At 37.6% G+C, this 72,089-nt stretch overlaps 4 protein-coding genes across 4 annotated transcripts in view; all 4 read right to left on the bottom strand.

Moving 5' to 3' along the window:
• Positions 1-20,502: 20,502 nt before the first annotated feature.
• On the bottom strand, positions 20,503-24,725 carry LOC107568305 (probable ATP-dependent RNA helicase DHX58). The gene is made up of 6 exons (XM_016254253.1): positions 24,538-24,725; positions 23,590-23,763; positions 23,280-23,484; positions 22,365-22,555; positions 20,785-21,096; positions 20,503-20,697 (listed from the first exon to the last, which is right to left on the bottom strand). The coding sequence occupies exons 2-6, from the start codon at positions 23,761-23,763 to the stop codon at positions 20,503-20,505; spliced, it is 1,077 nt and encodes a 358-aa protein (XP_016109739.1). The 5' UTR covers positions 24,538-24,725.
• An 891-nt stretch (positions 24,726-25,616) lies between these two features.
• On the bottom strand, positions 25,617-42,308 carry kat2a (K(lysine) acetyltransferase 2A). Its single transcript, XM_016253361.1, has 18 exons — positions 41,999-42,308; positions 41,398-41,521; positions 37,040-37,185; positions 36,778-36,867; positions 36,435-36,616; positions 35,599-35,790; positions 35,400-35,506; positions 32,874-32,978; positions 32,594-32,730; positions 32,021-32,229; positions 31,764-31,890; positions 29,167-29,277; positions 28,932-29,075; positions 28,572-28,686; positions 28,444-28,480; positions 27,373-27,436; positions 27,200-27,284; positions 25,617-27,027 (listed from the first exon to the last, which is right to left on the bottom strand). The coding sequence occupies exons 1-18, from the start codon at positions 42,215-42,217 to the stop codon at positions 26,834-26,836; spliced, it is 2,388 nt and encodes a 795-aa protein (XP_016108847.1). The 5' UTR covers positions 42,218-42,308; the 3' UTR covers positions 25,617-26,833.
• Positions 42,309-43,455: 1,147 nt separating this feature from the next.
• On the bottom strand, positions 43,456-63,782 carry rab5c (RAB5C, member RAS oncogene family). Its single transcript, XM_016253351.1, has 6 exons — positions 63,634-63,782; positions 53,353-53,668; positions 49,331-49,482; positions 45,273-45,395; positions 45,106-45,199; positions 43,456-44,909 (listed from the first exon to the last, which is right to left on the bottom strand). The coding sequence occupies exons 2-6, from the start codon at positions 53,519-53,521 to the stop codon at positions 44,782-44,784; spliced, it is 666 nt and encodes a 221-aa protein (XP_016108837.1). The 5' UTR covers positions 53,522-53,668; positions 63,634-63,782; the 3' UTR covers positions 43,456-44,781.
• A 5,795-nt stretch (positions 63,783-69,577) lies between these two features.
• LOC107568301 (potassium voltage-gated channel subfamily H member 8-like) overlaps positions 69,578-72,089 on the bottom strand; it is a 26,995-nt gene continuing 24,483 nt past the window's right edge. The window contains exons 14-15 of the mRNA XM_016254241.1: positions 71,138-71,214; positions 69,578-70,989 (exon numbers count right to left, since the gene is read on the bottom strand). Of these exons, the coding sequence (XP_016109727.1) occupies positions 70,102-70,989; positions 71,138-71,214 (965 nt within the window). The 3' untranslated portion in view covers positions 69,578-70,101. The remainder of the gene's footprint in view (positions 70,990-71,137; positions 71,215-72,089) is intronic.

The following is a 72,089-nucleotide window of genomic DNA, read 5'->3' as shown; positions in this document are numbered from 1 at the left end:
ATAGGCCAAGCATTGCTTTAAATTGTAAGCAGTTTCCTTCCTGATATGTAACAAAGCTTTTCAAAAAGGCCTTTATTTTTACCACACCCGTGACAGACATACATATACGCACATAATGAAAGAGGTGGGAAAAAGCAGTAAAGAAAAAAGTAAGGCACTGAATACATTTTAAAATGGTCTTCATTTGTCAATATCAGACCCGTCAGAGTGGACAAATAGACTGGCTGAGTCTATGCATCATCTCTCGTATTGCCTCTAGAGACAGATGAGCATCTCTGATCCACACATCTGCTATGCGATGCAGAACGAGCTTTCACTCTCGCACTGTGAAATGTGGAAAATTGGTGTTCAGCAATTTCAAATTATGATTAAGGATCATGAGCGAAGGAAAGATTTGAAATGTAAAGGCATGGACATCTCTCTAAAAGTGAATATTTCAAAGCCAAATTTATTCATCTAAATAAGATCAAATACCAAAACTGAATCATTCAGCATTCAAAAACGACACCAAATACACATATAAAGTGAATAAGCTAACCAGAAAATGATCATATTTAAATCCCTCTTCAGAAGAATGACTCTCTTAGTCCAAGTATTTTTTTGCTCTTAGAAAGTGGACAATCCTGTGTATCTACTGGATGCCAAATCAACTCAAATTAAGACAGAAAACATGCAAACAACAGTTCAGACCAAACCGGTGAAATGGACTTATCTCTAGAATGACCAACCCACACTATATCCACCTAATGCATGTTTTAGGGGTTGAGGTAGGGTTGTGGGCTAGTTCCATCTCACAACCATGGTGGTACATCCTGATGGATATTTCAAACAGGACAAGTACAACTCCCGTTTTAAGCACATTTACTAGAATGCCTGATGAAATAATCATGTTGTCATTTTTAAGATAAGCGTTTAAACTGCTGTTGGGTCATCGTTTGCAGCATGTCATGTATGTCAGATTTGCAGCACAGCGAACAAACCAATATGCCAAACTTAAGGACTGGAATGGAATGGAATGTGTTTGCTGTTTTTTTTTTTTACTTTACCCTAAATGTTTTCAGTAAAACACACACAAGGCAGCAAATATAGTTCAAATATGATAAACTACAGTATGGTCAGAGAATATTACACATAAAAAGCATATATAAAAAACTACAGGTTATACTTTTCTAAGTTATGATGGGGAAACCAAGACCCTCCTTCTATTTCCCCTTAATGTGCTTGTAATAAAATCAATGAACTGAAAAATATGATAAATGTCAATGCACATTCATCATGACGGGGCAAGCAATGAGCTCTCACGCGGCATTTCACTGAAGTTTCATCCATTTTCAGGATTCCAGAGCAATATTGCCTATTTTGACAGCAAAGTAAACATGACTTAGTAGCAATGCTTTATCACAGAGCTCGGCGAAAAACGACCAAAAAAAGAAAGCTTTGAAATTCAAAATAATTCCCTCTACAATATCTCCGTCATACTTTTTATACACTTCAACATTCCCGCAAGATAAACTAATTTCACAGATATAACGTAAATAATTTGTTCGTCTGACAGCATGTCATTCGCGCATCCAAACTTATCCTTCTTTCGGTTTGGTCAAACACCTGCCGTTTCAATCTAAACCGACAGTCATGATAAAAGTGTAGTGAATGAAAAAGCGCTTACCGGTACCGTTTCGTTTACGAGTCTCTCCGTGGTCCTCTGAGCCCAACATTACTGGCGTAGGCTACTTGTCGCTCTCCGGTGTTTCCGCGCTGAACTGAACTGATCCTGAGCACCTCGCGCAGCTCAGTGGTCACCCGTGCGTCACAAACCCACGGCTCTCTCCAGCAAAGCTCGTGTCACTCACACTAGCGGCGCGCGTGAAAGCTCTCCTCAGAGGAACTTTCCAGACTCTCCTTCTTTCTTAAAAACTATCACATAAGATTTGCAACTAGTGCAGTGGTATTCGCTGGTCTTCTTAAAATGAGGAGGCAAAATTCCCCTTCTTCCGTTTTTTACCCATTATAAATTCATGTTCCAGTTCCACTTTATGTTTCTGAATTAAAGGCTTATGTAGCTAATTTATCCACAAGCAACCGATGCTATGTATAGATTATTTTTATACATTAATATACTATGAAAAAAGGTTTTAGGCTACATAAGTCTCAAGTTTAAGCGGTTTTAACAAGTGCTTGGCTATATGATCACCTAACCCTAATGCTTTTTTTGGACCATTAGTCAATAAAGCAGCCTTCACGCGCTTGTCGGAAGACATGTCGATTCTGTGGTCGTAATTATGTCAAGTTCAAGTAGTGGTCAGGCAGAACAGCGAGGGTTTGTCGCTCCATTCACTTTCCTCCATGTAAAAATTACAATATGTGTATATTGTATTGTTAATGATTTGAGGGGGAGTTCATGTGCAACTTCTAAGGCAGTTACTGCATTTAGCTACAATAATTTAGAGAGCACCTGAATTAAGTACAGAGAATGGGAATCTGTCATTGCACACTGCATTCTGGGTAGTCGCTGCCATGTTTTAGGACACCTTAAGTAGCTTACAATGACAACAAATACAAATCACCAGAGGAAAACCCATATTTGCATTAAAGGGTTAGTTCACCCAAAAATGAAAATTACAAAGTCCTCCTGTAGCGAATCGATGCGTTTTTGTAAGAAAAATATCCATATTCAAATGTAATAATCACTTTAATGTAGCTTGCGCCAACAGTTGTACACGGAAGCAGTTCCGGGGGCATGACGTATGAGGTCAGCGTTGCGCATGCGCCGTTTTGAAAGATGTTTTCTTAGTTAAACATTTCACATACAAAGTTCTGGCATGAAACTCTAGATGGCACAGTCCAATAGGTCTGACTCAATTTGACAAAATAACATCATCACATGGCACAGCTGATTGTTTATCGCTTGTATCAGTAGCCAATGAGATCGCAATCACCATTCAAATATATGGCTAATGCATGTGGTAGCAGTTGCAGCATGCTTTAAAAGAAACCCTCCATCTTCCCCAGCTCCACCTGTATAGATCTGCTACAGGGTAATTTATGTATGCTACTGTATATGGGGGTTATTTGTTATATGTGCAGCAGCAGTATTTCTTGCATGCTCACAGCAGCATGTTGTGGATGTTTTGGCAGTAGCAAGTCTCGGTACTTCTGCCACAGCAGCAGCAGCAGCTTAGCAGATCTATTCCACCAAGACCAAATACATTAACATTGTCATGTACATTACCATTCCAAACCCTCAGAGAGTTGTCATGACAGAAATATTGTTAAACAACATACAACCCATTTAACACACTGAACTTTTATCTCTCACATCCTCATTCTAGTCAAAACTGAAATATAGTGCTACCCTAAGATCTAAAATAAGCTTTACCAAAGTATTTTTGAACTGTTGATTTTTTTTTCTTATCCAAAACGAGGAGGCACTCCCTCCTGGAAAATGTCAATGTTACAGCAACCTGTTCTTAAATGAAATTATCAATATAATGCAAAAATGGGAGATACACACATTGTAAGCACAGTTAGCACACAGTTTCATTTTATGTTTCACAATTGTAACTTTTAAAGATAAGACTGAATTAACCAAATAAATACATAAATAAATAAACAAGGCAGGACTATTAATTATGACCCATCAAATGTGTCACTACTTCAGAATGACACCTCCTCCTGAGCATAGTTGGCTGTGCCAAACGTCCCACATGCTGACCGGTTGGCAGTTGTAAATTATGCTATGCATTCAATGTAAGCCCTATCAACACACCCTAATGCGCCTGGCATTGATATGGCAGGGGTACCTCAAAGCTCCCACCTCAAGGACAGCAAGATAAGCCCGAAGAGTGTGTCGATCACATGAACTATCCCCACACATCTATAAAGGGCTTCCCCTGCACCAACTGCTGCAATGAGCTGCATGTGTGCCACTGTTTTGTCCGTGTTTAATGACTGCAATGACAACAGTTTCAAACTGAGCTGCTGAAAATGATAGTTGTCACAACTGCTATAATCACCAACACGTCAATGTTGTCATTAATTAGAATCTGGCCGTTTTGTTGAGGTCTGCTAACCATGATTAATTTCTAATCTTAATATCATGGGTGGGCCTACTCTTAAACAATGCATTCTGAAATTGTTATTGATTGGCTAATTAACTGATCTTATCAGAGCTCATCTGGCTTTGAAGAACTTTCAGAGACGCCCACGAGGTAAAGATTTATCTTTGCCTTTGCAGAAATAGCTGAATAATTTTAGAACACTATAAAATGATTTCAGGCGTCCATGCTAAATTGTAGGTCTTGGGTGACTTATGTTTTCTTTCTTAAACCTATACAACATGAAATTTAAATTTCATCATGCACATGGCATATTTACAATATATATTGTACATTTGGCTGATTAAGAACATTTTTGTTTCTAAAACTGGATAAATCATAACTGGGCAAATCTATTGCCCCTTTTATAAACAAATAAGAATATACACACACAAATGAATGTACATACACTATATGAAATAAATCTGTAAAATAACAGAAAAGGCTACTGGCAGTTCATTACCAGGACATTATCCGTTAATTTTACAGAAATTTTCATTAACCCTAAAACACAACACCATGAAGTGCATAATTCAAAATATAGGTAAACACATCTGTAAATAAATCAATACGAAAAATGCCTTCAAATTAATAGAGTACACTGTGCTCTATTTTTTATGGATTTTTAAAGAATGTACTTAAAAACTGAATTAATACATTTAATATGGCTTTTGGTCTTGCCACAGGTACATCTTTTGTGGATAGATAGTTTAATGTGTTTGGATAGAGGTAGATTATCGTAGCTGGTATTTGTGTGCCCATTTATTGCTTTCAGCACTGGCTGATGGATGCTCTTGTACACACTTAACGCTTCACTGATACTTTTCTCTACTCTGATGCTCTGATCAACCAGTAGCAAGTGGCCAACCAAAATAAAACCAGAGTCCCACCCTGTAGAGCAGGACATAACAGAATACCACACCCTACCTAACTACACACACACGCACTTATTGTATTTCCACCTGCCACCTTACTGACACACATGCACACAACATATAAACACAATGTCAGCAAAATCAAAACATATCCAATCAGTCTTGGCTTTCAAACCCGATCCACAGTTTCCATTTGAATCACCTGGTTTCCATGGTAACTGGCAGTAAAGTGCACATCATGCTTTCAAACAGTAGGGACTTTCATATTTAGAGTTGAATGGAGCCTTTTGAGGGACTGTGAAAAGATTAAATTTAATGGATTGAGGGAAAAGAGAAAGAACAAGACAAAGACAATAGAAGCTGAAGTCCAACACTCTCAAGGTTGAACAAGGTATTATATTGGTCTGATTTAAAAGCTCTCAGTTAAATCGTTGGAAGGAAAAGGAAAGTTCTCTTCTTCACATCTGAAAGCATTTTTCTTTGCTTTCCGAAATTTGTTGGAAACTACAGGATTGTTATATGCGAAACTATGCTTGTTATGCATCCATAAACCCGCAGTCTTGGTTGTAGCTTTTAGTATTATTCTGTTCCATCTTCATTCTTCCTTTTAAATTCAACATGGTCATACAATTCATTAAATACTATTGTTCTATGCTGTAATAAAGCTTATAGGAAAAGACTGCATTGACCAATATTAAAATTCTGGCTGATACCAATATAAGCTGGTAATTGTTCGAAAGGTTATGACCGCCAACCAGTGAATGGATAATATTAAAATTGTATACTATTATTTTGTCTAAATAAATGAAAAATAAAACACCGAAAATGTAGGCATCGCAACATTATAATGTACATTATGAGAAATGGATATTCATTTTGAGATTAGCTAAGATTACATTTAATAATAATAATTCATTACATTTATATAGCGCTTTTCTAGGCACTCAAAGCGCTTTACATTGTCAGGGGGTATCTCCTCATCCACCACCAGTGTGCAGCATCCACCTGGATGATGCGACGGCAGCCATAGTGCGCCAGAACGCCCACCACACACCAGCTTATTGGTGGAGAGGAGACAGAGTGATGAAGCCAATCAGCAGTTATGGGGATGGTTAGGAGGCCATGATGGTCAAAGGCCAATGGGCAAATTTGGGATTTTTAATGACCACAGAGAGTCAGGACCTCGGTTTAACGTCTCATTCAAAGGACGGTGCTTGTTGACAGTATAGTGTCCCTGTCACTACACTAGTGAGTGGGGCGTTAGGACCCACACAGACCACAGGGTGAGCACCCCCTGCTGGCCTCACTAACACCTCTTCCAGCAGCAACCTAGTTTTCCCAGGAGATCTCCCATCCAGGTACTGACCAGGCTCAGCCCTGCTTAGCTTCAGTGGGTAACCAGTCTTGGGCTGCAGGGTGATATGGCTGCCAGTCTATTTAACCGTATAAGTAAATACCAATGTTGATAAAGATGACTTTTTATGTGATTTGTATTTGATGACGACAAATTTATGCAAGAGAAATAAAAAATAGGAATTAAAAATGTGGAATTAAATATCCAAAATCAACCGATACTGATTAATAAAAAACTAATTTTATCCCAAATTATTTATTTAGTTAGCAAGACTGGCACATCCACTGTTGGCTTCAAATGCTTTTAAGTTAAATAAAATACAACATTTGTTGAGACCACAGAAAATATATGCATCCTGTCTGGCATTACTTCATCTTTCCCTTCCAGTTTTCCTCCAGTCTTCACTCTCCTTCACTCCCATGTCATTTCTCAGCTTCCTTTTCAGAGAGGTGTAATCAACGAAAGAGCAAACTGATGGAATGTTTTTTTTCTCTGCACACCCTCCATTACATCTCTTAAATGATACTGATTAATAAAAAACTAATTTTATCCCAAATTATTTATTTAGTTAGCAAGACTGGCACATCCACTGTTGGCTTCAAATGCTTTTAAGTAAAATAAAATACAACATTTGTTGAGACCACAGAAAATATATGCATCCTGTCTGGCATTACTTCATCTTTCCCTTCCAGTTTTCCTCCAGTCTTCACTCTCCTTCACTCCCATGTCATTTCTCAGCTTCCTTTTCAGAGAGGTGTAATCAACGAGAGAGCAAACTGATGGAATGTTTTTTTTCTCTGCACACCCTCCATTACATCTCTTAAAAAAGAGAGAGAGAGAGATGATTCATTTTTCTCATATGCTTAAAGTCACTGCCAAGGATCCCTATCCCCAGTTTGAGCACATGGACAGGCACACAGACAACTAACTGTTTGCTCCATCAGACCAGAATCTTTGTCAACACTTGTGAGCCCAAGGCACTATATGAAACTACTCAGGACTCTCACTTTAACTCTCCTCATGTTGATCTCCATCCACTCTGTTCCACGTTTATTGGGCAATTACTAAGAGCCTTTAGTTCGGTTCACGTATATTTAAAAAATAAAACAGCTTACTTTCGCTTTGCAAAAAATGTGGATTGGATACAGGTGTATCAGGTAAAAAAAAAATTAACTAAATAAAATTGTAATTTATTTTTACCTAACTGGTTTAATAATCACAGAATATTGATTATAGGAATAAGCCGGAAAGTCGGGAATTCGAAAAAAGACATGCATTGTTATTGAAAATACAGATGCATATAGGTGAAGTGTAAAAACATAGACACTTAAATGTGTATTTTAGATGTTTTATTTCCACTAGTCTGAAAGAGGACATGTTATGGAAGCAAAAAAGCCTAACCAGTACATGAAAAAACAAGGGTCTTGCCTTAAAAGAAGACAGTCTGTGCTCATACTGCACACAAAATGAGGTGGAAACAGAACTACACGTCTTGGCATCATGACCTAATTGCACACACATTAGATACTCTTTCACTTTCCACTTTTCATACCACTACAAAGACTTTCTTTGACAAAAACCGCATGATAATAACCACCCACTTAGGCAGGAAGTGACTGTCTGACCAACAAATTACAGTTTGTTTTGTTTTTGTGTCCTGGGGACGGGTTTATCTAAAATAAAACATGTAATGGAAAATGTAGCTACATTCATTATTACTGGGCTAAATTGTGTGAGTGTGTGTGTGTATATATATACAGTATATATTATATATTATACTATATTTATACAAACATCAATTATTGTTTAAAAGCTACCACTAAAAATCAATCAACGGAGTCAAGTATAAGTTGTACAGATAGTGATTGAAAACTAATAAGATGGATATATTAAGTTGACTCATCAATCCTCACACAAAACTCAGAGATTGGATTCCACTACGAACGTTGTACGTGTATGCATAGCCTATACATATGTCATGTGTATCAATGCTTTACCATTGTAAATCCGTGTTTATCATGTCAATAAAGCTTCTTTGAAATTGTGACCTGCTGGGATCCATTTCCCTGGTGTAAGAGACTGTAGGAAGACTGTTAATGAAGTAGATGAAGAGCATTTGGTTTGTAATTTGTTCTGGGGAGCTGTCCTAAAGCCCAATAGACTCCAGTCCATTCATTTCACTGACTGTGTGGCTCTTAATTATTTTGTATTTAATCAATAAACCATTAAGGTGCACAGAGTGTAATCGAAAGAACCTGGTCACCTTCACACCCCAATGAATGTCTCATGAATGAATATACAGGTCCAGTTATCACTTTCAAAAATCACATCATTATTTCTTTGATCGGCAAGATATAAGGTGCAACGCGTGTCAAATCAGTATGAAAATGCATCGATTTTGTGATAATGCGAGCAGCGGTGTTTGAAAACACAGTGTAATTGCTATGTTCACGCGCTCATGCAATTTTTATTCCCTGAAATGCACTATATTAGTTCTCAATTGATTTATCAGTCAGGTCACTAATTGAACAAAGGTCACCCATCCTCAGTTCCAAGGACCCTCTGTGATCACTTAGGGCCTTCGGCATTTTAAATAGGCTATATACTGATTCATTAATTCAGCCACTAAGTAGATAGGGTGGACTATAATGCATGCTTTTTGTTCTTGAAAACAATGCTACCAAAATATAAAAATACACATTGGGATACACTAAATATAGAAATGAATATGATAAATTACAAAGCAAACCCCTTCTGTTTTGCATCAACATGAATTGTGAGTGTGTGTGAAGGAGTGAGTCATTGGTGGGTGAGTGCTGATATGAGTGTGGGAGTGAGTAAAATGAGAACAATTTAATTCCACTTGTGAACACACACGCACGCACACACACACACATTATTAGCATATGAATATCCAGGTGGTCTGCCTTGATATGAATCTTTACAAATAATTTGAGCAATATTAAAACTATGGTGTCACCTGTGATTACATTAATTATGTGTTAGTTTTAAGCAGAACCAACGTATTATAAATGAATTGCTCTGCAATGGTTACACCATACATTTGTTTGTAATGTATGGAACTATTTCTAAATTTTTAGATCTATTTTCTAAATTCCTAATTTAGATTTTTTTCCTAAATTATAGAAAAGTAAATTAGAACAACTGTTGTAGTGCACTTAAACTAATATAACAGAATGCAGCACAAAAATAATTTCTACAGTTATCTTGTTTACATTGTTTTAGGAGCCAAAATTCTAATTGAAAAAAAAAAGTGTAGTTGTCCAGCCCTAGGTTAAAGCATTAAAATATTGCAGCAATTGGTATTGATAGTGATGTCTCTTAAGGGTGATTATGTTTGAAAGTGAAGTTTCTGAAAAGTGAAGTGTTTCAGAAAGTGAAGTTTGTGAAAGATGTGATGATGGAGAGGCTCTTAAAATGACCCAGACCAGGGGAGGGAGTCTGAATGTCACCCGGGGATGATGTGCCTTTATCGAGACACTCAAATGATAAGAGTCCTTGACTGGAGGTCTGGAGAGGCACAGCTGAGTGGCTTTACCTAATCCACCCACACAAAAGCACATTTGAACTCTATAGCACATCAACACAAAGCCAACTGACACTTACATGCAGACATTCACATATAATAGACATGCATGAACAAACACAATCACTCATTTATATTTCACTTAAAAGACACGCACTCACATGCAGTTGCATCAACAAAATGACTGATTAATTACATATAGGCAGCTGCATAGATGTATTATTCAAGTGTGCAACCTGAATATTGAGTAAATAGTTGGATGTGAATATTGAAACACCAAGTAGCTAAAAGCTAATGCTTTTTAAACAACTTTAAGTAAGTTTTTTCATTTCATTCATACATTCTAAGGATATACTGACTGCTAATCAGGCCAATAACTGTTGTTTTAATGGAGAAGAGGCTTCACTGTGCTGAACAAACTGCTTTTGTGGGAAAATAGCTTATTATTTAATTGATAACCTATTGGATAAGCTTCAACAAGTTTGCCAATAAATATTCTTTTTGGATTAATCTATTTTTAGTGAATAAATGCTAGCAAAAACAAAAAACTTATAGCTGGTACTCATATCTTCTGTAAACTTTGCACTCAGTGGCAAGCTTCAGCCTGGAAAGTTTTAAAGTCGGCATCCTATCTATTCACTATGCATTTCTATTTCATGGTTTTTACTTTCTCTTACTGTAAACGGTTTCATTTTTATTTTTAATTAAAAAGTCATAACTAAATCTTCCAGTGAAACAACAGACTTCTCTCTAGGAACGGATGCTGGACTTCTCCAATTATTTAGTCCACTTAAACCACACCTTCTTCTGACAACTGACTGCAATTTCACATTCAGATCTGCCTCCAGTCACTCATCAACCAATGAATTAGACCCCGCCCTACTTTTTTTTCCTTTCAATAATCGGTTTCGCTCAGATGTACGTCACAATATGGAAGAAAATATCTGCCTACTGTTACTTTACAAATTTAAGTTCCGTTCAGATACTTCAGCATCTTTTTAAGTTGGTTTTCAAACACAGTCCATAAAGATACGTCCATGCTTTCCACCACCAAGAGGAATGCAAACCAGCGCATAAAACATCTGCTTATAGAATTTAAATCTGAATTTTTTTATTTTTACCAATATGGTAAATGCAATCAGCACCCATTCAGGCATTCAAGAACATGGACGCGAGTGTAATCTAACATTTCACCTGAATCATCCTTCATTCACTTTCAAACTCTTGCTATATAGTCAACAAAACTCACAAAGCATTCATAGGAAATGAGCCGGGTCCAAACTCAGGGCTGATATGATCAGTGGGCCAGGGAAAACCACTTCCTCTCACTGTGCTCCAATCACTGAAGCCGCTCCTTATGGCTGGGAAATCATGGAATAATATGAGGGCTGGATCCTCCAAGCCACTTGATTGCCAACCCATTAGGAAGTGTGCCAGTATGAGGGTCTGTCATTACCTAAACTCACCGTTAAACAATGAAACGTCCAGATCCACCTGCAACACATTTAACCCATTCTGCGTTAACGCTGATTTTGTTGCCAAAGATCCGATGTCAGTTTACGAACATCATTTAGCATATAGCATGCAGTATCATTTCTAATTATTGCCCCACAGTAACATTGCAGCAATAGATGCACTACTAACATGCACTCAGAAACTAGTCATCCAAACCTTTTTTCCTCCCTTAATCCTCTCTCTATCATTCTCCCATTCGGTGCATTTTTCATCTTCAATCTAAACGCCCCAGAAAAGCTGTAATCCTCCACCGCTCAGCTGATTGAAAAGCAGCAGAGGCACACTGACGTTAACGGTTTGTTGACACAAGGGTCACACTTAAAACTCTGGTCATAAGAGGTGGAGCAAGTTCCTTTATGCAACAAAATACAAAAGTAAACAAACAAATCTCAAGAAAAGAGTGAAATTATGGATTACATTGGGATTTAAAGTACAGAAGCACTGACAAAGTATTAAGATGTTATGAAATATGTACAACAAAAAACAAGCATAAATAAATACAATACTTACATTATGGGGCCATTAAGTTTTTTTTTTTTTATTATCACTTTTTAACAAGAATGCATTAATTTGATCAAAGTGGTAATATAGAAAGTGAAATAAAGTGAAAGTGAAATATTTTGTTACAAAAGAATTCTATTTCAAATAAATGCTGTTCTTTTAAACTTTGTATTCACAAAAGAATCCTGAAGAAAAATGGCATCTCAGTTTCCACAAGAATATTGAGGATCATGTGACACTAAAAACCTGGAGCACTGGCTTCCTACATTTTAAAAAACATTCACAGAAAACAATTACTTTAATTTTGGGGATAGTTCACCCAAACATGAAAATTACCCCATGATGTACTCACTCTCAAGCTATTCTAGATGTATATAACTTTCTTCTTTCAGATGAATACAAATAGGATTTATGTAAAAAAAAATGTCCTGGCGCTTCCAATCTTTAATGGCAGTGAATAGTAATTGAGATTTTGAAGATCAAAAAAGTGCATCCATCCATTATAAAAGTGCTCCACACAGCTCCGGGGGGTTAATAAAGGCCTTCTGAAGTGAATCAATCTTCGTAATCTCTTACGATTAAAAAAAATCGTAATCTCTAGCTTCCGCTAACTGTCGTACCTACGTTCATGAGAGAGTGGCGTTCCAGCGGATGACGTAGGATGTAGCGTAGCTCTGGTGAGAATGTACTAGTTTCCCCGAGAACTAAGTTTTGTTTCAGGCAAAGGAAAACCAGTCTCCTCTTGGCTTATATTGAAATCCTCTGACATTTTTCTTTGCAAATCCTCATTTTGTACTTCTAATTCGTGACCGGTGTTTCGTTTTGCGATCTCCTCTGCACTTGCGTGTTCCTCACTTCTCACCAGAGCTTATGCTATGCATGCGTCCTACATCTGCTGTAATGCCACTCTCTCGTGAACGTGTACGACAGATAGCGGAAGCTAGAGATTATGGTTCATAAAGTTTTAAACATGGATATTATTCTTACACAAATGCATTGATTCCCCTCAGAGGGCCTTTATTTGGCGCCAACCAGGACATTTTTTTAATATTACTCCGACTGTATTCGAAAGTCTCCTGTACTCCTGAAAGTCATATACACCTTCAGGGTGAGTAAATCATGGGGAAATTCATAACTTATGTCCATGTTTTCTTATAGTGTTAGGTTGTAACAACCCTCTTTTTACTTGACATTCATTTATACAGTTTAGAGTTACATAAGTTATAAATTGCACATAAAAAAAACTTTGTAGCAGACAAATGAGGGAAAATTACATCAAAGTAAGAACAGAGTTACAGACGTTAAAGAAAAAAAGGACTGCAACCATCCCCAATGCCCATATATATCACTTTAATATGAAAAATGTGCAGTTTTTTTCTGGACAAGAGGACATATATTTGAATATGAAAGCAGAACTTGGATTGCGTGGAGTTTTGTGGAGGTGTGGTGAACGGTGGGCAGTGTGGAGTAGAGGTGGGGTGGAAGTGGGCAGCTTTGAGCAAATGAGCCACTGAGAGAAACAGTGGGCTACATGTTTAACACAAGAGTAGCCGGGTGAAATGCTCTAGCCTTTCAAAGCAACTACTCCTTTCTGTTTTTCTCTTGACAGTGGCCGAAAAACTGATATTTTTCTCTATCCATTCATCTTCCCATCTATCTCTCCATGGCTCTGTACAACCCCAGCACATCTTCCTTCCCCCGTGCCACTTGTTTCTCACTTCTTTCCTGTCCTTTCAATGGCTTACATCGGCTAGTGAAGGTTACCTATGCCTGCAGGGCAGTGTGTGTTACGTGTCTGTGTGTGTGAGACAGAGAAAAAGCATGTGTGTATGTGTCACTCCATTTGCAGCTACATAAATAGCCATTTCCCGCCAGAGCAAACCCACTTTCCCAACACCCACCTTAAACACGAATCCCAGCAGGCGCACACACACACACACACACACACACGAAACTAGACGATCGCAGACAGACAAAAAAGTTATTATAATACATTATCACAGATTACCCCAGTCTCTCTAAGGTGATCACTGTGATACAGGAACAACAGCCCTCTCTATCCATATTTACACACTATAAAAGCAAATGCACACCATCACAGCTTAACAGGGACCATCAAAGCAACAACATGGGCCTGATACACACAATAAGAGAGATAAAAAGAATAGATCAGAGAGGCAACATAGGAATTTAGCAGAGCACTGATTTAGCACGTCATGCAAGATCAAATCCCGCTGCAGAATACTCGGTGTGCTAATAAGTGATACGTCCTTTATTGTGTATTTATTCTTAATTATTAAAATACTTCGGTAACACTTTACTTGAAGGGGTGTGCATAAGACTGACATGACACCTTCATAATCATGACATGACACATGTCATGAATATGAAAGAGGTTTTATGCATGTTTATGACAACTGTCATTAAGTGTCATTCGCTTAGTTATGTCATTTTTAATGCAAATATGACATTATTTGACCTAACCCTACCCCTACCCTTACCCCTAACCATAGCCCATAACAAAGACATCTCAAACAATGTCATCTTTGCATTAAAAATTACATAACTGAGCGAATGACACTTAATGACAGTTGTCATAAACATGCATAAAAACCCTTCATATTCATGACATGTGTCATGTCATGATTATGTATGTGTCATGTCATGATTATGAAGGTGTCATGTCAGTCTTATGCACACCCCTTCAAGTAAAGTGTAACCAATACTTCAATGTCTTTAAAATTATACATCACAATATATGAATGATGATGCTAAAACTTTCAAATTAAACATCTAACCTTTGCTTGTACTCAGTTATTTTAAAGTTAGCAAGCATAGCCTACTTTAGCATAGCGTTATTTGGATTTCTCAGAACAAGAAATCACAATAACACTACATATCAGAAATTGAGGAAGGGGAACACAATAGGATTCTACACAACACTGACTCATATTAATCACATGCAGAGGAAAGAAATGAATGACTGCATGAAGAAAGAGGGCAGTGATGTTTCACACTGCTAGACAGACATTGCGTATAAGGTCAACAAAATCACTAATAATTGTGATATGGATTGTTTGTGCTTGATTATAGATGTTTCTGTGTGATAGCAACTCACTGTTTGATTGTTTATTTATGGGTCATAATGTGGACTATAAAATCACCTTACACTCCCATTCACAAGTTTGAGGTCAGTACATCTCTTATGCTCAGCAAGGCTGCATTTATTTGATCATTCCAGTACAAACACAAATAAAGATAATTATAAACAGTAATACTGTGAAATATTATAACAGTTTAAAATAACTGCTTACTATTTTGATACATCTTAAAATGTAATTTATTTATGTGATGGCAAAGCTTAAAGGGATAGTTCACCCAAAAATGAAAATTTGATGTTTATCTGCTTACCCCCAGGGCATCCAAGATGTAGGTGACTTTGTTTCTTCAGTAGAACACAAACGATGATTTTTAACTCAAACCGTTGCAGTCTGTCAGTCATATAATGGAGGTGAATGGGAATCACGGCTCTGAGAGTAAAAAAAAAAACATACACAAACAAAACCAAATTAAACCCTGCGGCTCGTGACGATACAATTATGTGTAAAGACACGAAACAATAGGTCTGTGCAAGAAACTGAACAGTATTTGTATAGTTTTTTACCTCTGATTTTCACAGCAATGTCTGAACTGTCCTGAGTGCATCCTGAGCGCGTTTGCGGCGTCTTCTTCAGCCGGCGCGTGACGCGTCTTCTTCTTCTTCTTGCTTTACGGCAGATCGCAGACTTATAAGTGCATTACCGCCACCTATCTCTCAAATGGACCACTGACACTCCTAATTGAGATTGTAGATAGAGTGTCAATGGTCCATTTGAGAGATAGGTGGCAGTAATGCACTTATCTTTTCTTTACACATAAATGCATCGTCACGAGCCGCAGGGTTTAATTTGGTTTTGTTTGTGTATGTTTTTTTTTTTGACTCTCAAAGCCGTGATTCTCTTTCACCTCCATTATATGACTGACAGACTGCAACGCTTTGAGTTAAAAATCTTTGTTTGTGTTCTACTGAAGAAACAAAGTCACCTACATCTTGGATGTCCTGGGGGTAAGCAGATAAACATCAAATTTTCATTTTTGGGTGAACTATCCCTTTAATTTTCAGCATCATTATTCCATTTACCATTAATTTACATATGTTGCTTTTGTGACAGAAAGGAGTTGACTGTTTTGTACTCTAAATTTCTCCATGTTTACAGTCACTGGCTACTTTTTAAGATATATTAGTATATGCTGATGTGTATGTTCTTTCTTTGTCATTTTGTGGAAGGATGTTTCCAAAAAGTATGGCAATCTGTTTGTGCCAAAAACTTTTGACTGCTTAGTACAATACCTTTGTCTGTCTACTGTTATCGCTGTTGTTTAATTTGTGTCATCCTCCCTGTGGTGTGTTCAGATTTGAAGTACTGATAATTTTATAAATCTTGCTGAATACAAGTATTAATTTATTTAATCTTACTGAACCCAAACTTTCTGATAATTTGTGAATGCTTGTTAATCAAAATCAAAATGTTTTTATTTTGCTATCATTCATCTAAATGTAATAACTTGCTCCACCACTGAAACAAATATTTTTTTGTCACAAAATCATGTCATGTCATCCACTGGGTTCAATCGGGAACATAATGGCACCTTTTCACAATCCAATCAATGCCAATGCATATAATCAAGTCTTGTCCTATATTTTTGAATTCCGAGAGACATTATGTTCAATGGGTATATCATTAACCACGACATAAAACGAACGTGTTTGTGCAGTTTGGATTGCATGTGCTGTCCAAACATGAACGAAATAACTGAGTGCTTTGTTTTCCAATGTTACACATTGTCTCGTGCTTGACAATATCTCTCTCACACACACAGTCAAAAGCACGGATGCTAACACACACCTGCCTGTTTGTGGAGAGCTGGCCTGCACAAAAGCCAGATAGAGGTTGATTGAACACAGCAGATGTGAAATTACCCATACCCAATTTGGGCCAATTTCCTTGTCTTTTACTGGCTGTTACTGGCTATCTGAAGAGAGTCAACACATCCATTTAGTCTCTCTTTTGCGCACATTCGAATACACGGTCTACACAAACTGTTCTTTCTCTTGTCTCTCTCTTGTTCGACATTGTAAAAAAAAAAAACAGCCCAGTCTACCTGATCATTAATACACAGCTTCTTAGAAGAGAAAATAGGAGCATATTAACTAAAGAATAGGGAGAATAAAAGAAAACAAGACTGACAGGGTGTTTTTCATGCAAGCCTAAGAGAGATGGACAAAAGGAGTAGGAGGGGAGGGATAGACAAAGAGAGCAGGACAGACAGAAAGACTGAAGCAAAGATGGATAGACAGTGTGACTGTGCCGATAATGACAGACACACACCACACGTTGAAGACAAATGAGTGATGGCTCGAGTTTTTCTTTTCCTCGCCTTCTTAAAGGAATAGCCGGCTCAAAAAATAATTCTGTCATTATTGACTCGCCCTCATGCTACTTTTTATTTTGTAGAGCACAAAATGAGGAATTGCACACTTCATGGTTCATAGCGCCTACAAAAATGACAAAAACACACACCAAAAAGTCTATATGCACATTCCAAGTCTTCTGAAGTCATGTGATGACTTTGTCTGAGAAATAGTCTGAAAGGTATGTCATTACGCAGTGGTAATCTGTCAATCTGGGGAGTTAAGATCAAGAAAAATATATTTTTTTGGCTCTGTAAAGCATTTTAAATAAAGTAAAGCTATATACATAAAACATATCTATTTTTAATCCAAATAATGAATGAATCATTGAGTCTGGGCTTTAAAAAAAATGTATCTGGTTCTCAAGGTATCAATACATTTAAGTTCAACTCACCTAAAAATAAACGGGGTTCCAAAAATGGATGCCATGGAATAACCATTTTGGATTCTCCAAAGAACCTTTCAGTGAATGGTAAGAACCATTGTTTTTCTCAGTGTGAAGAAAAATGGAATAATCTGATGAACCTTTTTCTACTATAAAGAACCTTTTGCGCATATTCTATAGATGCTAAAGGTTCTTCACCTAACCATAGATGCCAATTTAGAACCTTCATTTTAGGAGTGATGATCCTGTTACAACGGTTCTTGAGTTAAGAGCTCATTAGAACAGAAGAATATTGTGAATACAAACCTAAATTTCAGTTTGTATTCAAAAGACTTGGAAAGTAGCACATGAATCTTATGAACCACTTTATGTTGTTCTTTTAGGATCTTCAAAGATCACTATGGTCTGAAAAAAGACGTTAACATTCTTCAAAATTCTAATTTTGAGCTCCATGAAATAAAAGCAGAATAAGGGTTTGGAACAACATTAAGGTACGTGATAATTTCCATTTTTGGGTGAGCTATTCCTTTAATTAATCCACTACAGTCCCTCATTGTGTTTTATATAGTAAACTATGTACAGGTTCAGCATGTTGTTAGTGTGGTCAGATGGTTATATATGGACTGAAAATGGGGTTTACAAGCTGGACACAAAAAGGAAAGCATATGTGACCCTGGACCACAAAACCATAAGGGTCAATTTTTTTAAATTTAGATTTATACATCATCTGAAAGGATAGGACAATATTTGGACGAGATACAACTATTTGAAAATCTGGAATCTGAAGGTGCAAAAAAAATCTAAATACTGAGAAAATCGTCTTTAAAGTTGTCCAAATGAAGTTCTTAGCAAAGCATATTACTAATCAAAAATTAAGTTTTGATATATTTACAGTAAAAAAATTTACAAAATATCTTCATGGAACATGATCTTTACTTAATATCCTAATGATTTTTGGCATAAAAGAAAAATCGATAATTTTGACCCATACAATGTTTTTTTGGCTATTGCTACCCAAGCGACTTAAGACTGGTTTTGTGCTCCAGGGTCACATATGTTTCTGAATTGGTCAGCTTTTGCATTTAAGCACAAGTAATTAAAAGCCATGTTTAGCTACGACCGAATGAGGAAAGGAATTTTGGAAATATAGATTTACTTTACGAGACAAGTCCGTATTTACATTCAAAGCTCTTTTATAATCCTTTTGAAGTAACCATAACCATCCATTGGGTAGGAGCTTTCATAACATTTGGTTTCAATTACAGAGTCTTTGTTGGACTGAGAGGAATGTCTCTCAGTCTCTATATGTGTGCCGAGTCATTTTAAACTAACAGCGGGGGGGAATATTTGGTTTTGCCTCCTTTGCGGAGTCCATTCATCCATCTCCATTCCTTCATCATCTCTTTTGCACCTGGGTCTCTATGAACACACACACACACACACACACATACACACAGAGGAAGCGCTTTGTGCTTAGCGACTTACACAAACAGACTTAAACACACCTACTGTATGAACCCTGCTGACATGATTAATCCTGTCTGATGAAGCCAGTCCAGAGCTCAACACACACCAATATCTGTGCCATGTGCGCTTATATGTTCAAGATGTAGTGGTGTCTATATATCTGACCCATAGCTGTTGCTAGACTCTATTTAGGGTCTTTCACTGTAACCCCCCATAAAATCTGTGGTTAAGCTATGTGATCTCTCCTCACATTTGCTGAAAACAGTGTCTGCTGTAAACTATGACGCGGCTCACTGAAATACTTGATTCTGATTGGTCGCTAGCAGCATTCGGTGGTCAAATTTTATTGTACTCTAAACTGTATATTGGACAGTTGTCTCTGTCAACAATACAGGTGCATCTCAATAAATTAGAATGTCGTGGAAAAGTTAATTTATTTCAGTAATTCAACTCAAATTGTGAAACTCGTGTATTAAATAAATTCAATGCACACAGACTGAAGTAGTTTAAGTCTTTGGTTCTTTTAATTGTGATGATTTTGGCTCACATTTAACAAAAACCCACCAATTCACTATCTCAACAAATGAGAATATGGTGACATGCCAATCAGCTAATCAACTCAAAACACCTGCAAAGGTTTCCTGAGCCTTCAAAATGGCCTCTCAGTTTGGTTCACTAGGCTACACAATCATGGCTACACAGAGTTAGCTATTTCACATCTCTTTCTTCTCACATAATAATGTCCATTTGTTTGCTGTAATAAGCAGGATAATGTGCAGTCATCTAGCCATGATAGCAAAAAAAAAAGGGTGCATTGCCATCTTACTCCAACCAAAGTGACTTAAACGCATTTGCCAACATGTAAACACGAACACAAGTCCCAGGAGGACTTGAACGCACCATCTCTTTCAAAATTCAGCCAATCAGAATTCACCCTAATTGTAATAAACAATGTTATCATCTGTTGGTGTGGACGCTGATATAGTTATCGTTACAGTTACGTTCTTGGTATGAACAATCCTTCCTGTCTACTCTACACTATCCTATCTTAATGATGGCAAAAACTTGGAATACTCTTGCTTGGTTTTAAAAATATATATTTTTAAAAGTTCAATTCGTATATGGATCACACTAGTCAGTGACGGACCACAGAGCTGTTATAGACCTAAGATTTGCTCTAACCGCTAAAGTTTAAGTCATGCACAAGTGATGTACTCACAGAAAACAAAAAAATCATGCACTCAGGAAAAACTCACTCAAACTCAGGGTTGATGTTGACATGGTGAGTATTTTCTATTTTTCTTAAATCTTCTCCACTACAGACAGGCAAGAAGCATCCTCTGCACTGAAACTGAACTTGACCAGGACTATAGCGCTGCTCCCTCTCATCCTTTTTCTTCTCGGCCTGGATCCGACTCATTACAGTGATTTGTTGGAGCTCGGATATCTGACAGGAATAAAGAGACAGAAGTTTTTTAGGAATCTGAAATCTGAATACTTCAAGCTTTTCTATTATTTGACGTGAATTGCAAACCTTGAGTCTGAACTCCCTGGGACTCATTTGCTGCACTTGGTCAATAGCTTTTGCAGTCAGACTTTCTAGATACTCATTGGTGAGTTCCCTGCGTATTTCACGCCCACCTTCTTCGGCTACCACTGAGTAGACGCTGTTCATAGCTCGAGCCCGCCCACTGGCCTGCTGCTGAGCGATCTCATTGGTCAACAGCCCGTAACGTACAACTAAGTTGCATTCTGGAATATCAAGTCCTTCCTCAGCTACACTGGTGGAGATGAGGAGGTTGAGGATTCCTTTTCTAAAATGTTTAATGGTTTCCTTTTGTTCATTCTAAGAACAAATACAAAAAAGCAGACATAAATAGGAAGTAGAGAAAATTATACTGTAAGTAAACTTCTTCAACTGTACTTCATAGGGATGTTTAGATAGCTATAGAAGAATTCACATTCACGGTTTTTTTTTCTTAGAAAATATTTAACTTGCAGATCTCAGTTTTAATGCTTCAGTTTGTTTTCTATTCTCTTCTATCAGTTTAAATGCTTCAGTTTGTTTTCTATTCTCTTCTATCAGTTTAAATGCTTCAGTTTGTTTTCTATTCTCTTCTATCAGTTTAAATGCTTCAGTTTGTTTTCTATTATTGTGCTGTTTTGATTCTTTGATTAGGCTAACAAAAAGTTTTTAAAAACTGCATTTATTAAAAATAGAAATCTTTTCTAGCAATATAAGTCTTTACTATCACTTTTAACACATCCTTGCTGAATAAAAGTATTAATAAAAAAAGAAAAAATAAGAAAAAATGTACTGACCCCAAACTTTTGAATAGTATAGTGTATATTGTAACACAAAATTTCTATTTTGAATAAACACTGTTCTTTTTAACTTTTTATTTATCAAAGAATCCGGAAAAATATCACAGGTCCCAAAAAATACCAAGCAGCTCAACTGTTTCCAACATTGATTATAAATAATCATATTAGAATGATTTCTGAAGGATCACGTGACACTGACAATTCAGCTTTCCTTTACATGAATAAATTACATTTTAAGGTATATTAAAATAGAAAACTTTTATTTTAAATTGCAATAATATTTCACAATATTATTTTGTGAAATAATATTCAGTATTTTTTATCAAATAGATACAGCCTTGATGAGCCTAAGAAACTTCTTTTAAAAATGTACTGATCCCAAACTTTTGAACGGCAGTGTATTATACTGTAAAAATATTTTCTCAGGTAACCTAAAATGTACATCATTTAGTTACATCAAGGGTCAAATCAAATATAAATAGCACATTAAAGTTAAAAGTTACACACTTTTTTGTGTACGCGCTGTACAGGAATGGTATAAAGAATGTTTTTGCTCAGGGGGCCGAAATGTCCGCCCAATAGAGAAAAGTGTTGCTCAGCAAGAAAAAAAATTAGAGGGAACATTGCATGAGGGTGAGTAATTAATGACAGAATTTTCATTTTTGGGTGAACTATCCCTTTAAATCTTTGTTGTGAATGTGGAAAACATGACTTCAATTGAATTTTAGTTCTTGCATGATTTTTTTTTTAGCTTTATTGCCAAGTCTTAATGTGTACATTTAAACACACCTGCAGTACATGTTCAACAGCTTTATCCAGTTGCTTATTTCCTCCTGTACCAGGTGATGCTGTGAGACCCAAAATCTGAGGAAGATTCCCTTCTTTTCTCACTTTCTTTTCAACATAGCGGCCCATTATCTTATTATAGACGCTCTCCTTTTGTGTATGGTGACATTCGTCTATTACCAGCAGGGTAAAGTCTGAAAAGAGAAAAATGAAGGGTACTGTTAATACTTAATCTGTCATCATGTTTTCAACCCAAAACTTTCACACAATCAATTAAATCAAGTAGTCAGTGAATGGAAGTGCTTAATCTTCAAAATATTTTCTACCTTAGAAGATCCTATTAAATATTGATCCATTTTATTTTTAATCCTTTTCCGTAAGGTTTTCAACCCAAAAAAATGGTTGATCATGATTTGTGTGATTTTGTAATTTTACAGCAATTAACATTAACATCAAAATTAAAAATACAAAATATTTGTGTATACAAAAAAATAAATAAACTATCCCAGAATGTGTCAAAGAGTTGCAGATTTAGCCTGAATTAGGCTGTCACTTAGTAGGTGCTACGTGGTTAGTAGATACTGATAAACTTATATTTTTGGGTTAATATTTAAAAATAGTGAATAATAGTTCAAATGAGATCATCAAAAGGTTTTTACATATTGATTTGCATACTAATTCAACAGGTTATTGTGGTTATAATTGTTAAATACAATCAAGAAGGTGCATGTATGTGCAATAGCAAAGTCTTATAATAGTTCTCACAACAATAAAGCATGAGAATTGTTCCTCTAATACTTGAAAAAAGCCAATCAAAGTGTACCGTATTCATGGAGTCAAGTTTACATTCATGCACTATGTGTAAAACTGTTGTAAGGCATTATGTATCATGGCGTGTCATGCAGAATAATCTGTTACCAGTCAGCTCCACGTGTTTTTCTTCCTCCATGTTGATCAGGGCATTCTCCAAGATCTGAGCCGTGCAGATGACCAGGTCTGAGGCCTTGACTAGACACCCAAACAAGTCTTTCTCATTACTGTCCCCACTGATGGCTGTTATCTTGTATGTACTCCCAAGATAAGGCTTGAATTCTTTTGCAAAGTGCTGGTCTACCAGATGCACCTGAGAACAATGGACAATGGATATGAATACTCTGTGTAAATCTAAATACAACAAGAGTAATAAAAAAGTTTGAAAGGTAGTAATAAAGCACTAATCTGGCTTTACCTTGTTGACGAGCACTGCCACTTTGGCATTGACTGTGGTCTCCAGGTGTTTCTTAGTGACGTAAACCGCAGCACGGGTTTTTCCTCCACCGGTGGGCATCCAGATGATGCTGTTCTCCCCTCTGAGTGCTGCCTGCACCACCTCCTCCTGGTACGGTCTAAGATTGCAGTCCATCTACACTCAAACAGTCAGAAGACGGTACAATAAAGACAGCTATTTACATGGTCAAAAATGATCTTCATGAAACACATCAGTTTTGTCACCACACATACTAAAATGGTTTGACTGAAATGACTGACCCATTTCCTAAAGCTTCAGGCACAGATCATTACAGATTAACCAGTGTAGTGTGATAATGAATAAACTGATCCAGTGCCATTCAGAAGAAACAGTAACAGGCAGAATAAGAATTGTGCAAACTAGAGAGAATGTTTTAGTTATCTTTTCTCAACTATCATAATTTTCTTATAAGCATTTAAGGTGAAATGTTAGTAGTTTCACCATTAATCTCTGTTAAAGGGCTAGTTCACTCATAAATTACAATTTTGTCGTCATTTACTCACTCTCAAGTTGTTCCAATTACAAACCTGTGCGTTTCTTTTTTCTGTTGAACACAAAAGAAGATATTTTAAAGAATGTTGGCAACCACACAGTTGCTGGTAGCCATTGACTTATATATTAAGGAAAAAATAATATGGAAGTCAATGGCTGCCAGCAAATGTTTGGTTACCAATATTCTTTAAAATATCTTCTTTTGTGTTCAACAGAACAAAGGAATTGATACAGGATTGGAACAACATGAGGGTGAGTATATAATAACGATCTTAGAACAAATATTCCATGCTAAAAATGCTACTACTTTGCTTACGGTTTTATATTGAAAGACTATAAAGGACTATGAACTACGATTAAATAACTGTATCTGCACAGGTCAGTATTTTCACTCACCTGTGCTGCTGTCACTGTAGTGGTGAGGGGTCTGTGTGTTTCTTTCTAGCTGGTCTTCAAACCCGTCCCTTTATTAGCCTGCTGAGCAGAAAAACGAAACCGAAAACAGAGAAAGGGCCCGGCAGGAGGAGATGAATGACATACAACAAAATAGGGGCCAAATTCAATGACAGCAGGCATCCATGGACTGTTAGTATAATAAAAAATAAATAAACTTTTAAACTTTTTTTGTCAATTGTTATCAGAGATTTGTTTGTTTTTTTATTGTTTTTTTGCGCCCCTTGGTACAGCAATGATGTGGACTGAAACAGATTTTGATTCGTAAATGTGGAGAGCAGTAGCTGCAACGGGGGCAGAAGAAAGTAATAGAGAGACCTTGATGGGGCCCCATTTGGCAGTCAGTGATTTTAGGAAATCAAAACTGAACGAACTGCCTTTGTCACCTGCCTGTTAGTCATGCTCTGATCAAAACAAACACAATATGGAAAAAGAGAGTATTCAAAAAAAGAAAGAAAGAAAATATTTACATCTTCATTATATTAAATTATATTTACATTGCATATACACACACACACACACCATATATACATATATATATATATATATATATATATATATATACATACACACACACACACAAACATATATATATATACACACAAACACACATATATATATATATATACATATACACACACACACACATATATATATACACATAAATATACACACACACACACACACACACACACACACACATATACACGTGTATATATACACACACACATGTATATGTGTGTATGTATATATATATATATAAGAAGAAGCTGGGTGATGCAGCACGATAACGACCCTAAGCATCAAAGTAGATCTACTACAGAATGGTTTCAGAAACATAAAATCCATCTTTTCGAGTGGCCCAAGCATGCCCAGACCTCAACCCAATGATACTGTGGAATGAGCTCAAGAGAACCTTTCACACCAGACGTCTTAAGAACATGGGTGAGCTGAAGTATTCTGCAAGGAAGAATGGTCCAAAATTACTCAACTTAAAAAAAAAATTTATTTAAAAGAAAAAAAAAAAAAATCATAGTACATAGAACCGTAGCAATTTACATGCATCTTCCAAATGTAACCATGGCCAACCGCTTTCTAGCACACCCATCTGTCCTCTTCGTGAGGGCCATCAGTGTCCCACAGTAAAACAAAAAATAAAGAACCCTGATAATACATCAACATTGCAGCAGTTCATCAAAGTCATGATTCAAGTAAATGTCTATTACAAGAGACTGAGAAATAAACCAGCTGTCCTGTTACATGTGTGTGAACGGTAAACTAGCAAAGAACATGCGCAAAGAACATTCAGAGAAAACACATACATATTTAAAAATACAGGTTTGTGCAGTTGTCCATTACGAGTACTTTAGGTAGTAGCAGACAAAAGTGTTTTGCAGTTATGACTGAAATGGAAATAGTTGTTCCTGGTCCCAAATGGGTGTAAAAATCAGGCTGCAAAAACTGTGAATGGTTACGCCCGGGGTCATGACACACTGAAAGCTTTTGAAGACGACAAATATTGGTTTGCAAACAGAGATAAGCACTTCACAACGACACTGACAAAGCCAAGTGGACAGCAGTAATTTCCCAGGAGGACAAAAACAAGGACTATTGTTACTTGAAGTGATCTGTCAAGGAATGAACCGTCTTTTCTTCAATAAAAACCATTGATGGAACTCAAAACAAAAAGAGGGGGGAAAAAAATCCCCTTATATTTTCAGATTTATACTGAATAGGCACGTCCTGTATATGACTAACCAGCTGTATCGAACAGCTTTGGCAGAGAATGGTGGCACCGCAGTGACATCATCACTAGAGGCCAAACATTGTCCGTCTTTGGCTGCAGCATCTCGGGTCAGTAAATGTCGCAGGATAAGACTTTGTTACACAACCAAATGTTTGTGTACAGTATGTAGAGCAACAGCTTGCGCTGTTCGGGAGTCATTCGTTTAATGGCGCATGGGACAGAAAAACAGAATTGCTAATAGTGACTTCTGCCTAAGCCAACGCCCACATCGATCACACTTTCAGTTTTCATTTTCCCTTAATGCACTGGCACAGCAGAGTCATACACACCAATATAACCTTGAGTTTTATAACTATACTGTATAAGGAAGAAAAAAGTAACAGAACGCAGCAACTTTTGACAAGTTTGCATGTCATTCATCCAAATTAAACGTGTATGTGATCACACTCTCTATAATAACTAACTGGTCCCTTGTCCTAGGCTAGATGCGTGTTACTTGTCAATGAGCCCGGCCTCTTTCAGTTTGAAGTAGAAAAACTTCTCCAGTGTGTTGGCACACTTGCAGTACTCGCTGTCTGGAGGGTTGTACTCTCGGCAGTTTGTGATCACTCTCTGCAGGTCGGCGATAAACAGCTTTTTTGTCACATAATACCGGTTCTTCAGACGCTCCGTCATCGTTTTCAAGTCTGAGTAGGATGAGAGGTTTATTCAATTGGATGCAATCTGCTGTTGTTCAAACTGTATAGACTTTTACTGATAAATATTGGCAGTATAGCTCGCTCGACTAGTTCAATAGCGGCTCTTCAGAATAAATAAATAAATCTCATTACTGTATACGCAGACGATATTAGTACCCACCAATGGGGAAGCGGATGACCTCATAATAGTCTGGAGCTTCGGATTTCTTCACTGGCTCCATGAAAGGCCAGGCGTCTGGATGTGTCTGTTCACACACAGATGAGACGGTGAGAATATACCCGAATATTACACAGTTAATGTGCTAAAATGAATGTGTGATTGACAACTCTTACTTTAATCTGTGCAAGTAGATTCTTTAGCATGTTGTAGAGCAGATCTGGATCTTTCAGCTCTTTACTGCAGAGATAAAATAAGAGAGGATACACAAATAACACGCATTAAACCCCAAAAGCAAGTAAAATAGCTGCTAACTTAATTAGGAATTGCAACATAATCCTGCTGTTTTGCTAAGACTGGCTCATTTTATATATCACACACAAAGTGACCAAAAATTTTATATATATACATGAATTTTCAGAATCAGTCAGAAATAATTTTAATATGCAGATCTTCTGCTCGAGAAACATTATATTTTCATATTATTATCAAAGAAGAGCATTTATTTGAAATAGTAGACATTAATAATATTACAAAATATTTCTGTCAATTTAATGCATTCTTGCTGAATAAAAGCATTAAAGTCTTAAAGTCCCCCTGTAGTGAAAATCAAGTTTTTTATGTTGTTTATTTGTCTATGTGGTGTTTTTAATATGCTTTTAGACAAACCATGTGCCAATCTATTAATCAACACCATTGCTGTGTATTTTCTCCTTAAAACTGTAGTTTCCCCAAAGACTGACCCAGAAATATGGTTTGAAACAGCCCTCGGTTTGCTACGTCACAAACCAATAACGTCAAGGGATCGATTCCTATCACTAGCATGCAAAATATACCAATACCAGCACAAAACCAAAAATAAATCAGAGCAAAAAACCCATGAAGCTGTGGTTTAATGTGAATTTAGAACCAACTGAGTGGAGGCGGGACTAACTTGCATATTCATAGATCCCCGTGTAGTAAATGAGGCAAGGGTGTAGAGTTACATTCAAGCTATTTTAAGGCATGAGAAAATTATTTTCACAAGAAAAAACATTTAAATATGTCATTTTGATGATCAAAGATAAGTTTTAAGGGATAAAATATTTGACTACAGGGGGACTTTAAAAATTCTTTCTGAGCCCAATCTTTTGAAGTGTACACATGCTATCGCTGTAAAACCATTAGATGCAGTTCCACAATGATCTAATACAGACAGACAGATGGTCCAAGATTTCAGAATAAATATGCATAAATTCTCCTCTGACCTCTTCTCCTTGGCACTAGGTTTCCAACCAGTCTCTCCTCGTGGAAAAAGGAAGGGAGAGAGTGTGTGAGAATGGAAGAATTTTGTATGTGCATCATAGCTGCTATTTAGACTCAAGGGCACACTTACTGATGCCTGGTATACTCTCCACAGGAATCTGCCGCACTCCCTCTTTGAAGCAGGTGAGACCTGGATACACTTTCCTGATCTGATTCTGTTTCCTCTCAATCAGTTTCTTGATGATCTACAGCAGACGACAACAAACCCACAGTCATATAACATTAGCCTGGCTGTCTTGCCCTTCTCTTAGATCTGCAGACAAATTGACCAAAGGTTAATGTGTTCAGCCAATTTGGGATATTTTGAGATACTGTATATCAAAAAAGTGGGGGGAAAAACCCCTCCAAAAACATACACCATGTAATACAACTGGATAAACCAGTACAATGTATTCCTCTCCAGCAGCAGGGTAAATCTGTGCACTCTCACCTCTTTCTGCCTCTTTATAATGTGTGAGAGTTCGGTGTAGGGTATTCTGGGATTGAGCTCACACTCCATTAGCGTGGCTCCCTCATAGTCTTTGATGTAGCCAAGGTATCGGCTCTTCGGCACTTTGATGTCTTTGGAGAAGCCCTACCAACAGAACGAGGGTTCAACAGGTGAAGCTGCACAGCGGAAAAATAGAAAATGTAAAACGTCTGTACGCGAGTGGCTGGAGCGGTACCTGTTTCTTGAAGTAGCCGATGGCGTATTCGTCAGCATAGGTGAGGAAGTACAGAATGCCATGCTTGATATGGTACTCCTTAAGATGATTCATCAGGTGTGTGCCGTAGCCCTAAACATGCACACATACACACAAAATTATCAAAATAAATCAAGTGAAAGACATCGATTCATACATGTCATGCAGCGTTGGGGAGTAAGTAGTCACATGTAACGGAATTACGTGATTTAGTTACAAAATAAACGCAACTGTAATCTGTTACAGTTACTGAGAAAATGTGTAATTAAATTAGTTACTTATGAAAATGTTAACGATTACAAAGGGGGTTACATCTGAATATTTTCTCAAACACACACAGACACTTGATTTCTTTCCCAAATTGCACTGACTGCTTTAAAATATGAGACAGCAATGTTTCAGGAGTTTAGGACACAGAATAGGACACATGCTTATTTATTAACTCTTTTTATTTCCTGTTTGGGTATTTCCTGTTTATGTTTATGCTTTATTTTTTAAGATGAACTGTTTTTTTTCCAAAGCATTGTTAGATGCCAGTGTTTTCTGTGCAAAGATTTGATCTCAAAAACATTATATTAGCTATTAAACTATATATTGTTATGATTTTAAAACTGTATTTAACCTCAATGCTCTGTAAAGTCTGCTAAAGTCTGATTTTGTGGTGGCTGTACTTCAAAATTCAATTATTTTAATCTTAATTTAAGTGATGAAGGATTCTGAAAGTCTGACAGTAATCAGTGTTGAGTACTACTGTAAGGGTAACTCTGCCTGCTTTAAATGTTTGAAAATGAGTTTTTGAGTAATTTAGAAAAGTAATCAAATGTAATCAGTTACATTACTTTAATAAAGTAATTGAAATAGTTACACTACTTATTACATTTTAAGTAGGGTCATTTGTAAACTGTAACCTATTGCATTTCCGAAGTAACCTTCCCAACACTGATGCCATGCCACATAACAAAAGGGTTATTTAGATGCATATTAATATAACAATTTCTGTGATTAATGTGGACTGGATTTTTAAAATAAATACAGAATTAATGCTTTTTTTTTTTTTTTTGCTTCCAGAGGCTGTTTATATTAGTCTATGTAAAATGAAATGAGCAAACTTACTGCAATGCAGTCTGAGATTGCCTCATTTTTAAATCACAATTCACTATGGAATTGATTAAAGGGGTCATATGATGCGATTTAAAGTTTTCCTTTCTCTTTGGATTGTTACAAGCTGATTGTGCATAGATAAGATCCCTGAAGTTGCAAAGACTAAAGTCTCAAAACCAAAGAGATATTCTTTATCAAAGTTAAGACTCTGCCACGCCCCCCTAAAACGGCTCGTTCTAACATGCCCCCAGATATCTACCTCACTATGTGGAAATATTTGCATGCCGCCCAAATGTTCACGCAAAGAAAGAAGGCGTGGTTTCAGTAACCGCAGTTAGTGTTGAAGCAGCCATGTCAGGGAGACGCTGGGTGTTTCTAGGCGAAAGCAAAAGCACTTTATTTGGCCATCCGAAAGTAGATGCATTTAGGAATCTTTAAGATTACTTACAACAGAACAGCAATGCATTTTATGGACGACCGTTTCGTGAACCTAGGAGAGGAGGTAATTCTGACTTTGCTATGACAATCTGGCGCTTCTGAATCAGCTACTGTTTTGTTATTAGTTTAAGTATTTGCTATTGACTGTTCAAATGTGGAGTTTTGCGCATTGTGTGTGTGTGTGTGTGTGTGTGTGGGCGAGAGAGCGAGAGAGAGAGAGAGAGAGTGCGAGCGAGAGAGCGAGAGAGACAGGGTCACATTGAGTCAGCGGTCTTAATCATGGTTTGTGTACTGCAAACACATACCAGCTTCATCACTGTGTCTGTCACGCGACTCTGTGCCCCTTTGGGGCTTGAACTGATGTCTTTACATTTATTTTGAAAGATGAAGCTCGCGATTATGGTAAGGGGCGTTACACTTCCGACGAGTGCTTGCGGTGTTCGGCCAATCACAATGCACTGGGTCAGCTGGCCAATCAGAGCAGACTGCGCTTGTCGGAAGGAGGGACTTTGTAGAAAACAAAGCGTTTGAGAGAGGCGGGGGATAGAGGCCAGTCAAGTCAAGTCAAGTCACCTTTATTTATATAGCGCTTTTAACAATACAGATTGTGTCAAAGCAACTGAACAGCATTAATTAGGAAAATAGTGTGTCAATAATGCAAAATGACAATAGTAAACACTCATTTTTCAGCTAAAGACAGTTCATCATTGAATTCAGTGATGTCATCATCCAGCTCAGTTCAGTTTAAATAGCATCTTTGCAATCAAGTCAACGATATCGCTGGAATAGGCATAGAGGACCTACAATAATGTACAGTATTTGAAAAATAATGTGTTTTTTGAACATTAAAGCATGTCAACATATTCTGTTACACCAAATAATGATCTTTAAAAAAAGCATCATATGACCCCTTTCAGTTATAAAAACTGTATGCTCTTCAATAAAAACAAGACTTCCCCCTTGGAGGTTTGCGAAGGCCCCCTGGTTGAGAACCACTGTCTTTTAGAGTAATTTAGCTTCCATCAAGTGTGCCTACATACCTTGACCTGCTCGTTTGAGGTGACCGCACAGAAGACGATCTCTGTGAATCCCTGAGTGGGGAACATCCTGAAGCAGATCCCTCCAATCACACGGCCATCTTTAATCAGAGCCAACGTCTTGTGCTTTCTGAGGTCACACAGAGGACTCGGAGTCAAAAGAGGCTGAGGGGAGGCTAACGAGACATAAACCCTGACAGCTAAAGGTTGAGGAAAGTAGCGGGAGCTCTGGAAAAAGAAAGGGGTCGTTGTGGACTTACGGGTCAAACACAAGACGTGTGATGTACTCTTTGGGCATGCGGGGAAGTTGATGGGAGAAAACATTTTGCAAGCCCACGAGCCACATTAGAATCTTCTTATTGGACTTCTGAGAGAGAGAGTTACCAATGACATGGAACTCAATGATGCCTCTCCTCTCCTCCAGACGAGCCGTCTCGTCACGAGCTGCATTTGCTGACAACAGGCTAGTCTGGGAAACCAGCAAACAAATCACCATTCATGAAACTAGAAGATTATTAAGTGTATAATCACAAAATACAGGACGTTCTAATGCAGAATGGAAGAACCTCATGCTATATTTAAGGAATGGTTGACCCAAAAATAAAAATGTTGTGAAAATTTCCTCAAGCCATCCAAGAAGTAGATGAGTTTGTTTCTTTATCAGAAAAGAATTAAGGATCCATTGGTGAGCAAGTGATGTAATGATATATTTCTCCAAATCTTTTCTGATGAAGAAACCACCTCTTCTACATCTTAAATAAATGTTCATCAGATTTTAATTTTCGGGGGAACTATACTTATAAAGCTATCATAAGGGTGTGATGAACTCTGACCTCTGGCCCCAGCATGGCAGCGGGGTCTGTAATGGTCTTCATGACTTCATTGACCAGTTCCATGGGGATGTCGCCCATAACTCGGATCCGCTTGGCATCCTCCAGAGTCAGTGTCTCAGGAAGCTTTCGCTTCTCTCCTGAGACAGTGTATCACAATGATTGCCATGATCTTTCACATCATTCACAAGTCTGATGCATATATGATTGTGTACTCAAATTAAATGCCAATGTACACAGTTCACAGTGCAAAATAAATAAATCTGCAACTGGATCTTCTTACCAGTTACTGGTTCAGAGGAAGCTACGTCCAAACCTGTAACACCCAGAGCAGAACCACTGCTGCCTTTACTAAGCGGAGAGCCAGACACCGAGACTGGACTCAGCACTAGAACAGAACAAAAAAGGGTTTGAAGCAACATAGTCCAATAATAATGCTAGGTCTCTATGCTGGTGATCACACAGGAAGATGAATAATGGTGTTCTGTTAGCACTATTTTTTTTTTTTAAGTATGCTGAATATGTGCCATGAGAATTGTTTTAAAGAGTTACTCCACCCCAAAATGAAAATTTTGTCATTCATCACTTACCCTCATGTCGTTCCAAACCCGTAAAAGCTTTGTTCGTCTTCGGAACACAATTTAAGATATTTTGGATGAAAACCGGGAGGCTTGTGACTGTCCTAGGGATGTTCATTTTAACCGGTTAACCGTTAACCGACCGTAAGAATTTTGACCGATTAATACAATCAGTTAAATGGTTTAAAAAGTCATTTTTTTCAGTAATTTATCAAAATATTTAAAAAGGTTTGCTGCATGGTTAAAATACACTACGCGTATAAAAAAAATAGTGTTTTTTAGAGAAAAAAAAAAAAACTTAAGTATAAGTCACATTTTATGCTTTCATTCAGAAATAGGCCAATGCCTATGCTAAATGTTTACAAACATTATAATAAACACTGTAAACATAGCTAGGCTATTTTAGTTCCCCTCACTCCACAACAAATCCTTTCAATTAACAGTATTTAGAAAAGAACAAGAATTTAAAATATAAGAAGCTATATCAATATAAACGACAAGCTAAAACGAAACTGAAACCAAAGTTGGGTCTCTCATTCGACACAAAATCAAATGTTTCTGTATTCGCGATGTATTTGAATGGCAAATTATTATTTAGTATGTACTTCACTCACGTTCCAATATCCACGTAAAACAAAATGGTTTGCATAACATCACGGCGGTACGGTGATAACACTTAACGGCACAGATTTTGCTACATATTTAAACTGATCAGTGTGTTTTTTTTTCTCCATATGTTTGACTGACTGTATTTTATTATGATAATGAACAGGCTGCATTGTCAAGGCAGCCATGCTTAACTGTGTGCGCACATGCGGCGCCGGCGCAATCACTAAAATTATTTCCTTCTAACAGTGAAGAAACTACTCCTTTTAGTCCTAAAGATAATCAGAATTGTAAAAGGTTTGCCTTTATTCGTGTACATTCACAAAAAAACAAAAACAAATCTTTGTGCTTTTGTAAAATAGGCCTAAGGCAAAATAGGATGCCGCCTTCTGCCGTCTGGTTTCCTTTCGCGCAGCACAAAAATGAACCGAAACTCTGCATACTAGGCTACTTGTTACACAGTTTTTCTTTCATTTTCACAATTTATTATTTAAGTAAAACTATATTTCTCGTAAAGGCCTATTTATTTGTTATATATACAGGTATATATCCTAGCTTTATTATGTTTTTCTCCACTCGCCGAAGCGCTGCAGGTGCTTGATGTGATATGATATGAATCCTCATGTTCTGTTGTTTGCTGCTTTTTGCGCATGTACAATTAATCCCCGGGAAACAAATGTTAGTAGTATTTAGTATTTTAGTATTTTTAACGGGTCACAGACACTTATCCTTTCTAATTTAATTCAATTCTAATTTAAAATAATCTTGTCGGTTAACGGTTAATAATCGGTAAATGAGCGTCGGTTGTCGGTTAGTAAAAATAACCGAAATGAACATCCCTAGACTGTCCCATTGACTGCCAAGTAAATAAAACTGTCAAGGCCCAGAAAAGTATGAAAGACATCGTCAAAATAGTCCATCTGCCAAAGAAAACAAAAATAACGACTTTATTCAACAATTCGTCTCCTCTGCGTCACCCTGGTGCCATTTTGGAGAGTCTCCACTGAACGCAAACTGCGTATGCTGTTCTGTGTCAGCCGCACCACACAGACACGGTTTTCATTCAAATCAAAGCGTAAATAAACGTAGAAAACGTATCTGTGTGGTGCGGCTGACACATACAAGTAGAACAGCATACGCAGTTTACGTTCAGTGGATATTCTCCAAAATGGTACTACGGTGACGCGGAGGAGACAAATTGTTGAATAAAGTCGTTATTTTTGTTTTCTTTGGCAGATGGACTATTTTTTTTGCGTACAAAAAGTATTCTCGTCGCTTCATGAAATTCAGATTGAACCACTGATGGCAGATGGACTATTTTGACGATGTCTTTCATACTTTTCTGGGTCTTGACAGTGTTATTTACTTGGCAGTCAATGGGACACTCACAAGCCTCCCGGTTTTCATCCAAAATATCTTAAATTGTGTTCCGAAGACGAACAAAGCTTTTATGGGTTTGGAACGACATGAGGCTAAGTGATTAATGACAACATTTTTATTTTGGGGTGGAGTAAACCTTTAAGCCATTTTTTAAATATAAGTTTTAATTTGAGTAAGTTGATATGACATTATAAAATTATTCTAAATGCTCATCCCTAATATCCACTTCAACAGTCAACACACACCTGTTTGATGCCCCAGCTGTGTACCCTCTGAGGCTGGCATGGTGAAGTCTGCTTCCCAAATGGGGGAGTTCTCTCCATAGATTTCTTCTTCCAACATGGAAAGAAACCTAATACACACACACACACAAATATACTCAATTATACTATGTGAGAGTGATGGTGCTGGAGTGTGTATTGATAAGATGGTATTGTGTCTTACTTGGGGAAGTGTGTGAGGATCAGAGTGCGTTTCTCTGGTGGGAGTTTGTCTTTTTCCACTCTGAACTTCTCCAGTAACTGTCTGCGGGTGACAGTGAAGATAGACTTCAGCAGACTGCGGCCAAACACCTGACAGGTCTCGTACCGGGGCAAGCTGTCATTACTCTGAGGAACGTGACAGTAACACAGCCACCTGAAACACACACACCAAAAAACAAAACTGTTATTGTATTGGTTCATACACATCAAATTTACACTAATGAATCTATATAAATTATAAGTAGAGCCAGATGGAATCTCTTTTTTCCCCCCATATACACTATTGTTCCAAAAGTTAGGGGTCACTTTGCTATTTTAATGTTTTTGAAAAAAATCCCTTATACTCACCAAGGCTGCATTTTGTATACTCAAAATTACAGTAAAAACAGTAATACTGTAAGTTATTATTACAATTTAAAATAACTTAATTTTTTAAAAAGTAATTTATTCCGATGATGGCAAAGCTGAATTTTTAGCAGCCATTACGCAATACATTATATCTTTAGCAATAAGATGTTTGTGGAGAAAAATTATTCTAAGGATTTGACTGTTTTGTGTTATTTTTATTTATTTTTTAAATCTCAAATTGTTAATTTTATTACAAAATATAATTATATATATATATATATAGAAATATAATTTTTACATATGATGTAGCATTTCAAGAGTGAAATCGATCATCTTTGATCATCAATTTTTTTCTGACAACTAGTTACAGTGCAACTTATAGCACTTGTTACGGCATCTATATGTATATAATCCACAAACATACACTTAGTTACAATATAATACACACACCTAGTATAATCGACTTTGTAGGCGGCCGCATCCTCTTTCTGGGCCCTCTGACGAAACTGTGACGGGGTCTCCAGCTTCCAGTAGTTCAGACAGAGCAGAAACATCTTACTCAGCTCATACATGGTCTGCCTCTCCTTAGGAGCCAAATGACTGAACTTATACTGGACAAAATTCAGCACCCCCTGAGGCAGAGAGAGACCTTGAGCGCAGATCAACTCACACAACAATAATAACCTGCATTAAAAGACAAGTGTCCCACCCTTCTTCTCATACATTTTGCATGGATTGTGACTGCCAGAAAGCTTTTTGCCACCTTTCTTATACAGAACACACACAGACGTACTTGTTCTATGTTGGGTTTTTCAAAGGGAGGGCTACCGAGAGAGCCTTCCACCACTGGCTTCCCCATCTGCAGAATGCACTTCCTCAGCAACTTAGAAAAGAAACAAACAGTCACCAAAACAACATAGGCAAAAATCTGAAATATTAATCTGAAAGATAAACAAAAAACATCTTAGAGGATGATTTTAAAATGTTGGTAACTCATCTCGGGTGTTTTTGCACTTAAAAAATATGGAAGAAGCAGATCTCATCTTCCTGTTTACCTTGAACAGATAAAAGTAGACTTGCTTGGTGTCCGTGTCTTCTTCTTTGTGGACAGACATGAAGAGATTCTCCACATCCACCACCATCCCCAACAACCGGTTAATCTCCTCCTCAGACACGTTCTCCAGATGAGACACATGTTCCGCTATAGATAAACACACACAAGACAATGTGAACAACAATAATAAAGCGTTATATTACATTTTTTCAAAAACGTGTCCATATCAGTGAATTATGAAATCAGTATCAACAAAATTCATCTTTGCAATGCAGAGGAAACACAGAATCTGCATCTGAAGAAGTGCTGGGCGGTATACAGGTTCATACCGAATATCGGTGTTTATTTTTGTTATGATATGAATTTTTAGAGATTCCGTTTTTTTTTCTGGACTCCTTTTTAATGGTTAAATTACATTTTATTAATCAAAAAGCATGTCTAATTAATTAAAATCATGAAACTTAAACAATTTAACATCAATTTATTAAAAGTTTAACAAATATTATGTTTAGGGCCCTATGAAATGTTTTATTTGTCCAACCTTATATTTTATTATAACCAAATTCTGTTTTAGCATGTCTAATTTGAAAGCATAAAACAAGTTTCATTTATTCTTACAATAGCCTTATGATTTTTCTGCTCAGAAATTCTGTGTTGTGTATTTACATTTTGTTTTAAGGCATAAAACATTCATTTAATCTATCTTTTAAGTAATGAAAATTAAACAAATAAAATTTTTGGGAAAATAAAGGTAATTTGATATTATAATTAAAACATTGAAGAAATATTGAATGCTTATTCCTTAAAAATAAGGTTTTAATAATGTTAGTAGTAGCAGTCTGTTACGTACATTCTACTCAACAATAGTAATATATTTCTGCCAATGCCCTCAAGTTAAACCGAACTTTTATTTTGACGGGTTGCCGTGAATACCATTACATTTCTGTGTGTGTATGACATGATGATAGTTTTACTGAAATGAAACGGTCAAATGCTGATGAAGTGACTCTCAGAGCAGTTCTGGAGATGTTGTTCATGTATTTATGTCCTCATTAGTGAGACGGCAGAGGTTAATATCACCGGAAGCGTCACAAGCGTTTCAGTACGAGTAGTAAACAAAACCGCGCGTCTGCACCATTCATTAACACAGAGGCACGCAGAATTCATATTTAAATATGAATCGGAGTGTGCTCACTTGTGTGTGTGTGTGTGCGTGAGCGAGCTCATCGGGCGGAACTCCGCTGTGCGTGATGCAGAGAGCGCGAACATAACGTAGAGGCTGAAATGACATTTTAGTTTGCTTAATGAAAGAACAAGGTATATACATGTTCTATAAGAAAGGTAACTTTAAATGACTTCTGTTGTGATCTGGCGCTATAGAGAAAATATAATTAAATAAAATTAACTTGACCTTCAAGGGGGGCGGGGGGTGCCGCCCCCTAAAATAATGGCAGGGGAAACACTGCCGGGGGGGGGCGGGCCGCCCCCCTAAAATAATGGCAGGGGAAACACTGTTGATTGTTTGGAATTATAAATATGAGCGTAGTTAGTCTGTTAATATCACATGCACTGTTTTGTTTGTTGTTTTTTTTAGTTTGTTACTCAGACGCAGGCAGTGCACTGCATGAGACAAAAAAGTAATATAGCCAAAACAACCGCATAGCCGCTCTTTAGTGTAGATGCATGCTGATTTTATCAGATGATGCCGCGATTATAAATGAGGGTGACTCCTGTTTAACATGCATTAAAAGGGGTCGTGTTTAGTCACTATTTAGTGTGGTATTTTTTGACAATATTCACTCATCATGACAGTAAAATAGGGCATTCTAAGTCAATATACTGCAGTATTTCCTCTCTCAATCAGTAGAACATATGGTTAACACCCGGTCATGCATGAAAAAAAAAATACCGTCCTGTACCGTGATATACATTTTTGGTCATACCGCCCAGCACTAATCTGAAGTGGCATTTAGATGTATTTACACACTGTTTAATGCAGGACATGAATGCATTTAACCTGCAATTACAAATGCATAAATAATGTTTTGATATAGGTCTATTAAACATAAAACGTTGAATACTGATATTTGAAGAATTTAAATAATAAAAATATACTTTAAATGTGAAATTAAAATTGCCAGTAGGTGGTAGCAAATCGCTGTTAATAAGCGAGTCATTGCGATTGAACCGCAATCATTTAAACGGTTGATTCATTCACGAAACGAAACACCTGACTGAATAATATACTGAAATCATGCAGTGAAAGAAGAGAACACACTCTAAATGCACACTCGCACTAGTCTCTAGACTTCACGTAATGTTTGCATGCGCTCTGTAGGTGTGTTTTGAATGGTTTTTGCTAAATACTCGATAACGTCAAATCCCACATCATTAAAACAACAATTACGATATTATCGCAGATGATATATATCGCACACCCCTAATACGAGCCTGTATCTACAAAGGTTATCTTTATGCTGCTTAACTCTGGTTTGCATAACACATTTTAAAACTGGTCCATACTTGCTACACTTGCTTTCAATTACCGTTTTATTATTATTTTTGTGCATTTGCTTATCTATTAATTAGACCATGCCCACAGTTCACACTTTGCTGTGTTCAACCCTGCAAAGTTCAGGTATCTGTCTATATAACGCAGCCAAAGAGTGCAATAGTCCAGAAGTAAACATCTTGGTCACACTTTATATTAGGTGGCCTTAACTACTATGTACTTACATCAAAAAATAAGTACAATGTACTTATTGTGTTCATATTGTATTGCAAAACACTTTTGCTGCTATTGAGGTGGGACACGGGTAAGGTTAGGCACAGGTTTGATGGTATGGGTAGGTTTAAGAGTGGGTTAAGGTGTAAAAGAGGGGTCAACAGTGTAATTATAAATGTAATTACAGAAATTAATTACAGATGTAATTACATTGAGGTATTTAAAAAAAAAACATAAGCACAATGTAAAAACATGTACACAATAAGTGCATTGTACCAAATGATTAATTTAAATGTAAGTACATAGTTGTTAAGGCCACCTAATATAAAGTGGGACCAAAATCTCATACATTTTCTCCACAGGGAAACTGATTTAAACTATAATTTATAAACCTTTAAAGACAAACATATTTTGAGCGACAAGGCTGTTATTCAATGGTGTGCTGTTTTGATAATCCTGACAATCCTGATAATAAACTACATTACCTATGATTCTGCAAAGAAATTTCCACTAATTAATAATAAAAAATTAAATATCGGTATGCATAATTTGCAATAAATGTAAAATATGTTGTTTCTTTATATAAAATCAATAGTTTTAAAGTCTGCATGAAATCAAAATTTACTTTATTAGCGCACATTGCTAGTCTTCTTGATGTGAACAATTAATCCGTGCAAGTTAATCCGCTGAAAAAAATGGTTTGTTTTCGGTAATCTTTAATCAGAATCTGAACATTTACTTCCGCTCTGGAATGGCGTTCCTTCTCTGATGACGTCAAACAGAATATTCTTAAACACACTCCTCCAACCGTTAGATTGCTACGAGTGAGAGACAGAGAGGAGGAGCGCCAAAATAAAACCATGCCCTTTATTCAATATTCCGTTTCAGCTGGAAATACGTCACTACACTGAAATAAGTAAGCAACTTCCGGTTCACGAGGACTTTAAATTTAGCTGTTGTTTTGAATTTGATTGTCTTTCACAATGCTTGAGAGACTGTAGCTCTTTGCTTCATTAAAGCCATTAACTACATAGTCTTGTCTTTTTAGGCCTGGACAATAATTCAATATCAATATGTATCGCGATATAATTTTTTTCAATAACGGTGATATGATTTTTAAACACATTTCCGATATACATTACCAGTGTTTCCCATACACGGATTTATTTGTGGCGTTTGACTGTTTATAGGAGTAGGTTTCATAGAGTTGGCAAATAAAAAAAATAAAAAATAAGTTTGTAGGTACAGACATCTGTTGTGGCCGTTCTTGGCCGTTTTTATGAGGCTTTTTTAAATAGTGTTCGTATCGATATCGGAATTATATCGTATCGACCGAAATTAAGAAATATATCGTGATATAAATTTTGCCCATATTGTCCAGACCTATGTCTTTTCATCTGATTTTCAAATATTAGTAAAGTTTAAGTTGACCTCATAGCTTGGTTCATGGTTTATAACTCTGAAACAAAGGCTTTGCAAAAAACCCTATGTTAAATACTTCCAGAAGCAAGGCAACTGGAAAAGTGGCTGCGCACAAAATCATGCCGGAGCAGCCTATTTGGATGATTCCAAGCAGAGCCATGGATCTGATATAGTGTGTTGTAATAAAACCAACATGAAGGCATTCATTTTACCCAGAGAGTGTCCACAGCTTCGGCAGGCCTCCGTCAGACTGGCTGCCTGCTGCTGGAGCTCCATACGAGCGGCTGTGGGCGGATTGGGGTTTTTCCATCCATTACATTTGCAAGCATCATTCGCCTGTGATAAGAGAACACAGCTGTGATTTAAAGAGGACACTAAACATCAGGTTCATTTACATGTTCATACAGCCAAAACATTCTGATTTATAATGATGCAGTGATGACAACATGACATAATATAAGAATACAATAAGATACACCGAAAATGTCTAATGTATGGTGCATGTTTTCAAAGCATACATAATAAACGCATTCAATTAACCACCATAGACCAATTTCACACTATATAAACCTGTTAAGCTACCCATTTTGACAGCATTTTTCTGCATAGGTAAGGAATTCACTAGAAATTTAAATCATTTATAATTTTTAGTCCATAGAGGTTTTCATTTTCTTGTGTTATTATCTTTAGGCTTTTATTACTTCATATTACTTCAGGAAACACGCGAGACTGGTTTGCAGTCTGCTCCTGAAGCACTGACACATGTCAGGCCCGGGCACTCGCTCTATTGTTACGAGCCGAGCTCTCGGTTACCTTGCAGGAGGAAAACACCCCGAGTTTCTCCAGCTTTTTAGCCCGTGGAAACGAGCGGACTTGGGCTTTCTTCTGGCTGGACCACTGCTGCTGACTCAGGCCTGGTCGGGCCGGGTCGCTGCTCGCGGCTCCGGGGTTTGGGGTGGGTCCTGCCGGGCCGCCGGACTGCGCTTGCTGAAGCCGGGGCTGCACGGAGCTCTGTGCCGCCGGGTCCGCCATATCAGCAGCCTACTTCCCCTCCGAGGATCGCCGCGCTCACTTCCACCCTGAGCCGCTGCAATAAAGTTTTGTGATGGTTTTCGATGCGCGTTCTGACCACTGCACTGCGCGTGCGCACTACAGGAGCATGCTGGGAGATGTAGTATTATAGACAGTACTACGAAATTAAACGATACATTTCTTTCCACTGGAGGGCACTTGAGCTACTTTTTATTGCACTATATCACATTAAAAGAACATATATTAAGCTTATTAATAAAATTACATTTGTCTAAACTTATTTATATTTAGTAGCAAATGCCGAAATGAATTTTGCTAAAACTTTAGTCAGCTAATGTGGTTATTCTTAACTTCTTATTTTTTAATCTTCTGAATCTTACCTATGTTTTTAACAAAACATAAACAAAATGAATTTAGACAAAAAAAATCACTGATAAGGTAACACTTTACAATAACGTTCCATTTGTTAACATTTGTAAACTAACAACGAAAAATACTTCTAAAGCATTTATTAATCTTAGTTAATGCTGATTCCAACATCTACCGATACGTTATTAAAGTCAAAAGTTGTATTTATTAATGTTATTGACTAACAGTTTATTTTTTAACTAACATTAACAAAGATAAATGAATACTGTAACAATGCATTGCTCATTGTTAATGTTAGTTAATGCATTCATTGTAAATTGTTACCACCGATGACAAAACTAAAGTGCATTTATCACTACCAGTCAGAACCTTCATGGATTTAAGTCTTAAGAACCTTTAAGGTGCAATCAGCAATTTTTCGCCTTGTTAAAATGTTTTACTCCTAAATAAGTGCATAGTAGATCATCAACAACATTCACACTATAATAATAATCCAATCATGTTACCTTATAAAAACGTTTTATCGCACATGCAGAGGGTCCCCTCAGGGGGGCCACCATGTTAGGATTACATGACCAGCCAAATACTACTTGCCTAATCTTAGTAACAACCCTGTTATTGGACACTTTCATGCATGAATGAACTTAATCATGGTTGACTGTGAACAGTGATTTGATACAACATCAGTAACAAAACGACTGCCAGCACAACATAAACACAAAAGACTTACTTTTAAATTCATTTTGTAATGGTGACTATTAAAGACCTCCATTCCCAACCATATTTAGGGGACTATTAAAAAAAAAAAAAAAAAAAAAAACTCCACATCGCCACCTGTATTTAGAAATAACAACACAACAATTAGAATGTATACTTTCCCCTCCTTTATTGGTAAAATTACAAGTTCTATTAGTTTGGTGTTTTTCCATTTATTAATTTTTGTCCATTGCCTCCCTCGTTCCTCAGACCCTGCTTGAGACGTCTGGGTCACCGTTCACATTTGATGTGCTAGGTCACATGTGATGCTGAAAATGCCAGTCGAAAGAGATGTCCTTCGACATAACACATGAGGGAACAATATTGACAGAAAATGACAAGTTGTCAGAGGACAAAGAAATACCCAGTGCACTCTAAGAGACCTTCAGTACAAAAACAAGTAAATTCTTACAAAGGTGCTGAATTGAAATGGCTAATGATTGGGGTCATATTCACAGGAAAATAAAGGGGAAAAAACAAGAGTACAAGAACAGTGACATTATCTTTTTTCCCCCCCTTGTAAATATTTGTGATTTTGGTCAGAGGCGGCTGATTTTGCCTTGTGTCATTTATATGCGTTTTCTCCAAGTCTGATTTCAAAAACATTTCATTAATGCAAAGGGGAAAAAAACAACACCACATCGGAGTTACACCACCTGTTAATGCATTTAGATATACAAGTAGATATATGTAAATGATTAGAAAAGGAGTCTAGCCTATTAAATCATATACTGGTTTCATTTGTGCTGGAGTAGTGGACGTCTAAGAGACTAATACAATAAAAAAAATAATACAGGATCTACAGAACAGCCTGACATAGATGGAAAATAGCCTGTTTGCTCATTCTCCGATCTTTCCTCTCTCCAACAAAGGAGAGATGTGATCAAGGAGAGCAGGAGAAAGATGAGGTGCAACTCAATACTAGCAGTATGCATCCACCAAAAGGGAGAGCGAGTTTGAATAGTGGCGTTGCCACTAAATTTTTCATTCAAACGAGCAAATGAGAGGATAAGGAAATAAAAGGGAGAGATAACTTATTTTTCCACCAGCAGCAGTCTGGAATTTCTTTTGTCTTAAATGTGATTGGTTAGATCGGTTCACATGTTTGTCTCCTTTTGCTTTGTCAGAACTCTATATAAGACAAATCGAATAACTTTGAAAATCACAGATGGCAGACACACTTGTGTCGTAGCTTGTGTTTGCTTGTATCTGAATGTGCATGTACTGTTTTTGGGAGGAATAACTGGTCGAAGCATTAACGTGTCGATTTACAAGGGTATCGATGGCCAGTTTCCAGTTCTGAAGCTGTATGGTACAGTCTAACTGGCCATAGTTTAGAGCTGGGTCATAAGTGAATGGATCTCACACTATGGTTTCATACTGTGTTTGTGTGTCTGTATCAGTCCTTGGGTGCATCTGCCAGCTGATTGGTCCGATGGCTAGTTGCCGCCTCCACAGCACTGGCCGCTTCTGCCCTGAGGTGCTGTCTCCTGTAAGTCGACGCCTCCTCTGGCCCGTCCGCCACTTCCTGCTCCACCCTGCGGTTCGTTCTTCGGAAGCTTCTTGGCTAAAGAGAGACATTGAGAAGGAAATTTTCTTCATAAACGTACTAGTTTGATTTGAACTGAATTTAATCACCAGCAGTATTTGAATGATTGGGTGTGGCATCTGGTTGAGCATTTTTGCGGCAGGTGAAACCGGTGTCATGTTGCTGTGTTTTGCTCCGGGCTTGAAGAGAGTCAATAAGAGAGATGAGATCGTACCGATAGCCATGAAGATCTCGTTCACGTTCATGGCGGTCTTTGCAGATGTCTCCATGAAGAGTAGGCTGTTGTCGTCTGCGTATGCCTGCGCCTCCTAAAGAAAGCATGTGGATGTGTTAAAAACATATCTGATTCACACAGGTTGTTTTGCGTTCATATAAACACACCTGAAAGTCAACAGCTCTCTTGTTGGCCAGGTCAACCTTGTTGGCGGCCAGAGCAATAACGATATTTGGACTCGCCTGACGCTGCAGCTCTTTCACCCAGTTCTTTGCTCTAGTGAATGTGTCCTAAGAGTGCAAAGGAAAACAGCAGAGAAGTAATTGTTAGAGGTGACCTCAGATGAAATAGTAGGGCACACAAGGATGCATCAAATTGATGAACTGAAGACAGGAATAATGGCTGCTGAAAATTCATTTTTGGCATCATATTTTTAACGAACTGATATCTATTTTTACTAAAAACACCTGCATATGCATGTTTAAAAAAAAAAGAGACTTAAAGGTGACCTATTATGGCACTTTTTACAATATGTAATATAAGGCTCAGGTGTCCCCAGAAAGTGTCTGTGAAGTTTCAGCTAAAAATACCCCATAGATCATTTATTATATAATGTTGAAAATGCCTATTTTGAGTGGAAGCAGAAATATGCTGTTTTCGTGCATGTCTCTTTAAATGTAAATGAGCTGCTGCTCCCTGCCCACTTTTCCAGAACAGGGCTATGCCTTCACAGCCCGTTCCTCAGATACGCTGCAAAAAAAAACAAAAAAAAACACCTGTTTGATTTTTATTATCATGTCTATCCTCCCTGTCTCTCCCTTAAAACCAACACGGAAGTGAGTAAATCTGCAATTCATCGACTGGCCGCTAGAGACTGGCTCCAAAAGGGAGTCAATCCCATAGACCTCCCATGATAAAACGCCCAACTTTACAGCAGAAAAAAATATGTTTACAGTCTGGTACAAAAAGTGGTTTTGGTCTATATAAGTAATTGTGCCCTTCATGACAACTGTGAGGGGGGGGTTCTACACAATTAAGGGCGTGGCCATTTGAGTGACCAGTGGATTGCCGCTCTGCCCTACAAACGGCAAGAAAAATGGCTTTAAAGATTTTCATTTGTCCAGAAAAAATAATTATAGGCAGTAAGGGTGTCGAAACTAATCGTTTCTACGATGCATCGCGATGCAGACAAGGACGATTCGGTATCGGTTCAGTAATAGACCATAACCCATTATAACGTACTGACGCTTTTCTGACGTCATCTGTCGTGGTAGCATACATTAGGTGCGTTTGGCTTGAAGTGCCGCTGCGCAGAATGATCAGTGTATGACATCAAGTACCGCGAGAGCGATAGAGCAGACGGATCTTTATCCTTTCGAATCGCTCTCGCGGTTGATGTCATACACTGATCATTCTGTGCAGCACCACTTCAAATCGAACGCGCCTAATAGTGGAGGGAGGCAAGACACAAGTGCAAGTAATTAAAAATGCTCCAACTACTTTAAAAACTGACATCTGGGCACATTTCGGCTTTTATGAACAACCTGGTAAGCACGACCTGGAGAAGAGACACACTGTGTGCAAATTATGTCACGCACAATAAAATATGCAGGGGGTAATAGTACTAAATTGAGAAACCATGTCAGGTACAGTTCATATATCTGACTGCTTGTATTTATTGACAAAATTGTATACATGTGAAGTAAAATTGAAAATTGAGGATTCAGTGCATTGTCACTTACATTGTAATGCATCTTGATATCAAATTGAACTGAATCGATGACATGATAATCGTAATCGAACCGTGAGACCAGTGTAGGTTCACACCCCTAATAGGTAGGACACTGGAAATCTGCCAATTAGATGTTTTACTGAAAACTTCTGTTTTACTGCTATTTTGAAGTTATTGTACTCTGCCTTTGCATTGTCTGCAAAAAGTGAGATGTCACACCAAGGCAAAAGGCAGTAACTTCCACATTATATACAATATTTGGGTGCTCTAGTGATCATTGGCTATCTCATAGGCTATAACATATAGTAATGTGATAAAAAAAAATGTTTTACCATAACAACCAGACAAAAAGTTAAACGTGAGTGGATACTGTTTTGCAACCAATTTATTTGCAATGTTCGCTAACATTAAAGGATGCAAGACATAGGCTACGCCTATTTTTTTTTATATCGATTGAAAGAAAATAGCCTGACTAACCTATAAGAACGACTTGTGGATTGATGTGAACGCCAGCAAGTATGAATAATGCTCAGAATGATTGTTAATTAAACATCTCTGATGACGTTCATTGCCATGGATTTTATCGAGTTACATGAAAAGGTAGGAAAAGGATTTAATTGCGAACTGTTACTGATTTTATGTGTAATACATGCTACGCTGTCACGGCTTTCGAGTCCTCACACGTGCAGAAGTGTGCATCCCCAGACTAACAGCTGGCACTGAGTGAATAATCTGCATTATAAAAAGAACCAAAAAAAAAACTTTAAAGATTATTTATGATTAATTATTGTTGCCAAGTTATCTAGTCGTTGCTTGTTTACAGTGCTTTGTTATATGGAGCAGTTTGTTAGATCGCTAATTTGTTTGTCTAATGAAGTGCCAACAGATGTATGAAAGCACACAAGTTACACCGTAATTTAAATGTGGCAGACTTTAATGGGCAGTAAAACAAAGGCAGAATACCGTATAACTCCAGGCTGGCACAGTAATATTGACGAACGGCTAAACAAATGCAGAGCACGGTATGTTAATTTGAGCATTCCAAAACAAAGTCAAAGAGCGGTAACTGATGTTATACTGTGTTCTGCCTTGGTTTCTCCGGGGCTTTTCTTCAAGATACTTATACACATGATAAAGGAGGTCTTGAATGTTCCAAAAATATCAATTTTATCTTTTTCGACCAAAAACGAAGTTATGTTTTTTTGTTTTTGCACGGTAGCACTGCTGTCACTCTGGGTGTGGTGTCAGCAGCAGGCACCCTCAGCTTCACCCACGTCCTGGCTTTTTGCCCATTTTCGATTATCCGGGAGTGACGCGTAGCCAAGATGGTGACTGTCGGCTCCGCCCACTTTAGGCTTCAAAAATGCTCTTCAGAAACCTACAAGTGACATCACGGACACTACGTCTATGTTTTTTACAGTCTATGTGTCTATCACGCTGAAATCATGCATTTTAAACCATATCAGTTGAAACTTCTGATATACGGTTTTCTGAGCGCACACATCCGAAGCACACGAACAGAAAGCGGCTGTCACACAGCATGTGAGTACTAAACTAAGTTCTCATTCATGTCTTATTGCGTTTAAACTGTCAAATACACACAAGTTTATGTTACAAACAGACATGAGTTACGAAAACAGTGGGTTATGTCTGTGAAGGGAAAAAAAAGTGTGTTTATATTAGATCTGTGTGGCAGCAGCGTAATTATACAGTAAATAAATCAATAAATCCACTGCTCTAGTCTCCTCCGAGACCGGGACTCTAAATGGTATTCTGTGCTCGTCAGTGCAACCAAAGACAGAACAGTTAGCATGCTTTGCTCAAACTTACGCCATTGCATTAGATCTGGTACACCATTGTCGCTTGCGAAAACACAATGCCGTGGGTGGAAACTTGCAGATTGTAGGCGGTAATATTATAATAAGATCCCCTTTCTTTGAGCGGATTTGAAATTTGAGTGGATCGTTTTTTCACAAGCTTGCAGAGAAAGGCTTACCAAAAAAAATTACTGGGTTGTTTTTTTTCACGTTTCTGTTTGTTAGACGCACCGGGGACCCGATTGTAGCATTTAAACACAGAAAAAGTCAGATTTTCATGATATGTCACCTTAAAAATATCTTACATATTACAAACAAATCACTGTATTCTGATACAATCTCACACACACATACATTAGCTTAAGGTTGCCAACAGGAAGGAAGTGCACTGCCACTGTGACTTGCTTGACTTTGAGCAAAGGTCTGACTGTATCCTACAGAATAATAATTAACCCCAGCAGTCAGTCAGGTGAAACCTTATTATTCAGACCTTACCCTTCTGCTGAGCCCAACGGCGTGATGTCAGCATTTATCAGAGCCGATGCATGACTGGCAAAGTCACATTGCAGCTGAGGTGCCATGTAACCCTCAGCTGGTGAATGACTGGCTGTACAGGACTCATGTCTGATAAAAACTCAGACTTAAATGTTTTGATTTCATAATCACGGCCACTCACTGTGTTAGTAATGTCATAGACGACAATGGCCGCCTGGGCTCCTCTGTAGTACATAGGGGCCAGGCTGTGATACCGCTCCTGTCCGGCCGTGTCCCAAATCTCAAACTTTACTGTTGTATCATCCAGGCAGACTGTCTGTGTGAGGAAAGCAGCTAGAAAGGAAAGAGAAACAGAAATGTTTATGGCATGAAGCCAATGTACATCAGTTCATATGATACAAATAATTATTTTAGCACTTCCTTACTGCTGAGCTATTTAAACCTGCACATGTTCAGAGGGGAGGAAGAATAAGAAACAAAAAAAAGCATCGTCATGATCAGACCATTTAGAGGTTATTTGATGTTTAATGCATAGTTATGTGGTGGAGGGTTTGACAAAATGATCTGCCGCTCATCACAGTTGATCAGGCCAAAAACATGCGTGTTGAAAAGCTTACAACATTTGTAAGTTGCTTTTGGCATAGAGATTTCCTGAGCAGAAGGATTAGAAATGAGATCACAGTAAAAGGGAACAGAAAGTTACCTTTTATAAAATGTGTCTCATTATGTTTACGTTTACCACTCGGTTTTAATTGGTATCAGTGCTAAGCTAAGCACTACTATTATTACTGCTCATATACGTACTGTTCAAAAGTTGGGGACATTTTTAAAAAATAAATAATTAATTTTCATTTAGCACAAAGAATGCATTGAATTGATCAAAAGTGACAGCTAATACACTTATAATCTTACAAAAGATTTCTGTTTCATATAAATTAAGTTTTTTTGTTTTGTTTTTTTATTACCGTATTGGCCCGAATATAAGACGACCCTGATTATAAGACGACCCTCCTTTTTCCAGATGTACCTTTTGGAAAAAGGCTTTTTAAAAAACAAATCTTGTTTTTTATCAATAAAACACATTTTGTCTTCAATTATTTTCATATTGCATATTTTTCCTATTTTAATTTTAGTTTTGAAAGTATGGTAAAAACTGGTAAAATGTACCAACAATCACATTTAAAAAATATACACTTTTTGATATACCATTAAAAAAAAAAAACCGGTAGCCCATCTGAATTAGGACATTTAGGCTATCCATCTAATAGCAGCCTACCAAAATCTTATTAACAGTAGAAGTTAAATCTTACTGTAGTCTTCAAATCTGGGTACTGTCTTACGTTTTAAAATCACAAAGGGAGTTTGGTCCCATCAGGCTAACGTGACAGTCACGACTCGTGCAGCTGTAAGGTTTTCATCTTTACAACACGCTTTACATTACGTATTTCATGGCACACTCGTTTTATGCGTATTTGGCGCCACCTATTGTTGTGGGTGTATTATTGACATGTCAAAGTCTAGACCCTGAATATAAGACGACCGCGTTTTTTCAGATGTATTTCCAAGAAAAAAACATCGTCTTATATTCAGGTTAATACGGTATTATTATTTTTACTTGTTTTATTCATCAAAGGAAAAATCATGTTTTTTCACAGCATATTAAAGGGTTAGTTCACCCAAAAATTAAAATTAGCTTGTGTTTTACTTACCCTCGAAGCATCCTAGGTGTATATGACTTTCTTCTTTCAGACGAATCCAGTCAGAGTTATATTAAAAATTGTCTTTGATCTATCAAGCGGTTTATTGGCACTCAGTGGGTGTTGCAGTTGAACAGTCCACAAGTTGTCAAATAAAGCTCGCGCATTCATAAAACGTGCCGCGTACGGCTCCGGGGGATGAATAAAGGCCCACTGTAGCGAATCCATGAGTTTTTGTAAGAAAAATATTCATATTTCAAACGTAATAAACACTTTTCTCTCACTTCCGCTGACTGTCATACACTGAAGCAGTTCCGGCGAATAACGCAAGAAGCGCGGCGTTGCGTGATTAGTTACGAATGCGGAGAGAGAACAAAACAAAACGGCGGTCACGAATTAGAAGTACAAACAGAAGATTTGCAAACAAAAATGTCAGAGGATTTCGATATAAACCAAGAGGAGACTGGTTTTCCTTTGCTAAAGTAAGGAAACTTTGCTTCCTTTGCTCCTGTTAAACAAACTCATGAGACTAGCATATCTCAGAGGCGCGCGCGCGCTGCACATACGTCATACACCTTCCGCCGGAACGGATCCACGTATGATAGATAATGGAAGTGAGAGAAAAGTGTTTATCACGTTTGAAATATGCATATTTTTCTTAGAAAAACTCATGGATTCGCTACAGGGGGCCTTTATTCATCCCCCGGAGCCGTCTGTGACACGTTTTATTATGAACGCGCGAGCTTTATTTGACGACTTGTGGACTGTTCAACTGCAACACCCGCTGAGTGCCATTAAACAGCTTGAAAGATCAAAGACAATTTTTAATATAACTCCAACTGGATTCGTCTGAAAGAAGAAAGTCATATACACCTAGGATGCTTCGAGGGTAAGTAAAACACAAGCTAATTTTCATTTTTGGGTGTATTATCCCTTTAAGCAGCACAACTGTTTATAATAAGAAATATAATAAGAAATGTTTCTTGAGCAACAAATTATCATATTAGAATGATTTCTGAATGATCATGTGACAATGAAGATTGGAGTAATGATGCAGAAAATGCAGCTTTGCATCACAGGAATAAATAAAAATGTATTTAAAGAGTAACAAGTCATTTTAAATTGCAATAACATTTCACAATTACAATTTTTACTGACTTTTAATTCAAATAAATGCAGCCTTGGTGAGCATAAGAGACTGGTCAAAAACATAAAAAACCAAAAAACAACAGCAAACTTTTGAATATACATATAAAGATATCAGATGATGAGAGATGACACCCGACCAAACAGCTAGCAACATGCTAACAACCACAAACACTTTCGCAACCACCCTGAACACTTTACCATCACAATTGTGACATTTGCACATGCAAGCATTCTAAAACTGTTCAGAAAATGTCGATTTTACAAATGTGCAGAAGCGGAGAATAAGAAAGACCATGCAAGTTTCTAATCCAAACATTGTGCTGAGTCAGGTGCCATGGTCACATGTTTGTAGCTCACATTCATTTCTCCACAGCACTGAGCTTTGACCTGCTCACTGACGACAGGATGATGGCATTGAAGGAAAATATGTAGAAGGACAAAAAAAGTGCTGAGGATTTCCTTATTGTCAGCCTTGTGTAAGCATGTGGTATCCTGCCTGTACTAAATGTCACTCCCAGCTGTTTTCTTTCCTCATGCCTGACTAGAATGGATCTCTTGCTAAATATGAAACTGAGCCCTGATGGAACAAATCCATTAATGTACACAATCTAATTCACTTAAAGATCCCCTGAGAGACTGACGACTTAAAGATAGAGGGACACACTAGCACACACACTCAGGAAATCCCATTGTTGACTGTTTCCCTTTCCTTCTGGACGCCAAACTCTTTCCTCTCTGCTCTCTTTGTCCATGTAATTCTTTAGAACAGTGGAGAACGTAAATCTTTTAAAACGTAAAAGTGAATGCCATTTTAAGCTGCATACAGAACGTGTTTGGTTATGAGATCAGATGTGCGCACATGCATAACTGCGTGTCTATTTTATACTGCAGTGTAACTCATTTGGTAGTCATGTGATTAGCACGTAAGAACCAGCTTGTCTGCTTCTGATCGAGCCCAGCCCTCTCACCACATATCAACATAACCTCATACATGCAGAAGGTTTGCTCTATCTTGAGTGTGTTCTCACTACTTCTCGCTGTGTTGTGTTTCAAGATATGATCCCGTAGCCAACCTTTTAAAGGAGATATTCTACAGTTCTATACAATATTTCCACTAAAGATGACCTTTAGAAGAATGTTAGATCATCTAAATGTAAAAATAGGAAGAAATAAGTATCAGAATTAGATAACTTACAAAAAAACAAAAAAAACTCTAACAATGGCCCACAACCAAATATATTGTGCATCCCTAACATTCTTTCATGTCTGCTATCTTTTGTGTCACAGCTCAAAAGTGTGAGGAAAACCCTTCATCTTTAGAAAGAACAAGCTTGGACATAAACACACTCCGGCTAACCTCCAATGGTGCTCTCCTGATACTCATGGAACTGGCCTTTGACGAAACGCAGCACCAGGCTGGACTTGCCCACGGCAGACTCTCCCAGCAAGACCAGTTTGAACTGGCATATTTTGTTCCCGACGGGGGCGGCACCATTGGTCCGCGCTGGTCCACCTCGCCCCGCCATGCCAGGAGAGGAGAGGGCTGACTGGATCTGAAAGGGGTCCTGAACCAGGATCAGTAGAGCTCGGGGGAGGATGGGGTCGAGAGTGAGAGAACCAGGGAGAAAAATTGAGAAAAAGATGGAGAGATGGCCCCTACTGGATGAACAAACCTAGAGAATAAAAAGGAGAAAGGAAGTTGATCAGCAAAACACATAAATGACCAGATATAAATGGCTATATTATAAAACACTGGACTGTGACGCTCTTGAGTTGAGTGAACGGAAAGGACGGATTCATTACAGGACGTTAACAGCTATCACACCATTCCAGCACACTAACCATTAACCAGCCACCCCATAATGCTCCAATAAAGCTCACCGCAACAAAACAGTCCCCTTTACTGATTCCACCCACACTGTGCTGCAATTACAGTTAAAAGCATCAATATGAAAACACACAAAGTAAATATCAGTGTCATGTCACACATACACTAACCTAGCTCCCCAAACAACCTACACTTATCCAAAATGATCTGCACCCTATTGACTGACAAGATGCTGAAAACAGGTCAGAACTTGTTTTTTTTTATGTGTATATTTGTTATTCGGAGCATAACACAGACCCACATTCAGCTCAGCTTGGGGCAAAACAAATCATGGACAACAGGCTGTGGCGTCACATTTTCTTTAGGCTTTCAGATTGATAAATACAATCACAGCAGGGGAAAACACATTTTCAACTCCTGAAACTTTTTTGTGCAAACTGGGTTTCAGTGTTGCTTTTTGTTTATTAGAAAAGTTCCATGGATCCTCTGAAGCAAAATACAGACAGCAGAGCTGAAGTAGACCACTAAAACTAAGAGAATAAAGATGAGAGAAAATGAATGTGTTTATTATTAAAGAGAGAGAGAGACACACAGAAAGAAGAACTAACAGTAACTCTGAGGTCATTATTTGAGCTTGTTAAAAACAGAACCAGCGTTTCTTTCTGCTGTAGGTATGGTAATGGGAAGTAGGAGATGAGAGAAGATAGATGGTATTGAGGGCTAGGCCATTAGAAGTGGTAACACAAACAACATTTTCATTTTAGCACCATTAACCTATATACATATCCTGTTAATAACTGCAGGAAAAGGCCAATTGAAGTAGTAAGTAGTGGGCAATGAAAAAAGTGATTATGGAGAGTGAGATGTCGCTGCCAACATCATGTCTTGAGGTTCAGTCTAATCCAAAGCATGTGATAGAGGTTTAGAATCCCTCTCTCTCTCTCACACACACACACACACACACACACACACACACACACTTCTGCAAAGTACACCTTCTCAATTCAACACGCCTTGATGGAGAAAGTGGTACAACCTAAATAGAAACAAACAAAAAAAGCTCGCCAAAACCACATCAGAGTTTCATTATACAGCAAACATCGATTAAATAGGCAGTCTAAATATCATTTATCGCACCTGAAACAGTCCTTTTTTAAATTACAGAAACCCTCATTAGAAATGACACTTAAACGCTAATGTGTCTAATTTGACAACATTTTTTTTTTTTTTTTTTACAAGTGACGTGTAAGAGCGGCACATAATTACTATAGTACACAATAGTAACTGCAGAGCCGCAGCGCTAATGAATGGAAAAAAGGCAAGGTCTTGAGCTTGAGATGCACAATGGTCAGACGTCCATTCTAGTGCATATTTATGTAAACAAATAAAAGCAACACAGCCTACTGTAACCAACTCTGACAGAGCTTTATGATTGGCCAAAACGTCTTACGTCAGGTCATTCAGACCTTGAAAAATGCTCATACTGGCAATCCTGTTCTTTGTTCACACATAGCATCATACTGATAATTTACTGGTAATGTTACAACTTCTCATACTAGAAAATTGCCAGAGCTGATTTACTGACCTTTCAAAAAATTGACCTTTCAAAAAGGTCGAGTTCACACATGATCTCTAAATGATTAAAAAATGATCTGCTGAAAAGGACAGAGACAATTTAACAACACGACAGATTTTTATCACTTTTTCTTCTTCTTCTTTTTTTTTACATTTTGTGTTAAATCAAGCATATAATAAAAACACCTGTTATAATGCTTGTTTAATTCTACTTTAATAATGTTAAAGGGGTCCTATTATGCTCTTTTACAAAGTCTTGATTTAGTTTTGGGGTGTATTAGAACATGCTGTCATGCTTGGTGGGTCGAAAAAACGCATTATTTTTCACATAATTTACATTATTAAAATACCTTTCTCCCCATCCTGGCACAAACGGCTCGATTAGTTCCGGCTTTGATGAAGGTCCGCCTTCCGAAAAACAAAATGTGTTGTGATTGGTTAGCTGTCCCAGTGCGTTGTGATTGGCGAACAGCTTAGACAGTGTTTCAGTACTGCTACGCCCCTTGCTCCGACTTTCAACAAAAGCTTTTTGGCGAATCCGGCAGGCACTGTACTCCCTCGTGTTGTGGAAGCTGTCCTCAGTAAAATGCGCAGCACACAATAGCAAATTGGGGTTATAATTATCAGGAACAGAGTTAAAAAATAAATTGCAACCACTGTTTCCTGACATCATCCGCTTTTGGAAGCCCAAACAAAGACATTTGGGCACGGAGGTGAAAAAACTGCGTTTCAGGTGGTCACGCACCGGACGAGAAGCACAGCGTCGCATTCACGCCACATCTTTAAAATTCAAATACATTATTTTCTATGAGTGTAGCACACCGGCGGCATCTGTCCGCGGCGCCCAGCTACGTCGTGTTGTACTTGTAAAACCTCATGGCCAAACAAATGCCTTAAAAATAAATGAAATAAATATCACCAGCAAAAGCACCTGGAATATTTCACTCAGTTGTAAATCAGTCTAGAGAATAATTCTAACAGTGAGGCCAACGAAGGACCAAAAATATAGAAATAATTTCACCAGAGAAGGTGCAAGTATTAGAGCATGTTTTTGAAATACTGATGCGATTTTCATATGTCCTGCTTTATTGCTTTTTAACAAGAACTATAACTATAACTTTGTTCTGAAACCAAAGTTGAAGTGACCAAATTCCAGACCATGATTCATGACACAGATAAAATTCCACAGAGCACAGCTGTAACTTCCTGCCATCGCATTTTATTCTACTACTATCAGAACTAGCCACCTGATTCACTTCCTGTCATCTTTTCAGTAAGGCCACCTTACCGAAAGACACATGCAGGTTGTGACACCTGTGCGTACATGCATCGGCCTGAAATGCTGTCACCAGCATTCCAGTGATTATGGCTCATTTCCATTTCGTGTGAAATCACATCATACCAGCTGAATATACAGTGCTGTGGTAAACCCAACAAGGACTGCAATAATACCGTCCCTCCCCCATCAAACAGTTGAGAGAAACAAACTGAGAGGGAGAGATCGCAACAGTATGGAAATAGGAAATGCTCTCCAGGAAACTGACCCGCTGGAAGGAAATCACATGCATCACCAACACAGAACCACAAGCAGCCTGATCATTAAACACATATCTGATAGGGTGTGTTAGAGAAGACCGTCTATCTACTGTAAGAAGTCATTTCAATTCTGCAGAGCAAACACACAGATAACAACCCACCCGTCCCACACCCTGCTCAACGACCGTCTGGAAGGACAAACTGATGCACTCAACAGCTGCATTCATTAATAATAAAACTCAAAAGATGCTATTATATGCATCTTACAATAAAAAGGCTCCATCAGACAATGGCTTTTTGCATCTATCAGTCTGATTGTGCAGGCTTGTAATCTACTTTGTGCTCCAATTGTTCCTGTTCACTAGAGCCGCTTCAGCATCAGTTCAAACATTTCATCTTCAGATGTGCAGATCTGGGTTATTCAGACAAATTAGGTGGTTTGTACTTCCTACATAAACATGTTTCTTGATAAAGAAATAGTATTATTTCGGATAAAGATAAAGTATTTAAAAAACATGCTCTAATACTTGCACCTTCTCTGGTGAAATTATTTCTATATTTTTGGTCCTTCGTTGGCCTCACTGTTAGAATTATTCTCTAGACTGATTTACAACTGAGTGATATATTCCAGGTGCTTTTGCTGGTGATATTTATTTCATTTATTTTTAAGGTATTTGTTTGGCCATGAGGTTTCTTAAAGGGGTCCTATTATGCTTTTTCATTTTAGTCAGTGTGTAGTGTGTATGTTTGGGCATAAAAAAAGATCTAGAAAGTTACAAATCTCAAAGTCCATTCAAAAGGGAGAGATTTCGTTTTTTAAAAATCCCTTTTCAAGAACTACAACGAACGGCTCGTTTGGACTACAGTGTTGGTTTCCGGGCTTTGTGATATCACAAAGCGGCCCATTAGAATATCATTCAAAATAATTCCCGCCTACAGAAATTTGAATGGTTGGGGGGTGGGGAGGGGCGAGGTTGTGGTTAGAACGCTTGGTTGAGTGAGTGCATCAGACGAGACGATGAAGAAGAAGTGCTGCTGCAGAGTTAGTGCATTAGAGAAAACCAAGAAGAAGAGCTGCTGTGCTGTAGCTTCAAATTTTCGGCATGATAAAGATACCTAATAACATTCCTCTGTGTCCGGTCTTCACCAAGACCTGAAGACTAAAGGCTGATTTGGCTGTTGGCAAGCAGACCAGCATTATTAAGTTTTTTTTAAATCTACTATTTATTAGGGTTGTGTGACGGTGAGGAAATTTTCCCACCAGTTAATCGACGTGTGACAACACCAGTAATACCAGTATCACCGCGGGGGCGTTCTCTCTTTTCCTTGCTTTTAAATAGCTTGTAAAAGCGGCGTGCGCATTTTACTTTCACTTTCAAATAGTGGCAATTCGGAGTAAAGCAATTGTTCGTTTTTAGTTAGTTTAGTTTGAATTTCCCCTCTTTTCCTCGCTTTCCTTCGCTTTTAAATAGCTTAAAAGCGCCGTGCGCATTTTACTCTCACTTTAGAATTAGCGGGAGTTAGGTGTCAATTGCTTGAATGCAACAACAAAATACAACGTCAAACTCACTTTAACGTATATATAAAACATAGAACTTTTATTATCAAAAATAAAAATACACCATGCTATAGGGCAGGCTATGCCTAATATAAAACAACAAATAACTTACATAAAGTTTAAATGTACAAAACTGGAAACAAGTAAACATTTATAATATATAACCAAATAAATAAGAAACGTAGAACGTTTATTAGCAAAACGAGTAAGAAAGCTTGGAGCCACGGCATACACCTTGATGTCAAATAAAATAACTAAATGACACAAAATCAGCAAACAATGTGGAACATATTGATTAATTCTTGGATTAAATAAGAATCGAATGTTTAAACAAACTTCCAAAATCACCTTAGATAAACAGCAAAAGTCAACAGGCTTTTCAAAATCCAAAATATTGCCAAACAGGCGCTTTTGCATTTCGTTTCGAAACTAAATCATCCGCAATCGTCTTGTCTGTCTAACCCCTCTCTTCTTGTCAGTCAGCTCGACTCAATCTCCTCACTGGAGAAACGAAATCTGATCTGTGATGCAGATCAGATTTCAATGCAGTTGTCGTTCAATTGCATTGAGCAGCCGCGTTCAGTTTTTAATTCTAGTGTCTGTTCTTTTACTGAACTAAATGATTTTTATTACTATAAAAAATCAAAGCGACGGTGGGGGTCGGTGACGCGGTGGGCAAGTGACGTAACACCGGTATCACCGTCAGCACAGTCTATCGCAGCAAGCCTACTATTTATATTTTATTTCTGTTTTATTTAAATTAAAAAAATACTAGGGATGCACGATATATCGGCCACCATATCGGTATCGGCCCATATCGGCTCATTTTTTCTGTTATCGGTATCGGCCTGATAAGAAAATTTGGCCGATATCTTAAAGCCGATAAATAATGCATTATTTCCTTCAGAGACACTTCCAGCTAACAACAAGAACACTGAAGCAGGCATAAAACAAAATTGTAAACAAGTTCCCACATCTTTTGACTACTTAATTTCTTTTTTCTGGTCATCGTGAATACTGGCATAGCGATTTTGTTTTTAAATCGTTCTTTAAAATAGTTTCTATTAAGAGTGATATCCACTTGGCAAAATCATTTAGCTAAAGATAACAACCACAAAAATGATCATTACAAAAACCTCTATGACTAAATCACAATATTCAGTTTGTGAACCTTGTATTTGTGTGTTAGTGTTTTAATGCCATGCCAGCAAACCATAATCATAAATGGAGAGAAAGCACTCAAAAGTAAAAAATAACCTTGATCACACCCAGGCTTCTCATAAAAACCTCAATATCAACATATTATGAGTCATCTGTTTATATAGGCACAATATTTGGCAATGGCCATTTCAATCCAATGAGCAGAGACATTTAAATTTGATTGCTTTAATGGAAGAAACACAAAAACAGCTTTCTTGATGACCTAAAATGCCTCAAGCAGTCACAAAGCATGCTGGGAAAAGCCACTTTGCTCTGCAGAGCAGAACTAGGAGATGAAAGTAATATTCTGTTCCTGTTTGCTCACCTGCAGTGACAGTCAAAACAAGAAACCGTCACACATTAACACATTATGAAGCACATTTTCATCTAAATGAAGTCTCTTTCTATATTCATTCACATCAAATAATTCTTATGTTAAGCAATAGGTAGATCCTCACATGTCAAAACTAACCAGACCACAAATGAGACGCAAGCCTATATTGTATCTCTCAAAGACAATGGAATTACGAGACCGTAAAACAGTGCTGAAGAAAGCAGGTTTCTGCAGTCATGTGTGCATCAAGTACCTCTGCTGAACAAAAGTTCACTATACGCAACAGGACAGTGAACAGGCATTATACAAGATTTCAAATCCTCACCGTATCAAAGGTGAACATTCATAACTCACAATAAAAGTATTGAAAGAAATATGTACTTATGTTGTAAATAGGCATGGGCCGGTATGAGATTTTGACGGTATGATAACCTTAAGCAAAAATATCACGGTTTCACAGCAGGAGGCGCTTCTGGAACACCAGATACTGCGTTTCCTTGGTTACCGCTGTAAACAAAGGGCTGAAAGGGCTAATTCATTCTTCAACATGAATTATACAGAGACTAGATGAAAAGAAAATGCCACGTAAACTTTTCTGAAGACAGTCAGTTCCCCTCAGAAACACATTCATACAAACCCCAAATCAATATTGAGGATTTTCTTCCAATAGTTCGTGCATCATGAACCGTGAGTGATCTGCCTGCTACAGTATTTTTCTCTGTGCGTCCGTCTTCAGCGTCTCTGGCCTGTGTTAATGCGCGTTTACAGACTTCATATTTTCACATAAATGACATTAGGAAAATTATATGCATTGCAACGCAGTTTGAGCAAGTCCAGAACAGAGATCGGCTGCAATAAGACAATAAACGGCCGCGATTAATCGCGATTATTTGATCTTGATTATTGTGCTTTTTATACATGACAAGGGGGAGTCATACACCAAAAGAAACCAGAAGAGCACCAGTTTGCTTTCATGCACTGCAGTGCCCGCCCCCCTTGAAGGTCAAGTTAATATTTAATTATATTTTCTCTATAGCGCCAGATCACAACAGACGTCATTTAAAGTTACCTTTCTTATAGAACATGTCTATACCTTGTTCTTTCATTAAGCAAACTAAATAGCCTTATGTTATTTATCTTATTTGCACGACGGCATGTCATTTCAGCCTCTACGTTATGTTCTCGCTCTCTGCATCACGCACAGCAGAGTTCCGCCCGATGCGCGCGCTCACACACACACACACACACACACACACATGAGCCCACTCCCACTAGTATTTCTAAATATAAAGCTGCAAAACAATTCATATTTAAATATGAATTCTGCGTGTCTCTGTGTTAATGAATGGCGCAGACGCGCGGTTTTGCGTAGTACTCGTACTGAAGCGCGCGTGACGCTTGCGGTGATATTAGCGTCTGCAGTCTCACTAATGAGGACATAAACACATGAACAACATCTCCAGAACTGCTCTGACAGTCACTTCATGAGCATTTGACCGTTTCATTTCAGTAAAACTATCATCATGTCATACACACACAAATGAGCATTTATCGGCCGATACCGATATGGCGGCCGATATATCGTGCATCCCTAAAAATTATTAAAACCTTATTTTTAAGGAATAAGCATTCAATATTTCTTATCAGTAGGATACAATGACAAACAAGCTTACAAAACGTTTATAACAAAAACGAAGATGAGGCATGGCACACACCACATGCTGTATTATATACCAACTAATAAATTACAGAACGTTTAGCAAACACTGAGGAATCAAATAAATAAATAAAAGAGAGCCTCCATAGCGTAATGTGAGGTAAACAGCAAAGATTTTTTTCTAAAATCTGAGGTAAAGAGCAAAATACGTTTTTCAAAAATGAAAACAAAAAGGAAAGTAAAACTAACAGTGACAGTGCTTGCAAGTTTGCCCTTTGATGTTTCTAATATGCAACAGAAATTGTAGCGCTTATGAGTTGACCAACGCGGTTAGTGCGACCGCACACAAAATTTAGTCGCACGGCAGAAAAAAAAGTCGCAGTGTGGAGCCCTGCTATATCATCTGAAGCCATTCCATATCTTAATGTGAGGGACAGAATTTAGGTTTACAGAAACTCATCTTCCTTCTGCTGCAGCTGTCAGTCATTCTTAGATGTAATATTGACAATGCTCAGTATTCAAACAGCACGTCACGATCAGTTATGACAGTCAGCATAAAACTCTCTCTCCAAGATGATATATTCCCATTATAATACTTTAAGTTTAAGGAAGGAAGGAATTATCACAAACAGAAAGATTATTAGAAGCCTTTCTTTTTCTCATGATTTCTATCTTATATTCATGAATGTATTTTGTAAGAATACAAATAGTTAACAGAATAAACATGATTAAATTGTATAATCTGCACAAAATATTTTTTTTCAAGATATTGTTTTTGCTGCTAAATTATACAGCCAGCTAATTATAAATGAATTATTACTTCTAAGACATGATAAACAGCTCAAAAACAAGAAAAGAAATCTATTTCTGCTTAGCTAAAAATACAGAGTTGTGTTATCAAACACCGTTGTTAGTTATTACATTTACAGAATTGACAGATACAGTTTTAGATATTAAGTTTTATTAAATAATGTATTTGATTGCTACATTATTAGCAATAATTAATTAGTATAGACACTGGTGTACGTGAGCTTCCAGGTTTACCATATATGATGTGCTCTTTATATGTGCAGTGATCACTGTTTATATATGAATAAAAAAAGCATAAATTAAATCTGCCTAAATTTTCATTTTGGGTGAACTATGCACAATACATATTGTCACTATACACAGTACATATCGCAGCATTTTAGTATTGCGATATGTTGTGACAAAAATTGTGTGTGTGGACTGCTATCGTGGTGTCTTGAGAAGCATAAAAGAATATTGTCTGGTAGCTTTGAGCTCATATCAATGTATGTGCGCTCTTAAGGGATGACTCATCTAACTGACCTGTCAATCAAGCCTCCTCGGGCCACATTATTGACTTCCTCATGAAGTCCTCCGTCTTTCACTTCTGATCTGCCCCTCCCACAGTCTCTGACCACAAGCACTCACTCAACTGAACGCCGGTGGACCTGCTACGCTGATAAAAACGGGCAGGGCTTCAGAAAAGTTTTTGCAGGCGATAAAAGACGTGTAGATGCACGTTTGGAGAAGTATCACCTTACTAACCGCAATACAATCGGCGCTTTGCGACACCTCGGAGATGCGTGTGGCTGCATCACACAACGGTCAAAGGATAAGCCACGAAAACAAGGAAGCCCTGCTGTACAGTTAGATGGTCAAACTCCAGAGCTGCTGCTGATCAAACGCACATATGTCTGTGTACGCACACATAAAGGCCTTCTCTATTAAACTGAACTTTTGCCGTAAGATTCGTGCTTAGAATGTGACAGAGAGGCCCGAGTTACTCCTTTATTATGTCGCCGAGGGAAAGATCCAGAGTTGCGGCTCAAGAGCGTCACGAGCATCGTCTTGACAGTTCCTCTGTATCAGTAAACCACGACCAGCTAAGTTAGCAATAGCCTATCAATAATCATATCAGTACCCAAATCAGACAGCGGTTACCTTGAGATATGAGTGCGGCGCTTTTCTCTTTCTGTCAAATCCCTGGCTGTCAGGCTGAGAGAAAATTTCCCTCCTGCTGCCTGATACGTCTCCAGTCGTCGGGTCTTGGCCTTCACTTCCGCTTTGAGGGACGAACTTCCGTAATCCGCATTCTTCCGAGGAGGAGGGGCTTGTTTTTGACATACGTGGTGGTGGCCAATAAAAATATATTTTAATCCAAGACAAGGTTATAATAAATGTAAACTTTTTTAGCCTTTAATTACGTCTTCTCATTTTAAGTATTGAAAGGTTACATTTCAAATTAGGGCTACAATTAATTATTTTTCTATGTATTGAGTACAAGTTTTTGTGTCATTACCATATGTTTTTTTTTTGTTTGTTTTTTTACTTCTAGATAACTTGTTGCGTATAGGCAGTGTTGTTATTAATTAAACCTAACTATTCAATGTTCATGTCATGTTCATTGTTCATGTTAATTGAAATAAAACTATAATAAAATATAAATATAAATATAAATATTAGATGAAAAACATAAATGAATAAAAAGGAACATTAAAAACACTGCCTGGCAACTAACAAAAAAATAAATGTATGTTGATGTACTAAAATAGGCTAAATGAAATAAAAACAAATGAAAGCTAAATAGAAATATATTTGTAAAATTACTAAAAATTTTAATAAAATCTATAAAAATCTAAAAAGCCTAATAATAATAATAATACATATAAACAATTGATACTAAAATAGCACTGGTGTTAGGAAGCCCAAGGCATACCTGATCTTTTCTTTAAAAATATGTAATTTGCATGACAGTGTTGATCAAGATGTATTTTATATGTTATTGTTTCTTTTCTCTTTTTTTGCCCTTTTAGTGTCTGTTGAAAACAGATTAAATTAATTTATATTTTACTTTAATAACATAAATAAACAAAACTGACTTGATTAACCACATAAGTCAGTTAAGATAGGGATTCTTTAATTGATTTTTCCGTACATTTCTGCCATATGTACATTAACTGACAGTCACCACTGATAAGCTACCACTAAATATTGTAGAAACTTAATTTGCTGTAAAGTTGCTTTGCAACGATTTGTATCGTGAAAAGTGCTATACAAATAAACTTGAACCGAATTGAATTCTGTGGGTGTGCAGTCATTTATCATATTTAATAATAATAATAATAAGGTAATAAGATGCCACATCAAGATCAAATATGTACTGTAGGTCTGCTCTGTAGACTTGTGCTGGAAAACTGACCCTTGTTTGTTGTTATATCAAAACAAGCTTTACATGAAAACAAGATCAGCAATGCATGTGGCTCAAGATCATGTACTAACCAGTAACACCAAGCTGGGGCGCCACAGGCTAATTCAACTTTAAATTGATTTTTTTTTTATCTCGTCAAACGCCGATGGTTTCTGTCAGGTAAAGTACGGCTGTGATTCTCAACCTTATTTACTTGAAGGCACCAACCGCCAAGTTGTCCAACTCAATATTCAAACCAAAAATAGACTAAGATATTTTAAGTATTTCTAATATTTATGCTACAATTGCGACAAAGCTGCTTGTTTTTAAAATAATTATCAAAAAAAACAGAAAGTGTTAATATGTTACATTTATTAAACACACAAATCGTTTAGTGATTCCACAAGTTTTAAGAACTGTTTGTTCTTCAATTAAAACCACAACCATTCATAAGGTCCCACTAGTTCACATTAGTTAATGCAATAACTGACATTAACTAACAACAGCAATACATTTGTTACTTTAAATTTGTTAGAAATATCTTTGTTAATGTTACTTCATAAAAATATAAATCTTTATTATTAGTTCATGTCCATTAAAAGGGTTATATGTTGCGATTTCAAGTTTTCCTTTCTCTTTGGAGTGTTACAAGCTCTTGGTGCATAAAGAAGATCTGTAAAGTTGCAAAGACTAAAGTCTCAAATCCAAAGAGATATTCTTTATAAAAGTTAATATTAACAGATTACTTTTTTCGTGGCTAGCTCATGATAAGTAATGTAGCCTAGTTAGCCAATGTATTTTAAAAATAAAACTTTATTGTAAAGTATTACTTTTAAATTGTATGTGTTGCTTTTAGATCATTTTAAATTATTAATAGCAATTTATTAATTTAAAAAATGTAGTTCAGAAAAAAAGGTACAAAATCTTGGGGCAGTGCCTTACGGTAGCCTACACTTTGTACCTTATTTACCCACAAAGAGTGCATTTTAATACCTTAAAGTCGTCATGAAATCAAAATAGACTTTATTTACTTTAATAGAGCACATTGCTAGTCTTCATGTTAACAATTAATCCGTGCAAGTTAATCCGCTGAAAAAAAATGGTTTGTTTTCGGTAATCTTTAATCAGATTCTGAACATTTACTTCCGCTCTGGAATGGCGTTCCTTCTCTGATGACGTCAAACAGAATATTCTTAAACACACTCCTCCAACCGTTAGATTGCTACGAGTGAGAGACAGAGAGGAGGAGCGCCAAAATAAAACCATGCCCTCTATTCAATATTCCGTTTCAGCTGGAAATACGTCACTACACTGAAATAAGTAAGCAACTTCCGGTTCACGAGGACTTTAAAGGTACATATTAGTACAAAAATTATACATATTAAACACTAACATTAAGCCGTCCCTTGTTAAGTCTAGGTGGCCATCTGTCTTTCCACTCATCTGGAACCATATTCCAGTCCCCTCCAACCAAAATATTTTCCGTTGGGTATAGCACTTTAGTTTCTGAAATAATATTAGAAATCTCTTCTACTAATTTCTGGTTTTGAATTGCATTGTTAAAGCCATAAACATTAATTAAAATGAAAAAAAGAACATCAATTTTCAGTACCACCATCAACCAATGACCGCTTCCATCCTCTTTATGAGTGATGACTTCCCCAGGACATTTGTTAAAGCATATTGCCACTCCTCCAGAACGATTAGAACCATGACTGAAAAAAATCTTGTCACCCCATTGATTAGTCCAGAAAGAGGTATCCAAACCCGAAGAATGAGTCTCTTGTAGAAATACACAATGAGCTTTCTGTCCTTTGCAAAATAAAAAAAAACGCTTTTCTTTTAACAGTGTCCTTTAAGCCCCTAACATTCAGAGAACCAAATACAATTTTGTCCGTAATCATGAACACTAAAACTGAAAAATGGAAAAAAACAAAAAACAAATAGTAAATAAAAGCACAAATTAAACCACCCCTTTTGAATTCACACTCTCACTCTATGAACCTTAACTTACAAATAGAGCTCTAGTGTCCCACTGAAAAGGTTTCCAACTACCAGTCAATTAGAAACGAAACACTTCACCCGTCAAAATATATCCGTCGACCTTCAATGAAGCCATATGGACCGCGAAAAAACGCCGGTTTTCCTGCCCTCCTTGCTTGTTCAATTTGAGGCCATAACTTTCGTCTGTCTTCCAAATCTTCTCGAGGAAGCATCTCGGCGAATATGCTGCCATATTATCAACAACTGCTTTATGCCATTAATAACCGTGCTAAATTTTACTCAGACATACAGCAACTGTTTCTGCTCATTATCCGAGAAATATTACGCATTCAGTTGAATGCACTTTAAAAAAAACACATTTCCTTCACTATGGCCAAAAGATTGGCACTCTGGTGACAAAATAGGCTTACGATCTCATGAAAGTGTGTATTAATAGCACGAGTTTATATTTCGATTTGGCGTACTATTTTTATGCAGAAATTGACTTTGGCGTGCATATACGCAATAGGTAGGATTATGGTTGTGGGTTGATGCGTATCACATGTACGCGAAAACTGCGTATCATATGCACGCAAAAACTGCGTATGCACGTCAAACACGTGCGTATCATATGCACGCCAGTCACTTTTTGCGTATCAATAGCACACGTTTATGTTTCGATTTGGTATACTATTTATTTATAGGCTATGCATTTTCATGAGACCGGGCTTATTTGACCACATACTGGCCAAACTCTAGCGCCATCAGTCAATGTTCCTGCTCCGTTTCAAATAAAAGCAGCAGAAAAAGATGCATATATGTAGATATAGAAATATATATCCTTCATGAAATGTTGACATGAGGCATATATCGGCCTGGGGACGCGAGCGTTGCGCGTGCAATAGCAAACGAAACGCGCGTCTGCGCCGTTCATTCTGTCCCATTCGGCGTTACACAGTAAATTCCGTTTTTATGAATAGATTCCGGGATTCCGTCCCCATTTTCTACATCGCCCTACTTTTGCTCAGAAGCACGTTCAACGCGGACGCACAGACGGTTGTCGTGCTAATGAACACCAGCGCAACCACTTGTGCGTCCGCACTGAACGCGCATCTCGCATATAAAAAGCATTTTAGGGGGCCCAAGGCGGTCGCCTACCTTTGCCTAATGGTTAAGTCCGCCTCTGTGTGAGGTTAAGCATATTCTGATGTTCAGCTGAATAATAAAACAACAGTTACCATGTTGATTTTGGACAGTTTCACATAATAGTCTTTTCATGTGGCATTTTCTTATATACCTGTAATTAAATATTAGATTTTTGTGGATATGTTGAATGAAAGACCAAGAGGATAAACAAAACATTTTTTCACAGCCTGTTTTGCTTATATTTATCAAGGGTGCCAGTATTCTCTCTTTTTTTATGAGAATTGATCAGCCTGAGAAGTACTGTAGAGCTTAAAATATTGCTGCTATCGACCACAAAGCAGCCTTGTTAAGTGCCAATGCAACGTTTTTGTTTTTTAATTTAAGTATGGACAGCCTGGTTTCGCATGTAATAGGCCAATCAAATCTACTCCATTAAAGGGGTCATATGATGCGATTTCACTTTTTCCTTTCTCTTTGGAGTGTTACAAGCTCTTGGTGCATAAAGAAGATCTGTAAAGTTGCAAAGACTAAAGTCTCAAATCCAAAGAGATATTCTTTATAAAAGTTAAGAGTCAACCACGCCTACCTAAAACGGCTCGTTCTAACACGCCCCCACATGTCTACGTCACGATGTTCACGCAAAGACAGAGGGCGTTTATTCTCGCTGTAGTATTGTTGTTGCCGCCACCATGTCGTGGAGACGCTGTGTGTTTCGTTGTGAAAGCGAAACTACTTTGTTTGGCCTTCCAAAAGAGGACGATATCCGCTTCGCCATGCCTTTTTTATATTTAAAGGATTTGCCAATGACGGTTCAAAAGCGAGTTTTGAGCAGTGTTGAGTAGCGCTTGTTGTTTGTCATTTCTCTGATCACAAATGCAGACATGGTTTTATGTTTACGCGGCATAAAACCGCGTAAACATAAAAAAAGACAGTACAATTCATTATAATCCGTAATTATGTCCCCACTGGATGCAACAAATGCCTTGTTTATAATGGGTTTTAATGTTTTTGTCTCGTCGCTCCGGCCGGACAGGGCATCACAGTATGGTAAGGGGCGTAACATTTCCGTCACACGCTTGAGGTATTCAGCCAATCACAACACACTGGATAGCTGGCAAATACACAAAATAATGTTCTTTTTAGCAACATCATATGACCTCTTTAAATGAACAATGGCTGGCAAACAGATTCGTGGTTTATTCTCTGAAGAGGGCATTTTCAACAGGTAAATGCCTTTTTTACAACCCCAAGTCATTTAATTTAGTCAGGCACAGTCGAGAGATAAGGAAATGTAAGATTTATTTAACAATAGGGGTATGAAAGAGACCCAGAAAAGATATATGAAGAGAAAGAATAAATCAAGTTTTTTCAATATTCTTTCCGACAATGAAAAAAGAAAAGAGGCTCAGCAACAAAAATACATTTATATTGTTCTGTACATGCTTTAATAAATAGTTTTTTTTATATAAAGAAATAGTTCACTTACAAAATGAAATTTCTGCCATATGATCCACAGAAGAAAGTCGTACAAGTTTGAAATGATGATGAAGGTGAGTAAATGATGACAGAATTTAGATTTTTGTGTGAACCATCCCTTTAACACACTTGAAAATGGAAATAAAATGCGATTAATCTTCTGTTACAAAATCATGAAATTAGGTCTCATTTTAAAAAAGTGTTTTAAAATGAGGCTTTGAAAAAGATGCCGTGTGATAACAGCCTGTAAATTCTGGCTCTTCGTAATCTATGACTCAGTCCTAAGGGACACCGTATTATACAAAACCTGCACTGTACAACTGCCAATGTAAAATCAAGCCATATGGAGTAAAATAAATCCAACCAGTGGAAACAGATTTAACCTAAATACAATTAAGCATGACTCATAGACCTTTAAGTCCTACTCAAATCAAAAAAGAGGCGATTTTGAAACAATAGGCACGGTTCTGCACATTATCGTGCGTATCTAGCATAACCCACATACACGGCTCCCACAATGCATTGCATTTGGTTAAAATGGGGGCATTATCCATGCAGCAGACAAAGAGTATGTTAGAATACTCTTAATATGTCCATCACTCCTGCTCAGCGATGGCTCAGTCATTGTGTCGCTCCTCAGCAGGTCCTGGTTTCCCCTGTTTCTCTCCATTAGATGAAACGATGGGCTCAAGTGTGTGAACAGGACTCGATCCCACCAGGTCATTCTGTCTCGGACCTGTGGGGAAATGCAGCAAGCTGGAACTACAAATCCCAGAATGCAAAAGTGAACTGACTGCTATAAGAGGCTCTGATGGGCCAGTTGGTGTAACCGATAAATGGATGGGTGTGGGCGCCCTGGTGTGCAGGTCAGAAGTCATTTGTACGTTTAAAGATGGATGCGACTGACTCTGGATGTTATGGGTGCACAGAGACAATGTGTTACCAGGACTCCCACTCCTAACCTGAGGAGCCAAACCACTGGACGGAAATGCCGCCAAGCCTAAGAGTGACCCGCCATTGCGAGGAACATGGTGTCCTAGATAAGGAGAGTTGGGTGTAGTTTTAGAAGTCTGATATGAGTTTGGCTGACTCTCTACACCCAAGGTGGCGACCCTTTCCTGGTCAGGGCAGCAGGGAAAATAGGTTGAGTGAGGACTGGGAGCTTGATGGAGGAGCTCTATGTCCTCTTCCTGCCCCAAGACGGAGCCTCTTTCCTGGGTATGGCTCCCGCTGCAAATGCATGTGTGCCTGGATCCTAAAGAATCTCTCCGAGACGCCTCCGGCTGCAGGCAAGGACCGGCAGACATGTTAAAGGCCAGCCTGGATGGCCAGTCGCTGGTCGAGGAGGCCACGTTGGTACAGTTGGATGATGTATGACAACTGAAAGAGCTGAAGGGAGTGAAAGAGGAAGTGAAGTGAGGTTGGGTCACATGCGAATGCAGGAATTGCATCATTTCGTGGAGCTCCTTGGTCAGTGAGGACACTTCCTGGTTCAGGTGGTTCATCTGAAACAGAATCACACACCAAAATTTGATGTCAGAATATAGTGAATGACAAATAACGGTGATAAATGTCAGAAATACTATTTCATATTAAGAAAAACTATTATTTAAAAGTTTTTTTTTTTGATTAACAGTAGGTTTTTCCGGATACCTCTGTATTGAGTTGACGGAGACTCTGTCTGACCTCCTCTGTCTCAAGGAGAAGGTTTGCACCAACCTGAAACGGGTCTAAAAAGACCAAAAGTAGTAAGAAACAGACAATTTTTAAGCAAAATGTATCATAATATAATATACATCCGGATTTCCACCGGGATCTAATTTCCTGCCCCCTGAATTATTGCAACCTAAAATGACTGAATTTGCAGCAGTTTTCTCAGTTTTTTTTTTTTTTGCAGTGAAAGTGAACCAATAACAATTATGTATTTGTATTTGTCAGTGACAATAGGAGTACAATTAACAGAGACCTAAATGTACATAATGAGTGTGTTTACTGTACATGTACATCAAAACACCGATAACTGTCGAAAGTAATGTGCACGCTGAACAAGCTGCCAGAATGCCAATAAAGGTGTTTACATGCAAAGGAACATTTGGGTAATGGCCAAACCATTTTTGACCTTTATTCAATAATAGAACACTATTTAAAGTGTGACCATGATGACCTTACAGGTTGTCAGTTGCAATGCCATTGCCTATTAATCACGTAATAGTACAGTGAAGACATGTGAACAGCGTGTTGACATTTAGTGAAAGGGTCTGTTTGATTGGTGTGGGATTTATGGATTTTGATTGGCTGATATTACATTCTTTTTACCCTATTTGCAGTTGCAAGATTACAAAATCCTGTAGGGACTGAAAAGTTTAATTTCATTAATATAATTTAATAACAAAATATGACCGAATTATCATTATTAGTCTAAAAACTTACACAGTGTTTTATACAAAAGCATTTCAACAGTAAATCTAAACCAATAGTTCTCAATCAGCTGGCCTCGACAAATTCTTTTCTAGTTATGTCAAACCCTAAAATATGAACAGTGAGGGGTCTTGGAGTAAAAAAGGTTGAGAACCACTGATCTAAACCATAATATGCACTAGTCTAA

This window comes from Sinocyclocheilus grahami, unplaced genomic scaffold (assembly GCF_001515645.1).
Source record: "Sinocyclocheilus grahami isolate Dianchi unplaced genomic scaffold, SAMN03320097.WGS_v1.1 scaffold27.1, whole genome shotgun sequence".
NCBI classification, from domain to species: domain Eukaryota; kingdom Metazoa; phylum Chordata; class Actinopteri; order Cypriniformes; family Cyprinidae; genus Sinocyclocheilus; species Sinocyclocheilus grahami.
The sequence above is the reverse complement of the archived record's forward strand: the minus strand, read 5'-3'. Positions and strand labels throughout refer to the sequence as shown.

What these genes read in the sequence shown, in the direction of transcription:
- rab5c (XM_016253351.1), bottom strand. Translation starts at nt 53,521, where the DNA reads ATGGCGGGGCGAGGTGGACCAGCGCGGACCAATGGTGCCGCCCCCGTC. An exon ending in TCAGGAGAGCACCATTGGAG is followed by an intron (nt 49,483 to 53,352) that starts GTTAGCCGGAGT and finishes TTTCCTTTCTAG; the next exon opens with CTGCTTTCCTCACACAGACA. An exon ending in AGAGAGCTGTTGACTTTCAG is followed by an intron (nt 45,200 to 45,272) that starts GTGTGTTTATAT and finishes TGCTTTCTTTAG; the next exon opens with GAGGCGCAGGCATACGCAGA.
- kat2a (XM_016253361.1), bottom strand. Translation starts at nt 42,217, where the DNA reads ATGGCGGACCCGGCGGCACAGAGCTCCGTGCAGCCCCGGCTTCAGCAA. An exon ending in TCTACTTTTATCTGTTCAAG is followed by an intron (nt 36,868 to 37,039) that starts GTAAACAGGAAG and finishes TTCTTTTCTAAG; the next exon opens with TTGCTGAGGAAGTGCATTCT. An exon ending in CCTAGTGCCAAGGAGAAGAG is followed by an intron (nt 27,437 to 28,443) that starts GTCAGAGGAGAA and finishes TTATCTCTGCAG; the next exon opens with TAAAGAGCTGAAAGATCCAG.
- LOC107568305 (XM_016254253.1), bottom strand. Translation starts at nt 23,763, where the DNA reads ATGGACTGCAATCTTAGACCGTACCAGGAGGAGGTGGTGCAGGCAGCA. An exon ending in TGGCAGTGCTCGTCAACAAG is followed by an intron (nt 23,485 to 23,589) that starts GTAAAGCCAGAT and finishes CATTGTTCTCAG; the next exon opens with GTGCATCTGGTAGACCAGCA. An exon ending in AAAACACGTGGAGCTGACTG is followed by an intron (nt 22,556 to 23,279) that starts GTAACAGATTAT and finishes TTCTCTTTTCAG; the next exon opens with ACTTTACCCTGCTGGTAATA.